The following is a 71442-nucleotide window of genomic DNA, read 5'->3' as shown; positions in this document are numbered from 1 at the left end:
CATGAATATAATGGCTGATGACCTGCAAATAGGAATACCAGAAAAATGAGTCCTGCTTGAGAGATCCTATTCCTTAAAGGAAAAGTCGTATGTTTTGGCTGTCTCACCAGAGGACGAAGAAGAGAAGAGACTGTTTGAATAAAGGCACTAAATCTGATCATAGACACGTGTTTCTGGATCAAGGAAGCTCTGTGACCTTCTGCACTAAAGGCCTCAGACGGCAGTTACAAGTCCAAGGAAAGAGAAGGAGAATCCCGTCGCGCACTGAGTCAACACAACATAGCAGGAAACAGTTTACTGGACTTGAAGTGAGCAGTCTTGATGGAGAGGGATTTCTTTTTGACTCTCTAAAATACACCCAGGAAATTCCAGTCATGACTGAGCACAAGGTGGAGTGATCCAAAGATGGCACAAGTTGATCTTCTTTCTTTAGGCTGCTGTGGCATATCCTGTTTAGGTGCCCTATCACGCACACACACTGGACAACCGCTGCTTCTCATAGTATATAATGTCAAAAAGTAGGGATGCACGATCCACCTTGTTCAGTCCCAACAGTGAGACCCGGGCTTTATGTATCAGTGTTGAGTCACTGAGCTGTCACTCTTATGTATTAACATTGATTTCATAACATTGTAAAGCAAAATATAAGAAAAAGAATACATGGATATAAATGTAGTTATCTCCAAAGAAAATAATGGTTTATTTCAATTGCTTGCTAGCAGTCGCACCGCTTGGCCTCCACCATCTCCTGAGGGAAATATCCGACTCGGTAGCTGCTGAATGTTCACCATGGAGCTGCTGACTCCGTCTGTCTGTGCTGAGCAGGTGGTGTACAGTGAGTCTATTGAAACGAGTAAGACTGACCGCTGGCTGCTTTTTATTTGCGGAGAGGATCTGCAGTTACAAGCAGGACGCTCACATTGACGTGTTGCTTTCCGACAGCAGGATCACTATTAAGGGCATTACTTGTTGACGGGATGGATTCCCTATCTCAGGTGTCTACAAGTTGAATTTCATATTTCATACTGAAATCAATGGCTGCCTTGAATTTAGAAATAAATATAAGGATAAGTTTGTAAAAGTGGTAATAACAGAAGTATGAACCCAATTTGTAGTTGAGGGACTAAACCTGAAAAGGCTGCTGTTCAGGGTGCAGGCTCTTTGAACGTCTTATTCACACAAACGGGCAGAGGTGGAAAGACAACAACCAGACGGGCAAAGCAAAGCTTTTGGTATTAATGTGGTCAACCAGACACTTTTAATTTCAAATTAGTTTTTTAACAATGATCGTAGAACCTGATCGCTGTCAAATGATTGAAGTACACCAAAGAGGCCCGGAGCTCTGCAGAACCCAGACCTGCCCTCTTTCCAATCCTGCTGCTCGGAGACAAATAAGATCACAACTTAAAACACACACAGCGTCACTCTGGCCCTGTGAGTAAGTGCACGGTGGAGAGAGAGAAGAAAGGAACAGACAATAGTAATCTCAAGATTGCGTGTAAAATTACTTTTAAATGTAGATAATATTTGTATATAGGTCGATAATGTTTGGTTGATTTAAGGGGGATAGCAATAAGAACTTAAAGGCCAATACAATCAGAAGGTCTTAGCTCACTAGCTAGGTCAACAGAACCGGTACATGCACTAAAAAGAAAGTTAAAAATCAGAACGATCAAGTTGAGATTATATCCAAATATATCGGCCCAGATCGATTATTTTTAAAAAGACCAAAAACAAAAGGTGAATTTCATTTTTAAATATAAATGGCTAATTGACATTATTGCACATGAGCAAAAGACAGTAATACTATTCGAGCTCTGTTAAACGACCTGCCCCTCCACCACCACCTCGCCCTTCATGAAGCACTTGAGAACATTCAGAAACCTGGAGATGTTCCATCAACCGCTACCAGAGACAGACGAAAGAAATACGCAACCAAAGGATAAGAACCGTGATCTGAGAGGGCAGACAGGAGCCAGCAGAGATGAGGGGACAACACTTACATTGTGCTATAATGTACAGTAAATGGCTGCATAAGTGCTTTTTCTTAAGCTTGAAAAAAAATGTTTTCCAAAAAAACCCAAAGTATTTATTGTTGAGGCATCATTAAAAGTTAGCCTGTGCTATCCATTCAGGGGTGACGATGTAAGATCCCTAACAATGGGATTCCAACAGCTTCGGACAAGTGGGAGAGAAATCTTTCTGGACATAGAAAAATAATAATAATGATGTTACCCCTCGGATTCTGTCGTTTCAAAGATCGCTGCTACATTAAAACGGCACGTAATTATGTGCAACATCAAAAAAGGCGTTGAAGATGATTCCTCTACACTCTTCTGTCTGTTGGTTTTGTTTGTCACTCTCTTTACATGTCCCGCCGCCTCATTATTGGTGTTGATTGGCAGTGTCCAGGTCCAATAACGTGGCCGAGTGATTCAGTAAAAAAAACACCGTAGTTGCTGTGAGGTTATTTAGGGGAGGAGTCCCTCTGGAGGAGGCTGACAGTCCACGGCACCGTCACAGGTGGTTAGCAGTGTAGCTCAGACCGGCCCGTTGACCGACACTTCCTGGGGCAGTGGCGTCTCCTCTCTGTTAGGAGCAGAGGAACACGGTCACATAAACACAGCCTGAGAGGATGAGCAGCCGCTGGGGGGGTGGGTTTTAACTGGCCGGCATCCCTCCCTGATCACAGAAAGTTTGAATTAGATACTCAATGCTCTCTGTAGTAAACCACAGTTTCATTGGTGAAAATTATCTTGCTGAACAAAACATACAGGTCACACCAATTTGTGGTAAACAAAGTTTATTTTCTGCAATAATCCAGAAGCCAATGGAAAAATCCTATTTGAATTTTTGTCGAAAGAGAATGCGACGCTAACTTCTGGGTTTCTCTACAGAAACACGTCATCCCTGCAGCACCTATCAAACTGTCAATTACCATTTTGTGCAGCGACACAGCTGGTAACACTTCCTGTGCGGTGCTTTGACTAAAATAGTTCTTAAGGCCCAAAGTGATGTCATCAAATGGCTTTAGTCTGACCAATGTTCTAAAACTTAAAAATATTCATTCCATTATCAAAGAAAAGTAGCATCCATTACATTTCTCCAGAGTGAGTAATCAAAGCGTGAACTCCTTATTTCAGCTCGCCCTGTCCTCTTCGTCAATAACTCGACTAATCGGTAGTTTAGGTTCTTCAGTCGATTAGTTGTTTTTATGATTTTACTTATTTCAAGAAACTCACGAGCACATCTCTGGTAAACGAGATTTAAAGCGGTGTTTGTGTGTGTGAAACTCGAAGGTTAACGAAATCAATTGATTAGTAGACAAACACTGAAGAGCTTCTTTGGTTGAGGACAGCCCTAACTCGTACACAGTGTCAGCAGAAGGGCACGTACTTCCTGTCGGTCTGTGTGGTGGCGGGCGAATCCTCAGCGGGCTGCTGCTCCGACAGAGAGAGCTTCTCCAGAGACACCGGACTCTCCTCACTGCAGGACACACACCAACGGCACCCATTAGTCCACTGGAGTACACTTCCGGGTCAAGTCAGTGTCTTTGAACTTTTGCTTCATTTTTGTTGACTTCGTTCTGTGGTTGACCTTTGACTGCAAAATGTCAGCCACAGCAAAGACAACATTTTCTATTTTGGGCTCAAGAACCAAAGCATCCTGGGATTCACGTCCACTCTGCCATCAGAAAGTCTTCCACTCTCCTAGATAACCGTAGCTGTGTTAACCCCCTTGATCTGCAGGATTATATGCAGTTGTTGGACTCGTACCAGGATCCCTCTCAATCCTCACTTACGACCCACTGGAGGCGTGTGGTTGGGTATCTGCCTGGCGTTTCAGGACTTTTCTGGGCATCAGCCTCTAGACACGGTGTGTCGCACGCATCCAAGACCAAGCTACGTAAATGATGCGGACACAGTGCCGGAAAAACAGGGGGATGTTAATTATTAACCATAACTGATGCTAACAGTTAGAAGAATCTAAAAATTCCACCTTAAAAGGTCAGCCCACCTTAATTGGGCTGCGCTAGAGTTGTCTCCAACTTCAGGCCTAACCCGAGTTAGCCTGTTTTGGGCATTCACTACAGCTGGTGTTGAATGATTGAACCGGTTTGTCGTTGCCGCTGGGAGGCTTGTGAGGCTCTTCAACCACAGCAGCACTGCATGCAAGGCACTGATCTTAACGGTTAACGAGTGTCTGCTATTGGTCAGAAGAATAGTTCTGAATTAGCATAATTCACTCATTGCTATAACTAAAACAGGATTTTTTTTCCCCGACTGCAAAAAGTAATAACATTGCGTTTGCTACCTAGCTGTCAAGCTACAAACTTCTTTTAGTTTCTGTAGAGAACCAGAGAAGCTCTCGGGATGTACTTTACTTCAGATCCCAGTCCAGTCTATCATTACCTCAATGTGGTAATTATGTTTCAAATATAGCTGTTTCTACACACAGGCCAGCTGTTGTGTGTGGCTGCAGTGGACTGGTCACCAGAGGAGGATTTCACCGCTCAGCATCTGACAGCAGAGCTTCCAGCTAAAACGTTACAAACCTTTTGAGGTCAGCTGTCTTGTTGCCAGGGGTGCCGGCTGTTTCCGAGGCGACGGCAGCGGCGGGAGGGGCAGAGGCGGGAGGGGCAGCGGCGGGAGGGGCAGCGGCGGGAGGGGCAGCGGCAGCGGCGGGAGGAGCAGCGGCAGCGGCGGGAGGGGCAGCGGCGTTTTTGTCGTCGTCCTCGCTGTCGGATCCCCCGGAGGAGCTACTGTCTGAGGCCACGAGAGGAGCCTTCCTCCCTTCTCCCACCGGCCAGGCTCCAGAGGAGGCACTCGCATCTGCTGACGCAGAAACAAAGACAGAACACACGAGTTTGTGTTTGTCAATCATGTGTGTATGAGCCGTTCAGGGGCTTAAGAGTGCACCTCGAACAGACACGGGCTGCTGTCAGCTGAGCTCTGAGGATGCAGGGAAACACTCACCACTCGTCTCTGGCTTTTGTTTGGCTTGTGTTTTTGTATCACTGCTGCTCGAGTCCACAGGAGAGCTGCACCTGGGATCACTCTCTGTACTGTAGACAATCCAGAGGAAAGCAGAGTTAACAAGTGGCGAAGAATGACACCATCTGTGATCAATGACTCAAACCGTAAAATAATATAATACAACTGTTCAATGGCACACCTCAGTCTACAGACGAACAACCTCCCACTGTGTGAAAAGACACGAGCTATTCAATAGATCATGATCACTAACCGTGTCGTGTGGATCATGATAGTCTTTACGTTTTGGAGCTTTTGTTTCCTCCCAGTATTGAAGCTGAAGTACTTCAGCCGTAACACATTTGTGTCCACACTGCTCCGTTTACGTTTTGCCACGTTTACACTGAGCGGCCTTTGAGCACCCTAAACGGAGGAGTTTGAAAACACCCCCGAGATTGGAGGTGTATGGACGGTCGGAAACTGATGTTTAGGAAAAATGACATTTTCATACTCTTATTTGTCCCTCCTCTCTTGCCGTAGTTAGTGCCTCGTTGTTTTTAGATTCTAATGAGAAGACACGCTGCACTAACATTTTACTTCCTCCGTTTGGTAGCCTTGAGAGACCTTAGTCTAAGTATCTTTATGAAGCATGAAAAGATATACGTAGATGTATTCTATTCGCTCTTTTAGTATAGCATTTGTGTTGTATTAAATGCTAACCGCGGTTAGCATTTCTCCATTGGCGGTAATGTTAAAATTAGCTTAGGAGCAAGCGAGTCGGACATGTTACATGATGGCTGAGCGAGAGACGTGTGTTGACCACATTTATGGACCATAATCTATAAAACGTTTGTAAGTGTTGATTTGAAAGTAAATTGGATGTGACAGAGAGAGAAAGACCTGCAGCGCTGTAACTAAGTCTGAAAAGTCATATTGTTTTAAAACTCAACCAATCTACTTCCTGTTTACACCGTCACGTGCTGCCCGTCTTCGAAGGTTGCCGAATGATGCTGAAACGGCCGTGTGGACGGAGATCGTTTCTATTTGACAAAGGTTCGGATTTCTCTAAATGTTGACTTTTTGTTATGCAATTCTAAAGCTTTCGGAGGAAGGAAGTTGTCCCTCTGCACACTTCAGACAGAGATTGTCCCGTACACTCTCCGTACTTCAAAACTAAAATGACTGGAGAAACTGTCTGAACTAGGAACTACAAGTCCTTCATGCGTTTCCTGTTTGTGTTTGAAGAACCACACAGATTAGACAAACTATACCGCTGGATTAAAAAACCAACAGCTGTTGTCCTTCGTGTTTACTGCCGAGTCACTGTGATGTTTGAGCTGGATGGAATGAAAAGGAAAAGAAGAGTGAGTGTTTAACTTGAGCTGCAGGGTTTGTGTTGAAACATTGCCTCTGTTGTTTCTAAACAGCTAGAGAGCAGACACGTTTTTCCACCTGGAACAGTCAGGAAATACATTCTCCATCACGGTTTTTCTTGAAGACCGACCTAGCAGACCAGCTAATGTGGGTCAACATGTTGGCTTCTCACCCGGAGAAAGGCTGGAACTCAGTGAAGTTGGCCCAGCCACTTCCCTGCGTCTCTGCTCCACTCCTGGATGAGCTGTACCACCCTGCTGGGGTTTGGGATGCTGCGGTCCCTCCAGAGTCCCTGAAATGTGCTGTCCAGCCTGGACCTGGAGACAAGACCAAAGAATAAAAATGCTCTTTCAAACTAAGACATGCTGTTCTCAAAGTTCCTCGGTTTACATGAGATTTGGCTGTGTTCTGTGGGTAGCCGCTGTCCTCGGACCGACCTGTTTGTGATGCGTTCTGTGGGTAGCCGCTGTCCTCGGACCGACCTGTTTGTGATGCGTTCTGTGGGTAGCCGCTGTCCTCGGACCGACCTGTTTCTGATGCGTTCTGCTCACAGTCCTCGTCCTCATCAGATTCAGATCCGTGGTCCCGCTCCCTGCCTCCGTTCTCCATGCTGCTCCTGGAGCCTTCCTCTGAGGTTTGGGAGACCCCAAACCTGGTGGAGAGTGACGATGGATAGGAGTTGAGAGACGAAAGGGTTAACAGATAGAAGACGGAAATGCATGGTGTTCTAAAAACTGCTTTGACGGGATGAAAACTAGAAAACAACCAGGTTTACCTTGTTCTGGATTTAGCTTGTGTTGCATAGTTCATCTCCTTCTCCTCCCAAATGTCCTCTTCTTCTTCAGCATCATCAAACTGGCGTATCCTCTCTTTACAGCAGGCTTCAAAAGCAGCCGCATTGGCCTGCACACAAACACACATTTGAATGAAGTCAGTCTGTTGTCTCTCTGCGACCACGCTTAGACAGATTACCAATATGCAGCTAGTTCTGTAGCAGTAACTGCTATATAAATATCACTGACAGTGAGAGCAGATTTAGTTTGATAGTTCATTCTCTAATTAAGACCCAAACAACAGCAAAACACTTACACTATTATCATCAGCATCTAGATTGAAGTTTATTTCGGCAATCCTGTCAAATGTGGCGCTGAGGAAAGAAGATAATATTAAAATATCAGCCAACATGCTGTAGGTTAGGAGGACTGCAGTGGAATAACACCTACACAGAAGTATGAAAGTAATACAAGCATGGCATCAAATAGTTGACCTGAGAATGAGTAAGAGGTGTCTGAGCTCTGGTGTGGAGGTATTCTGTTCAGGTTGGGATGCAGAGTGACGCGATGCCCTTCAAGGGACAGTTCACCCTGAGACCTTTCCTCTTACCTGTAGTTCTACTGATCAATCTAGATCGTTTTGGTGTGAGTTGCCACGTGTTAGATAAGTCGTAGAGCTGTACGTCTTCTCTCCAATACGATGGAACTATAGGACACTGCTTCCAAAAAAATACATTGGAAAGACTCAACAGCCTCTTTCCATAAATCATGACCTCATTACTCAACATAATCCACAGACCTTGTGAGCAGATTCATGTAGGAACTATTTTCTTTCCTCCTAACTACACCAACCAACCGTATCACCACGCAGAAGGAAGCGTACATCTACCGATGGACGAGAGGCTCATGACAGAGCGAGATGGAGACATTGATGTCATCTTTCCCAGCTCAGCTGTGGTGCTAGGTGAGCTAGCAGTATCGGTTAGCTCCAAACTACATACACGAGCCATCTCACACCAAAACAATCAGGATTGCTAAACATCACTGCAACTAAGAGGACCAAAGTGTATTTTTGATTTTGGGGTGAGCTTTAAGAAGGCCAACGAGCCATGTGAGACTTCTACTACTTACTTGATATTCTCATCGTGCTCGCTGAACTCCTCGTCATTGAAGCCAAACTGATCCACAAAGTTGGCCGTCATCTGTTGGATCTGATAGTCAGAGAAGGCCTGGGAAGGTCAAAGGGTAACTTCTTAAGGTGACATTGTGATGTGTATTTTTTTCATTTGAAAAGTAACAGTGGTGTGTCACTTTGTCTCCACGGTGGCGTCAACCCTACCTGCTGCAGAGACAGGTCGTTGGGGAAGGGACTCTCCATGTCGTCGTCTTCACTGGACGAGTGCATGTTGTGGGTGCTGACCTGCAGGACAAGGTTTGGTAAACTTTATACGGGACACATTCGCACGTCATGCTGCCCTTTTAATAACAAATGCTTTAAAAACATAGCGAAGAGAAAACAAATGCTAGTATGTGTGCCTTGTCTTCAAGTTACACCAAGAGCATCACCCGACTGGGTCTCACTGGGCCTCACCCCACAGTCCACTGGGCCTCACCCCACAGTCCACTGGGCCTCACCCCACTGGGCCTCACCCTACAGTCCACTGGGCCTCACCCTACAGTCCACTGGGCCTCACCCTACAGTCCACTGGGCCTCACCCTACAGTCCACTGGGCCTCACACTACAGTCCACTGGGCCTCACCCTACAGTCCACTGGGCAGTCCACTGGGCCTCACACTACAGTCCACTGGGCCTCACCCTACAGTCCACTGGTCCTCACACTACAGTCCACTGGGCCTCAAACTACAGTCCACTCGGCAGTCCACTGGGCAGTCCACTGGGCCTCACACTACAGTCCACTGGGCAGTCCACTGGGCAGTCCACTGGGCCTCATCCCACAGTCCACTGGGCCTCATCCCACAGTCCACTGGGCCTCACACTACAGTCCACTGGGCCTCACCCTACAGTCCACTGGGCCTCACCCTACAGTCCACTGGGCCTCACCCTACAGTCCACTGGGCAGTCCACTGGGCCTCACACTACAGTCCACTGGGCATCACCCTACAGTCCACTGGGCCTCACCCCACAGTCCACTGGGCCTCACCCCACAGTCCACTGGGCCTCACACTACAGTCCACTGGTCCTCACACTACAGTCCACTGGGCAGTCCACTGGGCAGTCCACTGGGCCTCACACTACAGTCCACTGGGCAGTCCAGTGGGCAGTCCACTGGGCCTCATCCCACAGTCCACTGGGCCTCATCCCACAGTCCACTGGGCAGTCCACTGGGCCTCACACTACAGTCCACTGAGCAGTCCACTGGGCAGTCCACTGGGCCTCACACTACAGTCCACTGGGCAGTCCACTGGGCCTCACCCTACAGTCCACTGGGCCTCACACTACAGTCCACTGGGCAGTCCACTGGGCCTCACACTACAGTCCACTGGGCCTCATCCCACAGTCCACTGGGCAGTCCACTGGGCCTCGCCCCACAGTCCACTGGGCCTCACCCCACAGTCCACTGGGCCTCACACTACAGTCCACTGGGCCTCATCCCACAGTCCACTGGGCCTCACACTACAGTCCACTGGGCAGTCCACTGGGCCTCACACTACAGTCCACTGGGCAGTCCACTAGGCCTCACCCCACAGTCCACTGGGCCTCACACTACAGTCCACTGGGCCTCATCCCACAGTCCACTGGGCCTCGCCCTACAGTCCACTGGGCCTCACACCACAGTCCACTGGGCCTCGTCCCACAGTCCACTGGGCCTCATCCCACTGGGCCTCACCCCACAGTCCACTGGGCCTCACCCCACAGTCCACTGGGCAGTCCACTGGGCCTCACCCTACAGTCCACTGGGCCTCACCCCACAGTCCACTGGGCAGTCCACTGGGCCTCACCCTACAGTCCACTGGGCCTCACCCCACAGTCCACTGGGCCTCACCCCACAGTCCACTGGGCCTCACCCCACAGTCCACTGGGCAGTCCACTGGGCCTCATCCCACAGTCCACTGGGCAGTCCACTGGGCCTCACCCCACAGTCCACTGGGCCTCACCCTACACATAGGGTTGGGTATCGTTTGGGTTTTTTCCGATACCAGTGCTTTTAAAACGATACCGGTGCCTGAACCGATACTTTTTTCTTCAAATTGAACAATATATTAACTATTTAAAATATACTATAAATATAAATAAATACAAAACACTTTGCTTCAAACTACAGCTTCAAACTTTTTAACTTCAAACTATGAACAATATATTTATTTATTTTTCAGGGACAATGCACACTAATCAACAGTTACACTGTAAGTGAGCCAGAGTTAGCCAGAGAGGCTCATTTCCATCTGCTGTCCCCATTAAATGTTAACAGTTTACAGTATACTTAAATAAATATAAATAAATACAAAACACACACTGTACACACACTACAGCTTCAAACTTCAGCAATTATTTTGCAGCAATATGAGCATATTTTCCTTCTCTGGCAAAATACGACACGTCTCATGACTTATTTTATTTTACCAGTTGGTGGCGGTAATGCGCCAATTCGTCGTTTGCCAACCGCCAGTACACCTCAAAGAAGAAGAAGCTTTCACGTGCCTGTTGTGCTTATGAGCGGCAGCGCTAAGTATCCCGTTGTAATAATACTATGAGTGAGGAGCGGAGGACCGAGGCTATCGTTAGCTGCTGCCAGGACGGAGTCATCAGAGTAGTGTAAAAAAAGTATTTCAATCGGCTCAGGCACCGAAAGGAAGCACCGAAATCTGCGTTGCGTTTCGGTCCGGGAGATACCGGACGTATAGGAACCGGTACCATACTGGCACCGCTTTTCGGTACCCAACCCTAACTACATAGGCTTCATCTTAAGATGCATCCTAGAGGTCTTTTTGAATTCCATTCAGCAAATACACTTTCTTGCAATGCAAATGCACTGCAGTTATAAACATGCCTAGTTCCGTTTCCTCCTGTGAAGACATATCATTGTCTGTGAGCTCACTTTAAATCTTCAAAGTGAACGTTGTTCATCAATTAAAACAACACCTCTGACTTTTGTTGCTTGTATTCTTAGATTTATTAAATGACGTTTGAAAAGAAGCTGTAACATCTGCTCTGACGCTGTGCTGGGCTGCTCGGTCCTGTCATGATTAACTGGCTGCTCTGAACTCAGCGGACCAAAACTGGGAGAGAAGAGGAAACAAGAGGACGTTAAAAGAAAGCTTTGTATGCAGAAGGACCCAAGTGCTGCTGAGTGACGTCTCACCAGCTCGACCGTGTTCCTCCTGTTAGTCTCTCTCAGCGTCTCGTCCACGAAGCTCTCCCAGCGACCTCTGCAGTCTTCTGGCAGCTCTGCGAACACGGGGATATTCATTTTCACTAACTTTTCAGTTAACTCCACTCCTGTTAACTAATGTTCAGCATCAGGCCAGCAGCAGCATCTGCTCACCTTTGATGAGGTCAGTGATCTGGGCCTGTACTGGTCCTTTCTCCAGGTTCTGGACCACCATGTTGGCAATTCTGGTCAGGTGACCCATGTTGCCTCTCCTGGTGCCGCCCTCACCCCTGAGATTCACAAACACGATTCAATTCACTGCAACACCACGCACAACGCCACGACTATTCTGTAATCCACTGATGCTGCAGCAAACTGCCGCGGTGTTGAGGTTCAGATCAGAAACAGATTCATCACACTCATCAACTAGCATTAGCGCCTCACGGGTGTAGCCTCCACCAACTGTCAAGTTACAGTTTACATCCATGTTTGTCCCAAATGTAATCCTATGTGTGTGAAATTGTCAATTATCATATGAATTCTCGAGTTATGGCCAAAAAATGTTGAGGTCACGGTGACCTTTGACCACCAACATCTCATGGCTCATCGTTGAGTCCAGGTCGTCAAACGTCATTTTGAAAAACGTTCATTGAGGTTTTTGTTATTCGGGGGTGTAATTTATATTCTGTTTTTAAACAAATGGGTATGTGAGCACACTGCTTTGGATGTAAAGAGATCCTCACTGTATCTTATCGTTCTCCTCCCAGGCGTCAAGGATCCTCTGTACCAGTTGACACTTCTGGAAGAGCTGAGGTTCAACAGAAACACAGAATGAAGGCAAGTGTGGGAATAATTAAGAAAGAGAATGTTTTGGGTTGATGGCAAAGTCGGGAGGTCAAGCTGCTGAAGCCACCTACATGTGCTACGAGGGCGTTGTGGATGGAGGCGTGTGGGTCACTGGTCCTGCCCGTCTCCATTGCCTCCTCCTGCGCCTCAGGGCTGGATGCTGCAGGCTGCCCGTCGTGGTTCTGGAGGGCTGGGCTGGGCCGCTCCTCTGAGGAAGGATGGCTCAGGATTGCCGCCACACAAAGCTCCACTTGGAAGTGCAAAAAGTTATTCCAGGAGTATTTGAAGAACAGATCCTATTCAGAGAGAGCGAGATGGAGAGCAACGTCGGTGACATGTTGTGAAAGCCTGTGAGAGACAGAACTGTTAGCGGCCCTGAATTGACTGGGCACCTCCCGTACAGATGTTAATGTGTACTAATGTCAGTTTTTAACACCACATGGCTCTGTGCCCTTCTAACGTGCTTATTTAAAAAGTGGTGGTAATATCCGGACCAGAGATGACTTCATGCTGGTTAACAGAGGGTTTGAATCCCCCATCTGCTGCAATACAAATAAAGCCCCACCCACTGCCCTTTGGTCAGGTGGTGTGATTAGGTAATCAGTGCTCCCCCGCCTCACGACTAACCTTGTGCAAATCTGACGCAACTTTTCCAGATATGATACAAAAAAAAAAATGTAGGAGGGCTCAGACAAAGAAGAGCTACAGAGTTTCAATATGCAGAGTCCAGCCAGGCTTTAGCCTACCAGTAGTAGGTCCATGGTGGCAAGATTGCAGAGCTCCAGGCAGATACTGGGGGCACTGGTCTGCAGCAGGGCAGCCACCAGCCGGGCCACGTGAAGGCGGGCGTTCCCCAGTGGCTGCTCGAGAAGGCCAACGGTCGTCAATATTGCACTTTTCTGCAGAGGAAATGTGAAAAGCAAAATGTTGTTTTTGATGCACAAGAACCCAGAGTGGCAATGCTATAACTGTACCAAATCAATCAAATACTAATAACAGTGTTTAGAATGTATTTTGCTTCATGACTCGTCACTGCGCTGTGGCTTTACCTTGGGGGGGTCCAGAAGAAGCTGCTGGAAGTCCTTTAAATGGGGCTCAATGGCATTTAAAATACTGCTGCTGACAGTGTAAGACCTTTCATAACCCTGAGAATATAGATCCATCAGCCCTTCCAACCTGGGACACGCAAGGAGACAAACACATTAGACATGAAAGCTCCCAAAGCTGACAGTGAAAAACCAGACAGGACTTTGACTCACCCAGACCTCCTGGTCTCCAGTAAGGTAAGTAGCACTTGAGTTCCGTTAACAATGGAGGCCTCACTCCTCTCCCCCTCAAACATGTTCTTGAGGAGCCCCGCTACGCTCTCCTGCCTGAAAGACAAAGGGTTTATCTCAGTAGCAAGAAGACCCAAACTAGACCACGTTGACACACTGAGGTGTTCTCCTCTTAGACCGGAAATGATATAGCATTCCTTTGCTGTTGTTGATACTAATGTGTGGAAACTCATGGGTGACGTGTTGTACACAGAGGACGCATTACGAAGAACACAAACTTTCTCAAAACTCTAAACTGTTGTCAAACAGGCTGTGCCAGCAAAGCCTTGTACACAGAGCGATCATTTAAAGAACGCTGCGCTGCACATTGGGAGTCAAGGACGACATCGGAGTGTTTCCGTATGTTTACAATCCTGGCTTGTGTCGACATGTAAGAGCTCACTCCTTTCCACATCGACCATCAAACTTAGTCAAAGACAAAAAACACATGAGAAGGACCTGCCAATTATGTGACACCATTAACCAACAGCAGATGGGAAGCAGAGGGTTTGACTAGCTTCGTCATCAAAGCCGATCCGGTGCCATGTTGTTCTTCAGTTTCTAGTGTACTGCAGCCAGATAAATGCCAAGTGTTTCAATACACTCACTCTAAGCCACTGGACACTTTTCCTCCTCGAACCAAAAGGCATCGTCAACTTACGACTCTAGGACAGCCAATAGTGGGTCTGCCTCCATATTCTCCTGCATCTGATTGGCCTGGTCTCGACTAAGGCGGATGATGTCACAAAGCGTTTGGGATGCATTTGATTGTCTCTGAAACGTAAATCAATGAATTAGAAAATCCTCATTAATTCCTTTAAATAATGTTAATGCATGTGTACAGAGTTATAGCGTTTCAATCTGAGAAAGAGAGCATCACGACAACATGGTGACAGGACACTCACCTCCTCATCTTTGCCAGTATGGATGAGCTCTGTGAGTCTTTGTACCAACTTCTCCTCGTTCAGCCACTTGGGGGGAAAAACAAACGGTGTTAGATACATTAAAATGTGCTCAATACGAAACTCAGTGCATATCTATTGCCTCTCAACATGGTGACAGACTCACATGCACTAAAATGCACATGCGGCCGTCCCGGCTATGTAAACAGGGCACAGAGAAGCTCTGATTACAACACACACACACACACACACACACACACACACACACAGGAGAGAGCGAGACTACACATTACTCCACTATATCTTTTATAGACAACAGTTGTTTGCTGCTGTATTGATGCTCTGACATATAGTATGGAGAACCTCTAAAGGCTGCTGTTTACTTATGGGAAGTACAGTAGCGCTTACATGGAGGACGTCCTGCCTTAAGGGGGCGGGCTCCACACAACTGATGAGGCGAAGCAGCAGGTCCATCATGGCAGAGGCGTCAATATGTTTCAGCACCAGACCAATGAAGCCTTCCTTTTTCTTTAGAAAGGTGATCACCTGGAAAACAAAACAACGCTCAATACTTTTGGTTCCACGTAGAAGCACCAAGCTGGGTGAATCTGAACGTCTTTCCCAAAACACCACACTTCTGTTTCCTCCTGTACGTCAGTGTTTTACTATCCAGTACAATGGATTATTAACAGAGCTTTTGATTGCTTGATTACAAATTAAGACACCGTTGCTCAAGCCATGACCATTTCCAACATACCTGTTCGGTTTTCCTGGCAATGAGATTGCCGATGGTTTTGCTGAAGAAGCTGGCCAGTAGCGGGTTGAGGGGCGGGTCCTGCTCCAGGAAGTGATAGAGCACCTCAAGGAGAGACTCGTCCGCGCCCAGCTTATCGTTGATGATGGACACATCTGATGTCAGGAGCTCACAAGCCACGTTGGGAAACCTTACAAAAAAATGGAATACAGAATGACAATGAGGAGAAGTCGTCAGTGCAATTATTCATTTTAAAGTGGAATTTCAAAAGAATTGATTACATTAAACCTAATCTTAATGGTTCCCGTGGAGCAGTTCACTGACTGGAGCAGTGAACTTTGTAACAAAGTAAAATGAATCAAATCCGAGTAGAAAGGGGTACTGAACACATCAAGTAGCTACAACTCAAAAACTAATTTTATTTTTAAGTCTTCAACAGGGGGTCCGCGGAGGTACTGCAGGGGGTCCGCAAGAAGAAAAAAATTCTCTAAACATGAATGTGTCCATTATTTTAATAGTTCAGTATTGTATGAAAGATAACAGGTATCTTTATGCATGGCAGTGGTACTAATAGGCCATCACTCATTTTCCATTTCCACATTTAAAATGAAAACATAAATTTGAATAGCTTGTATGCATGATTATCATGCAATTGACTAGGGGTGTAACAATACGCGTATTTGTATTGAACCGTTCGGCACGAGGCTCACGGTTCGTACGCATGACGAACCGAACAATACGCTTGAATAAAAAAAAAAAACATTTTAATTAAAATTTATTTTTTTAAACCTTTATTTAACCAGGTAGTCCCATTGAGATTAAAAATCTCTTTTGCAAGGGAGACCTGGCCAAGACAGGCAGCAACACAAGAAACACATAGGTAGACAGAAAAACACAGAACAAGACAAGTTAAAAGAAATTAAAAGTTATAATCCTAGTATAATATAATGATCGTAATAGTATAATAATACTAGTGCATTTGTAAAATGCAGAAGCTTAAATTGTGGGAAATATTATGTTTTCGGCGGAGCCACTGTTCTCAAACTGGCAACCCACATGACGTAACGGACAGCGTGCTCTCTGACACGCCCACCACCAAAGAACAACTTTGAACGTCGAGGGTTACACAAAGCTACCTGACTGTAACGCACATCACCTGACCACTGAATGGGAGATGAAGAGCCACGTTCACTCAGGTATAGTTCCATCATTGTTCAAAGTCAAAGAATAACTTTATGATGTTAGTTGCAATGAATAAATATATTTTAAAATCAAGTACATTTCTCTGGCATTTATAGTTTTCTACTGTACCAAAACGTGGCTCCACTGTATCGTACCGAACCCAACCGTGAATTTTGTGAACCGTTACACCCCTACAATTGACAGACAATGTTGATATTGACATTGGTATCAGCTGACAAGGTGTGTTTATAAATGGCAGTGGCACGGCCTCCCTACTCACTGTACCTTGCACATGTTCAAAATGAAAACATGAATATATGAACCTGTGTATTATTTGAATAGCTTAGTATTGAATGCACAATAAAGAGGTATGTTTATCCATGGCACTCGGCCCATTTAATATAAAACACAATATTATACAATATATATAGTCAGGGGTCCCTGCTCCATCTCTCTATCAGTTTGGGGGTCCTTGGCCTGAAAAACCTTGAAGACCCCTGGTCTAATGAAACTGCTGGACTAACAGAACGCTGAAAAGAGATGAACCATTGTGTCAAGATGTCAGAGGCTTTTATAGTTTTCTATTCATTTGATTAAATCTAGTGTATTCTTTGCATGATAACTCTTTCAAGTTATCTGATAAAAATAAAAACTTAAATTCCGCCTTGTAATTATAATAGTTTATAATGATGGCACTGACTATAACCACACGCTGTCTTCTTCACCATTCACATGGTTATCCTGGAACCCCTCACTAGTCCCCAGCGTCATCTTTTGTGGCCCTGAGGACTCACTTGAAACGGCTCCGCTCCTCCAGGTCGGCGGGCGGCTCGGTGGTGATGAGGCTGACCAGCTCCTGCATGCAGTGGTCCTGGGAGAGGAAGAGGAGCAGCCGGCGGTTTTGGGCCTTGCACTCCTGCAGGACGTCGTCCTCCTCCATCAGCTCTCTCAGCGTCACATCCTCCCTGTCCAGCAGCTGGTCGATGTGGGAGGTGGTGTGCAGGTCAAACTTCCAAAACATGGTGGCCGCTGGGATGGGGGACACAGCCCTGAGGGAATGTAAAGGCAAAAAAACAACAGAGGTGTGGAGGGTGGGGGAAACCAGAGGGCCCAGCAGTAGCCAGAACAACAAAAGAAAGGGGTAGGAAAGGGAAGGAAGCAGGGGAGAGAGATGGATGTAAACAAAGATGTACGGTAAAGGATTAAACCAATAACAGCTGGAACAACAAGACAGCACTATCACTTGCTCCAAGTCCTTCTATATCAGACTGTGTTTGCATTCATTAAATACTATGCTGTGATGTAATGCGGAGGCGACATCTTCAGTCACTAATCTAGCTGTGCTCTGTAGAACTTAACGTAAAGCAGGAATTGAATACATCTATTGGCAACTCATGTAGCCAGTTCACCCAAAATACTATGTTGTTTACAATAAGGACAACAGTTGCATTATTGTGGTCACGGTAAATGTAGTCATAGACTGTGCACTTACAAAAATGCCACATAGTAAAATGCTCACACGTACCAGTGGATGAAATGTGGATATCTTTAATCAGACCTCCCCCACAGGCAGGCAGGCATTTGTGTTTGTGCAGACGACAGAGAGTGTGGCGAGGCCTGGCATTTATCAGCATGGGTCTCCTCTTAAAACGCAGGCCTCTTCAGGAGATGAGACGCTGAGACGCTCACCATAACCTGCACCACACCAAACATTATCACATCAACTGACTTTAGAAGAAATTACACTGTCTTAACAATACCATTCAGACATCGTTTTAGATCTGCATAAGTGCTGTATGTGAGCGTAAACATGAGGAAGAGTTTGTTCCATTAAACAAAGTCACATTAAAAAGATATACAAATTAACGTATTTATATATGTTTTCTTATTTAGGCCTACTCTTTGCAACAATATCTGTTCAGAAAAATGTACAAAACAAATATTTGAAATGTTATCTGCATGGGTCAGGGGCTAAATTTATTTTGCACACATCCCCAATATTAACCTGTACAACAACTTCACATATGTTTTAGTGGGTCTATCTCATTATACTATTATGTTGTGAATTTGCAAAAAAGTTTTGTTCAAACACGCAATTAGTTTTTCCTCAACATGTAGTCAAAACAGACAGCAGATAGAGCACAGAACAATATGCACACACATCTAGAATTCTTCATTGTATTATGAGTAATGGTGAAATATACAAATGCATGGATTTATACATTTCCTTCATTTCGATCAGTTTCAATAAAAGGAAGATTAAAAAAAAGTATTAAACTTTAAAATAATTTAACATGACATTTGGGAACATCAAAGTTCTACAAACTGTAGTCTAGCAAAGCATAACATTAAAGACCCATGCATTTTCAAATGAGGTGTCTTTTAGTTTCCAATAACCACCCAAATAGCTCAAAGCTTCACATGGAATTATGCCTGAATCAATTAAGTATTAACTCAACACGACGGGAATATTCACTAGCAAGTAAGAAGGCTGGAATAGTGACGCTTCCCTACAAGACAAAAGGAAAGGCTCCACGCTGCTTATTTTGTGAACTTCTTCTATTATAGGAAAATGAATTAAGCTACAGCCTATAGGCCCGTATCACGTATCACTGCCAGGAGCACACAGATGTTATCATAAAGTTGAATTACATATTGGGCTATGTTACATTCATGTTAACTAAAGATGATGGCCAGTTACCATTTTGTTGTTTAGAACTACACTAGTATACAACACACAGCTGTTGTGTGTATGCTCATCCTTCTGTACTCAGACAACTGCTCAACAAGATTTGGTCAACATCTACTACCCATCCCATCAGCAGAGGCTTTTAGATGCCGACTATCAGATGAAGGTAAATGGAGAATGCATCTTAAATGATGGAGAATAGCTAGTTGATGCTTTTGTGACAACGCAAGCATGTTTAGTTTGTTTTTCCTTGTGTGGTTACCGTGGCAGTTAATCTAGACAACCCAACACACCAGCAGCGAAAAACTAAAACGTACATCTGCTGGCTTCGTCGAAGTGAACGTGTCTCTCAGAGCAACATGCTATCAACTGATGATCATGGAAGTAAAACTGAAGGGGGAAATCGAAGCACTTCCTCCTTTGTTGTTTCCCTTTTTTTTCTTGAGGAGGACCCTTTCATGCACATGCAGCAGCGTCCATCTGGCATACATTTACAGAGTACACAAGTGCAATAATAACCCGCCGAACGCTCCCTGTGGACACTGAGCAGGAAAGCAAATGCTTGACTTTACATCCAAAATAGAACCCTTCAGAGGCAACCTCAACAAAAACAGTCTACTGGCACAGTTAGACGTTGAAAAGAGGAACAATGGCACACACTGAGGGCATACATGTGGATGTCGTGAGCCAACAATACTCTGTAATTAGGCAAGTTAAAAAGCAGTGAAATCTAACAAAAAGAAATTCCCCCTACACTTTTACATGAACTCTCCTTTACTTGCAGATGTAAATTTAAAAGATGCAACTGGTGGCAACTCAATGTCTATCATGTTGTACTAGATACTTATTGACACACACTACCAAACGATCAAACAATCTGCAATAGTGCACTTTTGAGGATAGTTTGACCCTGTTGCTGCTTACTTGCACTGAAGTTGTCAAATGATGTGGACAGACCTGTATCTCATCCCAACATGCTGAGGGTTCTTGATGAGTATAAAAAGCCAGTGACTTTACTTGTAGTTTTAATACAGCTTCACAAATGTAAAGAGGTCCTCCAGTCACGTTATTGATTAAGCCATTGCTTTGATAACGTGAGATGGGCACTTGACTCTATTTTCTAACACGTGATAGCATATGATAAATGATGTATCTGCATCACTCTTTTATAATATGTTGGTAGGTAAGGAAGGGGGTCCCCCTTTTATTAAGAGTCAAACAATGAGAGAGACACTGGTGTGCTGTTAACGCTTCACGGAGCTACTGTAGTTTTGGCATGAAGTGCACATCAACTGACTCGCGGTAGGAGCTCCGATTTCTGTTTACTTCAACTCCAGTAGAGACATCACCACCAAATAATACAAGACTCAAAAAAACAAACACAAGGTAGATTTACTTTACGGTTAATTACAGACGTCACCGCTGTCGTTTAACCTATTTAGCACTGGTCCCTTTCTTCTTTATCCACCCGTAAGTAACTTACACATGAACCTAGAAACCAGCAGATCGTCGCTGCTGGCCTCAGCTAACTCCCAATGGCTGCACTGAAGAACAACTTCAACAACTTCTAGCTCGGTAGTTACCAAACAGCAACGACATTTAAAGATCGGCAGTATTATAAAGAGCATATCCATGAGAAGAGTAGTTTATGTCGATGTCGCTCAGCTACAACTGTTACACATTACTTGTCGACTATGTTACGTTAACTAGCGTTAAGTAATCGGACAGCGAAACCGATTCATACGGCGACGTTAGCCGATTAGCCAACATTAGTTTCTAAAACCACGCTTACTCTCAACTGGCGAGCTTAAGTCATAACGTTAAGCAAGCAACCAATTTAGCTAATTTTACGTTAGTTCCTCCTTCCCCATGATTAGCACGTAAGCTAATGTTAATGAGCTAACTAGTTACCGTGTAACGTTACTGAGCTGAGTTAGCCAACTTAAATAGCGCTTCAACTTAGGCTCAACTTTGTCGATGCAGTAGCAGAGTTCACGTTAGCTCGTTGCTCAAACTCATGCCGATCTGTCCAAAACTTACCTTTGATTTAATTGCTATTCCTTCCGTTTGAATGAGATTGTTACTGGAGTTGTTCGTCCAGCAGCCAGCTTCTAAGTCACTAGCTATCCAGCTAACTATGAGCTAGCTGTGTTAGCTTATTAGCCTGTGAATAGTGATTTGTTTTGAAGAAGGGGTCAGTCTGCGACAGGCTACTGTTAGCTAGCTCAACTTAGCTAACGTTAGTCTAATGTGGCTTTGAAGTCTATCAAATAAACAGTTCCCAAACATTAATGGCTACTTGACGTTAATAAAAATAGCAGTTATTTCAGATAGTGTATGATCCGTACTCACGCACAAAGTAATTCAAACGCGGGGCTAAGTTTAGCATGCAAAGCAGGAAAAACTCAGTCATATTTTTCGAATCAAAATGGCGACATGGTTACGAGAACGCGCAGTAGAGCTCCACGGTGCACGAGCATTGACTTTAGACACTGAACACAGCAAAGCATGTTGGAGTACTGAGGATGCGACAGTGTTGTTTTACATGTCAGATTCAGCTAAAACAGTGTTTCCTTAGGGACCTATCTATGTGCCATACCAAGACTAAGTGACCTCACATGTTATGGTATTCTTACTATATAATGTTATATCGTTTTAACACAATTCTAAGATGTGTTATGTAGGTTCCAATGTACAGAAATTTGGGTCACAATTATTGCACAGTGGGTTGCATTGTATCATAGCCAATACATTTACGTGTTTGTTTTATGTAAATGTATGAAGTTTAAGTTCCACTCTAGCTTTTTTCTTTGTTGAGTGCCATTAAGTTAGATATAATAAATGTAGTGCTCACTATGAGGAGGTACTTTGACAAGAGTGTGTTGTTGCTTAGTCTGACCTCTAAACTAAGAGTATTAAGATATACTTTATATATTACACATTGTGGACTACATTTGGGAGAGTAAGATAATCAGGGCAGGCAGATTTGCAAAGTAAAATATATACTTTTTAAGTTAGGTGAAGTGGATTGAAAGGCAAGGTGTTTGGCAGCAGTCACCAATCATGTCGTCACTGATTAAATAAATACATATTTCTTTAATCTATCAATTATAAATAATGACACATTTCTACATGTTATTAGTATGGGATCTGTAATTATTAGTATAAGTAACTGAATACCCAATTGTAAAATTCAACCCCAATGATTACATTTAAATAACACTAAATGAATAGCATTGAAATATTTTACCTTGAAAACCCATCTGAATATATGATGTCCTCCTCGAAATTGCCAGCTGAAAATTTCCAAGTAGTGCCATTTAAAAAAAAAAAACAGAAACAAGTTCAGGTGCTTTTCCAGTCACAAGGTCTGATCAATTCCATCTAGGCTTGATTGTTTATCCAGTAGCCTGGATTTTATAGTTTAACATTTTAATATTAGTTTTTTATGTCTGTATGACATTATGAGGGTCACCAATACAATTAGATATTTTTTGAGCAACCTGCATATTTGAATTTGTGTACTCTAAACAAATAATACTTGATATGAACTTTTTGAAAATGCATAACTTGAAATTACCTTTTGGAAATTTGAAAGAGGGAAATTCAAACCACCTAAACTCAGATACATGGTTTCCAAAATGAATAGAGATTCAATTTCACAATTAAGTGTTCAGTTCCAAATGTGATTTAAATCCATATTGCCTTGCTTTGCTTCCATATGACATGAAAGCGAGAACTCCTCTCGTTTATAAGATTGTTTGAAATGTTAAATCTACGTGATAGAGCCTTGTTCTTTAAAAAACATTCATCCCCAGCAGAATGTATTTATAACTGATTAAGCCTTAATATTATATCAGCAATGAATGACAAACAATATCCTTGAGTTTGTTGTTTCAGAGGTTCCCTCCTACTCCTGATAGGAAATGTTTACTTTCTATTGCGTTTTCTCTTTAATGATATTGTCTTCATCTCTCACCTTCTTCACCTCCCTTCTTATTTTCCTTCTCTGCTCTCCCTTCACCTCAACAATTTTCCTCGCCTTCTCCATCCCACAATGCATTGTGTTCACTCGTTCGATCATGGACCAAAGCGGTAAGCCAAATACCGAGTAGGACGGACATTAGCAAACTTCTTTAATGTGATATACTTTTACTTCGCAGTTATATTTGTTGTTGTATCATCTTTTCAAATAACGACACATCATCCTCTCCCTACACTGTTATGCTACGACGTAACATGTTGTTCCAGAGTAGCGTTAAAGCTAGCGTGGTTCAGGCTAACGTTAGCTAGAAACTAGCTAGCGATGGAGTAACGCTAGAACACTTGTGCTCACAATAAGTTAACGTTAAGTTATAAATGAACCTGTAAGGTCGCATGCACTTTTCACAACACGTTTAGACAGTTACTACCGTATAATAAATGGCAAACGTTTCATTTCCACATGTTAGTAGGCGTAACTGCTAGCTTCGATTGACTTGCTCAACGTTAGCATAATGCTAATTGATCTAACGTTAGCTAAGAGCTGACACAACTAATTGCATGTCTTAAGAACGTTTGCTGACATTACTAAAGTACTTAGCATTCACCGGTGAAAGTACTTCGCGTTAATGCTACGCAAAGTTACTAGACATCAGATGTTACTAACTTTGAGTGTGTCATTCTTGCTATATCCAAATCACGGTGATGATTCTTCTCCAGCAAATTAAGGACTTGTCATTTTGTAAATTAAGTTTGAGCCTTGCAAGGTGCCTCTGTCACACGCCTGGTCTCGGTGCTTGTTGTACATCCTAACTTGGACCATCATTTCCTGAAAGCCAATTCTAAAAAATCGCCTATCAGTCGGATTTCCCGTTTTTCACTGGTCATTTTAATTATGTAATATCATTAATAAAAATCATATCAAACGGGTGCACCTCTGACTAATTGTTGTGATTTCCTTTGTGTAACGGAATTGTACCCCAAACCGGACAGTTTTTAGCTAATGTTTCAATACAATTCACTTACAATGTTGATAAAAATGATCGTGTAATGTTTTCAGTTGATTTAATGGTGTTAAACTGAAGTTAAACTTCGTACCTTTCAAACGAATATTGTTGTAATTATTACAGTTAGCTTTGCCTTTACCAGAGTCGTTAAAACGATGCTAACACGGGTGAATTAGCCGTGCACCGCTCTTGGCCTAATCCGTACAAACACGTTGTAAACACTGGCTGCTGCTGGTTTTTCGGGGATATTCGCTTGTTCCAGGGTCGCAAAAATGACCATCAATGCTGTCAACACATCCGGGACCGTAGTTCTGTCCTTCACAATAAGATATCACGCTTCAGCAACTCCAAATGATGCAATAAAAGCTTTTTCCGTTCGAGCTGTTTAAGCGTCGCCCGAGCGTTCTTTCTGCTTTCTCTCATCAAAGTCACTTTCCTATAGTATTTAGACATATAAACGTCCATATATATTCATGAAATTTGACACATAGATTATTTGATATGTATGAATTAATATTATTAACGTTTGGTTGGCGATCGCCGAAGAAAATGACAGCGTAATGACCGGAAAGGGCGTCACGACGGAATCGTTCGAGACAGGCCAAGAGCAGCTAGCGCCGACCGAGGCAGGCCATCGTTACGTTACATGTTGTATAGTTTTGTAATAATTACACGACAAGACTCTAAAGCAGTGTTTTGTGTACTACCCTTTTCCCCAGCAGACAATGATCTTCAAGGAAGTGATGGATCTGGGAGTTTGGGTGGCCCAGATGTCCGCAGACGAATCCCCATCAAACTCTTATCCAAGCAGCCCCTAAGGAGCAAACCTCCGCCCCGCACCCAGAGACCCAGCAGCCGGCCAGCTAAAAGTGAGGGTGGAGAAAACGGTAGGCACATTCTGCAGTAGCTAAGGGTGCTTTCACACCTAAACCATTTGGTTCGGTTTAAACAAACCCAGGCCTGTTGTCCCCGTAAGTACGATTCATTTGGGCTGATATGAAAGCTGTCAATCGATCCCTGGTGCGAACCAAACAATTTAACCGAGACAGCCTGAAATGTTGGGTCTCAGGACGCTTCCAAGCGGTCTCCGGTGCGTTTTGTTTGTGGTGTGAAAGCAAACTGACCAACCACAGGATTTTATGATAGCAGACATGTGATTTTAGCATGATTTCAAAAGTTAAATTACTAATAAATACATCTACTGATTGTGAAGTCTGTTCAGTGTGGATGCAGTCATTTGGTAACTATGCTATACACGTGAGGGTGGCTTTTTTCCCTGATTAATGAATCAAAAGCTGGTAAAAATCTTTGCTACAATCAAACTCTGTACTTTGTCAGTCACCAGAGTTGGATTTGCCCGCGTTGGTCCTGATGATGCAGGATGACAATCGCTAAAACTGTCCAATCAACAAGTTACCTTTCAGTCTGTAGAACTTCATGCTTACTCCTCGTACTCGTTGGTAAAATGTCAGTGTGAACTAGGGCTGGGCGGTATACCGGTTTTAATTTCCCGTATGATATGAATTTTAGCCGAATTTGTCATATACTGTCATACAGCCGAAACAACTTCTGTTGCTCTTCAACAGGCAGCAAAATATATTGTTCGCCGCTGAGAGCGCTACGGTCAGAGCTAGTTGTCTTAAGTGTATTGAGAGGGAAAGTCATGGTCATAACTTTATAACAACAGTTAATAACTCACAACTAATGCTCTTTAACAGGGAAAAACACCACGACACAACAGTTTGTGACACATAAACCATTTGTAACACGAATAATTGTACATTTATAAAATTTCACCGCCGAACTGCATGCTGGGTAAAGCTCGCTAACAACAGTCTGCTAACTGCTGGGAGAGGCTCTGTCGCTCCAGTGACGTGACATTAAAGTACAGAAAAGAGCGACGCAGGATGAACAAAGACTGAACAACAAAAGGTGTTTTGGTCAGACACACATACAACGCTGATTACCGCAATATATGTGGTATTTGTTATAAATGTACATTGGTACATAGAGGGTGATAAGAAGCTGTACATGGAGGGGCTTAGGACCCAGGGGAATGTAGGTGAAGGAAACAGGAAGTGACGGAACGCTGTTCGCTGGCCGGTTGGCCGGCCGGTTCTTTTTGGCGTTAATTAGTTAATTCTTTAACGTGAAAAGAAAATACCGTGATATACTGTGAAACCGCCAGCGTCTTACAAAATACCGTGATATGCATTTTTGGTCATACCGCCCAGCCCGAGTGTGAACATGAACTGCACCAGAACTAAAATGCATTAACGTATCACTTGTTCCCCCCCTAAGTCTGGATCAAATGAACCCAGCTACAGGTGTGAAAGCACCCTAATGCCGTGTTCACACCAAACGCGGCGCGAATTCAACGCGCCGCAAATTCACGTCCAACACGACGCCGGTCTCCATTTTGCCGTGTTCGCACGAATCGCGCCGGAGAGGGGGCGGGGCTTATCAGCTTGAAAGCTGTTCAACTGTCCGCCATTAACCATGGAAAAAATAACCTATATTTCTGCTTAGTACGTGTTGTGGAAGTCACAGATATCCCGGGAAACTAAACGCCGTCATGTCTGGTTCATAATATTGTTCAGAGGAGCTCCGTGGATTTTATCGAGCTGTATTCACTGTGTCTAGCAAGCCACAGGTTGCTGTTTACTACAGCTGTATGAACACAAAATAAGCTGATTTGGCTGTGATTTAACGGCAATAAACTGACAAAAAGGGACTCAGAAATAACTACGTAATGATGCCGATTTGTAGGCTACTTGTCTTCTCAATGGAGCTCTGATGGATCGGTGCTAGGCTATGCTAACATTGTAGCAGCTCCACCAACACTCAGACTAACGTCATCTAGACGTAAATACGGCAGCGTCGATTCATTGTTTGTACCGTATGGTTTACACACACACATAGTTTGGTCCGGTCTCTGTTGATATGAGGTATCGTAGAGCTCTGGGTGAACACAGACGGCTACAGGATTCATTTCCTGATTCAACAACGGCAGGAAGTCAGTGATGACAGGGGGAGCAACTCAACGCTGATAGGCTATCGCGCCACAGCGTCACGTGAATATTTTGCAGGAGTTGAAAAATTTCAACTCACGCGTTTGCTGTAAATTCGCGTCCGCCGCGCCAGTCTCATCGCGTCTGTGCATAGACTTTTTATGTAATCTACTCGCGCCACAAATTCGCACCGCGTTTGGTGTGAACGCAGCATGAGATAGTGTTGTTGATGTCTTTCAGTCAGTGATGGTTGTTCTGCCATATGTCAGTTCAGTTTGTTATTGTCCCACTGGGTGAACATCTGGCTTGCAGTGGAGCACAAACGAACAATGACAGTACTCGCACAAACAACAAAGGTGTCATCATGATGTGTAAGACTGTGGGTCAGTCGTTCTTTGACCATAATGTTGGCGGTTTGATCCGCGGTTACTCATATGTATATGACCATTCTCATAAAAGTGTTAGCAGTTAATGTAATGTACGTTTTAGATGTCCTTGTTTTACTTGGATTTTCTTAACTGGCGGTCTCAGGACTCGGTTTGGCATAGCGTGTCATTTCTAAAAGAAAATATAAAGTGGGGTTTCAGTAATAATTGATATTTTGTTGCGTCAATGCTCATTTACACGTGAAAATGACAAAATCACATTAATTTGCATTCGCAAATATGGGACGGATAATACAAAAGAATCATGATTACATTTTGAGAACGATATAAAAAACACGTAAACCAAAAGTAAAAATCTTTGGGGGGAAAATAATAAATAATTACATTTAATAAGATTGACAGAGACAAACTAAAACGGAGACAAACTAAAATAAAGGAGACAAATTCAATCAGATTCTAGGAATAGGTGCGTATCACAGTTCTTCCTTATCTATCTAACTCTTTCCTGTTTTCCTGTCCACTACTCTTCTTTCACTCACATGTTCATTAGAATAATAAAACAGTGCAAGTAGAAGCTAGTTCTTATTATTGTAAGTCTTATTATACTATGTGGCGACATCGTGCAGGTTACCTTTACACCACCAGAGGGTGCCAGCGTATCACCCATAGTGACCAGAATTGACTATTGACTGCAGCCCAAATAATCTACAGAAGATCTTGCACACTATAATAGTCTCCTCAATCATTGTATCAAATGCAGTTTTCCATTGTGACGGACTTCGCCACCTTTTATGTGAACTTCCAGTCAATGTTGATGTAAATGCTGTATTGACCAAGTAAAGCTGAGTTCTCCTGCTCACTGAGCCGTGCCAGCAGTGCCTACATGTCAGTATAGCGCGCTCTGAGGAATTGATTGCGTCAATCTACTACGTTTACCATTAACACTGATTAAACATCCACATAATATGTGAGGGATTTTCTCTTTCAGGGTAAATATCTCCAATTAAGGCTGCCTTGTTTTCCAATAACACTTTAAAGTGTATCCTGTCAAAACCTCAAACAGTTTGAAGTGTGATCTCCGAGAAAGAAATACATTTTAGTTGTTTATATTCTAGAGCAGCGGTTCCCAAACTTTTTAGGCCGCGCACCCCCTTCTACATCCCGACCGGGTTCGCGCCCCCCCCCCCCCGCCCCCCCCCTTAATAAAAAAAAAAAAAAAAAAAAGAAGCAACAGAGCCTTTTAAGCCTTCATAGCCGCATAAGAATCGGACCAATGAGAGAACAGTTTGCTCGCGCGTGGCATTTGTTTACAAGATTTAGTCCGCTGTTAAATGTTGCAGTGTGAACACAAACCGAACAAAGGAGCAACTGCAACAAAGCAAACGAACTGAAGGTGTGAAAACGCCCTGAAACACTGCAACAAAGTTTCAATAACTTTCAGTGACACAAGGCGTCACTTTTAAAGAGCAATACGGATGCGAGCACACACGCACAGGCTCAGAGGCAGATTATCACATTTAATTTACAATTAATGAGCGACTAATGTAGCCAGGATGTCTTCGGACAAAGCATCGATGCGGCGCGACACAGTGTTGTTGGACACCGGGATCATGTCCAACTTTTTTGCTTCTTTCTCCCCAATCATACATTCCACCATCTCTCTGGCAGCTGGCAAGCTCACGTCTTCGGCGATTGTGTGCGGTAGCTCCTTTCTCGCTATTCTGTAACCAGATATGAAGCCCGTAGTGCGTAATTTATAGACCAACACATGAATGAGACTCCAGTTGTTTTTGGCTGTTTTGTAACTCCTCCAATTTCGATATAAACAATGTAAGGGGCTTTTGACTTGCACTGGCATGCTTGGTGTTCAGGTGGCGACGTAAATAAGAGCTTCAGACTGTTAGCCAGAACCTCACTGCACACCACGCACTGTGGCTTTGGGGAATCTGCGTTGCCAATCCAAGTGAAGCCCAGACACAGATACTTTTCATCATATTTCCTCTTTTTTCCCAGTCTCCTCCGTCTCATCTTCCTCTGACTCTGGCTCGATTTTCTTCTCCCGGTCTCTCCCCAACGCACCTCTCCGTTCCCCTCGCCTCCGATTCCTCTCTCTCTCTCTGTCCCTCTCCTCTTTTACGACTGATAGCTTCAGATGTCCCACCTGACAGTTTTTAAATTAAAATTACATTTTTTTTTAAATATTTAATATTATTACACCATCAGACCGCCATTACACTTTTCCTCTCGCGCACCCCCTAGAGGCAGCTCGCGCACCCCCAGGGGTGCGCGCACCCCACTTTGGGAATCCCTGTTCTAGAGAGTACAGCCTCATCAGGGTCCTTGGTCACTGCTTTGGAGACAACTGAATTAGACTTTCTGCATTGCATCATTAATATTTGTCTCTTGTGTGTTACAGATAACTTTGGCTTTAAGCAGGAGGAGAGGTTTGATTGTGGAGCTAAATCTGGTGATGTGTTCGCAACTCAGAGGAGATTCCCCCAGGCACTGTTTTGGGACTATAAGGTACAGCACCTGTGGGGAGTAAAACGACGCAAAAGCGTCTGCAGCGGTTAGACGGATATGAATGACGAACGTCACTAATGTCTTTCATGACGTACATGACGTCTCCCCTCCAGACCATCAGAAGCGTTTTCCTGATGTCTGGTTTAAACAATTCTCTTCCTAGTGTTCCTGGTGTTCTCAGATTCAGTCTCAAAGTTTGAGTAAACAAAAGAAAGTAGACAAATCCTCAGTGGTCCTAATTGTATCCAAGTAACTCTAAATTATTGTGTGTAAATGATGGTTACCTGTGTTTCTCTCCCTCTTTTTCAACAGTTAAATTTGATTGGAGAAAGGGATCAAGTACCAATTCACTTCTGTGATAAATGTGGGCTTCCTATCCACCTATATGGACGAATGGTACGTATTATTGCTGAACTGACCTTTCTCTGCAGGCAGACACAAATGTTCATGTGTAACTCTTGTTCTCTGACTCCTCAGATCCCCTGCAAACATGTGTTCTGTTATGACTGTGCTTTGCTTCATGAGAAGAAAGGAGATAAGATGTGCCCTGGGTGAGATTTCTGGAGATATTTTAACATTTCAGTGGATATGGCAACTCCTTCCAGTTTTGACATCATTGATTATTAATGCAGGATTTTGAGTGGTGAACCGCTGGTGGTGTAACTGTAGTTGATCTGTGATCATACGGTTCAGCACACATGTTAATTACACACGCAGATTAAAGACCGTTTAACCATCGTAGTGTGAAATACGGTTTTACTGACACGCTGATAGCTAACATATGGCGGTTCTATTGAGTTACATTATGATGCATTCATGCTCTATTCAGTAAAAATGAGTGTTGGGAGAAGGTTAATGATAACGTCATCATGATGTGTTCGATATGAATCATATAAAATGTCGTATGTGGTGAGAAACTTAACAAGTCCAGTTGTTTGGAGATGTTTTCACAGCAATATGAAATAGATATAAGAGATGGGTTTATGATCTGTTTAACTTCTGAACACTAGCTCTAAGCACCTTATGAATGAGTAAAGCAATAACATATAGAATTTGTGATGGTCTTGTATAGCAGCTTAAAGTTGTGTTTGCTCTGTTCAGCCTCACAATGTTCAGCTGCACAGACCCGGTGCAGCGCATCGAGCAGAGCCTGCGTGGTTCCCTCTACATGTGCAGCGTCGTACCTGGATGCAAGCGCACCTACCTGTCTCAGCGCGACCTGCAGGCCCACGTCAACCACCGCCACGTCAGGGCGGCCAAGTCGTCCGCCGGCCGACAGGAGCCCGTACACCTGCCCCCCCAATCCGAGGTCTCCGACCGTTTCCGCGTGCATCCGCCTCACCTGCCCAAGAACCACGTTCACCTGCCCAACCCGCTCCAGCACAGCAGTCACGACCCCTACAGTCAGCCGCCCCAACCCACAGCCCACGAAGCCCCGCCCCCGACCGCTCTCGGCCCCGAGACATTCCGCATCTCCACGGTGACGACCCGCAAGCACAGCAATCTCATCACAGTGCCCATCCAAGATGACTCTTCCTCTAGGGAGCCCCTCTCTGGTGGGCCGGGCCCCGCTCAGCCACCACACCACCACCCGGGAGACTATCCTGGTCAGCCCCCTGTAGTGTCCCACTCTCACCACATGATGGCCCCACCGCAGCAACACTTCGGCCCCCCACCTCCCCCGCCTCCTCCCATCAGCCACCCCATGCAGCACCCTCCCCAGGCCTCCGGTACGCCACACATGGTGTACAACCAGGCCCCTCCTCCCCCCATGACCACAGCTCCTCCACCAATCACTCCGCCGCCAGGGCACATCATGGTCCCGATGCCCCCCTATATGAACCACCCGCCCCCAGGACCGCCACCACAACACAGTGGCCCCCCAGTCAACGCCCCCCCACCTCATCACTACAACCCCAACTCCATGCAACAGTTCCCCGAAGACCAGGGAACCCTCAGTCCCCCTTTCAGCCAGCCAGGAGGGCTCAGTCCCGGGATGTGGCCCGCTCCGAGAGGGCCCCCACCACCACGAATGCAGGGTCCTCCCCAGGGCCAGATGCCTGGACCTCACCACCCAGATCAGGGCCGCTACCGGCCTTATTATCAGTAAACTGCCAACTGAATGAACAGGCAACAGCCTGTTCATTCAGTTCCATGCCACGTGTCTGAATAATGTGATAGTAGACCTCAGGGTTTTAGGACTTTCATTTTGATAAGACATCCCCCCCAAATGTGTATGTGCTGCACATTTTAGTTAAGTGTACTGAACCTCCCGCTGAACAATTGAATTGGAATAGACTTTGAGAGGAGCAGCAATGTCCTTTTTTTCTTTTTTTATAGCTTATGGTAAATATTTCTGTATATATGTCAGCTGAATTCACACATATGTACTGTACATTCAAAGACGCCAACTATGTCTCAATAAATTTTTAACGGCAGATGTGCATCTCATCTCTGTTTGATATGACTGAAGGGTCACCAGCTGGTTTGTTGAGAACAATAATTAGCATTTAACATTCAAAGCTTTCTAAGAGGACATTTGGTTAAAACCGGTTTTATGAGGGAAGACCCTTTGAAAATAACAATAAATGTGTTACTTTATAAGACATTCCATAAGAAATGTCTGGTTCTTACAAAGTTTACGTCCCCAGGTTGAAGTTGTAATTCTTGTCGTGTGTTTTTTGTCAGCTTGCTTTTCAATCAAAGTCAAATGAACACAACATGGTTGGCTGTAAAACGCCCTGTTTGAACTCTGTCCGGTGCCGTAGAGACGACAGGGCTGCTGCTGTGCATCGGGGATCAGCTGATCCATTGTCTGCTGTTTGTCTTCAGGTCCTTTTTATTGCCAACCAACTGTTTAGAAAAAGGTTTCAAACCTAGTTCTGTGTCTCAATATCTGAAGTGCAGTGACGCCTTTGTTTATCTCAGCCTATAAATTTAGCTTCATATCTTTATGAATACTTTTAATTGTCTTTGATAAACCTTCGGATAGTCCCAGTGGTGTGAACGCTGCTACACATTAGTGGAGTATTTGACACAATGAACACATTTTTAACCTCATGCTTCTATAAAAAGTATATTTATGTTATGCATTTATTTTTGGTAACTGTAAAAGGACAGTACAGTAGCAACAAGTAGCAGACTGGATCACCTATAAAAACATCACTTTAACCTGAAGAGCTTTTCAAAATAAAACTCACTCACTGTATGGACAAAATAGTTGTTTTATTAATTGTCTTGTGGTAGCATGACGAGAACAGCATTTCTCTTAAAGGAATGCTCCTGGAGGCGCTTGCTCTCCTAGAGTTTGCTCTCTGTTGACTGCAACAAAACAGAACGTGTGAGAGGTGTTAGTTTTCAGTTATGACAGTCGTTGCATGCATAAAAAGAAAATATAAGTTTCTTTATGAATTGTATTTCACTTAATTTCTTTGATTTGTTTTTTAGTTTGGCTCTTTAAATCTTCCGTACTCATCTCATTATATCAAGGGAATTCAACTTTTCATCATAGTGACCTTTATGACCTCTCCGAAGCCAACCGGAGTCTAAAGCTGACATCTTTAGCTCCATGACTGATCCTTTCTGTGCTGGGCTTCTGCATGCATATCTAGTTTTCTTAAGACGTGAGTATCTGTAGCGTCAATAGCTTCCCTTACCACCCAGCCTTGACTTCTGTCCTTGTGTTTGTGAAGCACATGCAGCATGGCGTCATGAAGGGTCGGGAAGAACATGGAGGTCAGAATCTCATCATCGAAGAACGTACAGCTGTGTAGTTTCTCCAGGATGCACGCTGTCAACACACGGGAAACGTTGCATTGGTTGTTGTTCACCTTGTGTGCATGTGCCGTCACTGGATCTGAGATGAGACTCACCATCACAAGAGACAATGTAAACATCCACATCAACATGGATGAACTCTTTGAATGCCTGTGGAGAATACAGAGAGTTGAGAAACTGCCGGTGTATAGAGTATAGAATTACCTAATTACCTAGTTCATTGAAAGAAAATGAATGGGCAACAAACTATTTTTATACTTGAATAATGGTTTAAAGGTATAATGTCTAAAAACAACTACACCTGTGTTATATATTCTGTTGAGTTGTGTCATAATCCCAAATGTTTCAATAAATCTTCAAACCAAGGAAATCTCTAATTTGAACCAAGCTAACGGTTTCATCTGGTCACCTGTCAATGAGGTCACATCTTCTTTGTGCACGCGTTGCCATTGTGGTTGTCTGCCAGAAGCTGTTGTTTTTAGTCCGTTTTAAGTCCCATTGTTACGATTTAGATCTTGGTCTTTTTTAAAATCTATATTCAAACCGGAAGACGTCTGTGAGTCATCGGACATCTGGATCTGAAGTTATCAGAGAAACAAGCTGAGCAAACGTCAGCGGCAGCTCCGCAGGCACGTCCTGCTTCTGACTTTTAAAAAGAAACTGCTTTGTTCAATTTTCCAGTTTTAGGTAAAAACTTTACTCGTCTTTGATTTTAAATAGAATTTTTGGGGTTTCAAATTTTGGCCAGGCAATTTGAAAACGGCACCTTGGGGTTTGGGAAAACATTTTATCGAGCAAATGTCTAATTGAGAATATAATCTGTAGACGAATTGATGATAATCAGTAGTTGCAGGCCTAGTCGTATTCGTAGAGACTGCCACCTTCTCGTCTACAGCAACAAGTTGACATTAACATTTCAGTTTTAAATAATGTAAGGGAGGAGAAGTGAAAAAGCATCCCAGCGGACAGGTTGGATGAAAAGGTGGAGGTGGATACTGTGACATCCTACACTTTCTCCGCCTCATGAGCATCTATTGAGCTCCATGTTGGAGCCGCTGAATGACTCTGTACCGCTTTGAGTCCCTTCAGAGCAGAGATGTCCAGGAAGGACACGGCAGAGAAGTCCAGGATCAGGCTGTGGAGGTCCACTCTGGGAACAGTGTTGTTACCGGGAAGCTCGGCTCTCCAGTCCATCTGGAGAGGAAGGTGATTGAGGTCAGAGGGCTGATCCAGCTCCTCCGCATCCATGCGAGACCCATCAGTCCTCTGGTGGAATACATCCCTCAAGCCTCTCTGATTGACAGATGTAAGAATGTAGGCTTCAAGCTTTTGGGGGAAGAACACTTTGAAGTAGTTTCTAGTATATTTGAGGTCTCACCTCTGTAACATCGTCCTCCTTTTTCAACAGTTTCTTCATTTTCTTGAGAGCCTTGTTCCTCTTTCTCAAAACCCTCAGCGGATTAAACCCAGCCTGGAACAACAACGTGTTGATTATGTTCATACAAATGTATTTTCTGGGATGCAGAGTGGATTTGTCGTACATACAGCGTCTACCAGCTTGTCCCTGAAGAACTCAATGTTGGCGAAGAAGATAGGCGAGGGTATCCTGAAGATTTTCACTCCCTTCGGTTCCAAGGTCTGAGAAGGGAAGCGTCACGATAAAACGAAAGTTACGAATGTAACTACGGTTCTATGAATCCTGGATGACCGCCAGAGGCAGTGCTTAACACTGGATATCTTCCGTCTCGCGCATGCGCAGGTCGAATATTTATATCAACAAAGTCACTCGTGACCTCAGATGACTCCCGTCGTCTATAAGTTCCGGTGTCATCCTGAGTTCAGTCCTATGGAATCTTCTCGCGAGTTCACGGGATTCCGAGTGACCAAGAACTCTGGCGGTCATCCAGGATTCATAGAACCGTAGTTACATTCGTAACTTTCGTTCTATTTCATCCTTACTGACCGCCAGAGGCAGTGCTTAACACTGGATGACTTATACCAAAAGAGTCACGAGGAATCACAAGTACCCACCTTGTATAGTTCAGGCAGAGGAAGCTGGCCAAAGAACCCTCCCCAGTGGGTGAGGGGTGGCAACGTTCACTCTGTAGTGTCTGGTGAATGTGCTCGGTGAGGCCCATGAGGCCGCAGCACATATATCCTCCACTGGCACACCTCTCAGGGCTGCCCATGACGTGGAGACACTCCTGGTAGAGTGGCCCCTCACTCCGGATGGTAGCGGACGGTCACTCGCCTTGTATGCCTGGGCAATGGCTTCCACTATCCAGTGGGACAGGCGCTGTTTCGAAAGAGCACAGCCCTTCTTAGGCCCACCATAACTGATAAAGAGCTGCTCCGACCGCCGTATGCAAGCGGTGGCCTCCACATAAGCTCTGAGGGCCCGCACTGGGCACAGCAGCCTTGACCTCTCCTCTCCCGATGGGGGGTCAAACTCCGCAAGCTGGATAGGCTGGTTGATATGAGAGCGTGTCAGCACCTTTGGGAGAAACGCTGCATTAGGCCACAAAGTAACCCCCGATCCATCTGAGTTCCACCTCAGACACGATTCACTCACCGACAGGGCATGCAGCTCGCCTACACGTTTAGCCGAAGTGATGGCGAGGAGAAACACCGTTTTGGTTGCCAGCCATCTTGGCTCTGCCCGTGCCAGGGGTTCAAAAGGAGGCAAGCACAGGGTGTCCAATACCAAATGTAGGTCCCATGCCGGGGCCTTCGGGGCGTTTGGGGGACGCAACCGCTGAGCTCCCTTTAGGAAGAGGGACACCAGTCTGTGGCTCCCTACTGTGCCATTGTCGACCCTAGCATGGTGCCATGAAAGAGCGGCCACGTACACCCTCAGGGTAGCGGGAGACCGGCCCTTATCTAACAGGGACTGCAGAAACTCAAGTACAACAGGTACAGGGCACTGCACCGGGTCCTTGTTCCGAACCACACACCAGTCAGAAAACAGCCCCCACCTGTTTTCGTACTGCAGCCGGGTAGATGGTGCCCTGGCATTCAGGATAGTTCTTCTGACTGGCTCTATGCAGCCAGTCAGCAGCTGGTCGGGCCCTCCAGCGGCCAGACCCATAGTTGGAGGCGGCTGGGATTGGGATGCCAAATCTGACCCCCTAGTTGCGACAGGAGATCCCTCCTGTCGGGGAGGTGCCAGGGTGTCCTGCAGCAGAGTCTGTGCAGTAGGGAGAACCAGATCCTGGCTGGCCATAAGGGGGCCACTAACACGAGTCTGTGGCCCTGTTGAAGGACTCTGAGAAGTGTTGGAAAGATCAGAGGGACTGGTGGAAAGGCATAAAGAAGCCCCTGTGGCCACGTGTGAGCCAGGGCATCCTGACCCAGAGGACTGGTCCTCTCCGTCAGGGAGAACCAATGGGGACAGTGGGTCGACCTCTCCGAGGCAAAGAGATCCACCTCTGCTCTGCCGAAGAGACCCCAAATGCTCTGCACCACATCTGGATGGAGCCGCCACTCCCCCGGTGGAGGCTTGTGACGGGACAGAAAATCTGCGACCTGGTTCTGTTCCCCTGGTAGGTACATTGCCCGAAGGCTGGTAAGACGAGGGGCAGCCCAGGTGAGAAGGGCACGGGCTACCCGTAGCAATTCTGCAGATCTGGTGCCCCCTTGATGGTTTATGTGAAACACCGCCGAGGTGTTGTCCGACCGGACAAGCACATGCTTTCCCCTCAAGTATGGCAGAAAATGCTTGAGCGCTAGGTGCACAGCCCGTAGCTCTAGAACATTGACATGCTCTATGTGGTCTTGAGCAGACCACTGCCCCTGAGCAGTCCTGTTCTGCCACACTGCACCCCATCCTGAGAGGCAGGGATCTGTTGTGACCACCTCTCGGCGGAATGGGACCGAACCCATGGGGACACCCTTCGCCAGGTATGCTCTCTCCCTCCATGGGGATAGAGCGAGTAGGCACTGCTCCGATACTACTATTGCCCTGTGTCTGTGCCACTTGGCATCCAAGTGAAAGCTGTTCAGCCATCTCTGCAGGGGACGCAGTGACAGTAACCCTAATGGAACGACCGCCGAGGCAGCTGTCAGTTTGCCCAATAGGCGGAGAAAAAGAATGTAGGGCACCTGCCTGCCCCCTTGGAAGGGAGAGAGGCTGTGGAGGATGTCGTCCACCCGTCGGGGTGACGGACAGGCACTCATAGTGACTGTATCCAGAGCCACACCAATGAAGGTTATGCTCTGAGAAGGGCTCAGGGAGCTCTTCTCCATGTTTACCCTGAGGCCCGACCGGGCCGCGTGAGAGAGAAGGCGAGCAGTGTCCTGCGCCGCCTGAAGCTGGGATGGCGCACAGATCAGCCAATCGTCCAAGTACGGCAGTATTCTCATGCCCTGTGATTGCAGGGGGGAAAGGGCAGCAGCGACACACCTTGTGAACACCCGTGGGGAGAGGGAGAGCCCGAATGGGAGCACCCTGAACTGGAAGTGACCGCCTTGAAAGGCGAAGCGAAGAAACCGCCTGTGGTGAGGTACAATGGGAACATGGAAATAGGCATCCTCCAGGTCGACAGACGTGAACCAGTCTCCCCTGGAAACCGCCCGAAGGACGTCTGCTGTGGTCAGCATGTGAAATGGCAAGACCGGCCTCCCAGCGGTACGCTGAGGCCTGTGGCGACTACTGGGGTGAGCTGGGGGCTGAAAATGGCCCCGGGTGGATAGAGTAGGACCCCTACGTCTGCGGGGTGCGGGCATGTCCCTGCGAAGACCAGAAAACTGCTGCCTGGTCTGGCTAGCCTCAACAGTCCGCTGAAGCGCCTGTATAGCAGCTGACCCAAACAGCTCACCCGGTTCCACTGGGATAGTACGGAGGGTCCTCCTACATGCCTCAGACAGGGGTGACTGCGCCAGCCAAACCTGGCGGCGAGTCTGGACCAGGGTGGACATCAGCCGTCCAAGTTACCTCGACATGAGCGCAAACGCCTGCAGTGAGGCATCACTGAGGCTGGTTGCGGAGGCGTCGGAAGTAGCCTGCTGCAGAGAAGCTGAGAGGGCAAGCATGAGGTGGGAGAGGGAGTTGCCAATACGACCCATGCGTGCTGCTGTGTCATAAGCCCTGGATAACATGTCATCCGTGACCCGACATTGGGGTCGAGGGCACCTGGCATCGGGCCTCAGGGTCTCCTCAGGGGAAACTATGAGGGACGCAATAGTCGGCTCAACAGCTGACATACGGGTGAGGCCAAACTTTGACGCGTCCTGCATGGCCGCCAGGGTTCGGCCCTCTGATGTAAGATGGGACAGAGCCCCGGTGTCCCTCCAGCATGCATGTAGCTCCCTCAGATATTCCTCGGAGGGAGGAACAGCAAAGGTGGTAGGGGCGAGAACACGCCTGAAGAAGGCACTCGCAGGCTGGGGTTCCGGCTGCTGCGTATCTAAATGCAGGCGTGCCAGTGCCATGCGAATGACAGACCCCATGGAGCTATCGACTGCACCTTCCGAAGAGCCCTGAGCTGAGGAACGGGAGGCAGGTCCAGAAGCATGGGAGGGCTGCTGTTCAATGTACTCAGTAAAGAGCGTGGCTGACGCCGCCAGTGACATCACGTCCTCCTCTGAGCAAAGCTCAGCCGCGGGTGGATCTGGTGCTTCAGCCCCCCCTACACTGGGTTGGAGGGCCAGTAGAAGCGACTTCATCTGAGCTAGCTCGGAGGTCAGCAGATCCACTCTAGAAGACAGCCCGCTGGGTTTAGCCCTCTTGGAGGGAGCCCCTGCAGTTTCTGTGGCCCTGCGCTTGGAACGGGTAGGTAGGGCTGGATTCAACTGACCCGACAGGGGGAGGTCGACCATACCAGTCAGGTGTTCCGCCTCGGCGAGCCTAGCAGTCCTTACTGCTCGAGGCATGATGCCACAGTTCATGCATGGGTTCTCAGAGAGGCCCTCCCTCAGATGCTCGAGGCCAAGGCAAGCGGGGCAGAGGTCATGGCAATCATCAGGCTGCAGAGGAGCCATACAGGTCCTACAGCCGGGAAAGTCAAACATGGCCGACTCTCTAGGCCAGTCTGAGCGGATGCTCTGCTGAATGTTTGAGAACGGCCGGGGACAGTCAGTGAGAGGGGAGCGAGGACACTCTCTTAACTCAGATAGTTGCTGCCGATATTGGTGTCCCACCAGTTAGCCTGAGCGAGAGCACTCTGCCACTGTGAAAACAGGTCAGGAGAACAGTCCTTCTAGCGAGAGGGGAGCGAGGACACTCTTCACTTGGATAACTGCTGTAGATATTGGTGTCCCACCAGTTAGCTTGAGCGAGAGCACTCTGCCACTGTGGAAATAGGTAAAGAACACAGTCCCTCTAGTGAGAGGGGAGCGAGGACACTCTCGTCACTAGGATAGTTGCTGCAGATATTGGTGTCCCACCCGTTAGCTTGAGCGAGAGCACTCTGCCACTGTGGAAATAGGTAAAGAACACAGTCCCTCTAGTGAGAGGGGAGCGAGGACACTCTCTTCACTAGGATAGTTGCTTCAGATAATAGTAGATACGATAGATAGTTGCTGTAACTCCTGGTGTGCTACCAGTTAGCCTGAGCGAGGGCACTCCGCTAACTGTGATATCCGCTAACTGATATGGCCGTAATGTTCTCACAACAATCAATGGACACAATCAGAGTATTTAGCTTAGACACCCCCGAGTATCAGCTCAGTCTAATAAGCCGGCGAACGCTCCTGATCCGGCCGCTTATGTTTACTGTGAAGGGCGGCCCGACAGCGTACTCAACGCTCACGTTAGCCCGCCACTCGATTAGCTAGAGCGGAACGCTCTGCAAACCGAGGAACAACAACGAACAATGGTTTCAACAATGTCAGTCGATCTCACCGATTGCTGCCCATTTGGGTCCGCCAGACCCAGACTGGGGCTCGATGGTCCGCACGGCGCCGACGCCGTTCCCTCCCAAGAGGGACCGCTTGTCGCAGCCTTTGGAGGGCGAAGATCCGCAACCCCGACCGGTGGTCACAAGGCTACCGCGACAAACTCTAACATATCTTGCTCGTAGACAAAATATATATTTTTTCGACTACCATGGTAGTCAACCTGCGTAGCGAGAAGAAAAAAAGGACTGAACTCAGGATGACACCGGAACTTATAGACGACGGGAGTCATCTGAGGTCACGAGTGACTTTGTTGATATAAATATTCGACCTGCGCATGCGCGAGACGGAAGATATCCAGTGTTAAGCACTGCCTCTGGCGGTCAGTAAGGATGAAATAGAACACATGTGATTCAGAGAGATGTCGCAACAGGAACTGAAACTACTCAACAGTGTTTAACTTTTCTGATTTCATTTCATTTCATTTGATGCTTACATGTATGTAGTCTTTGCGATCTTTGTAGAGGTCGGTCCCTGGGATGTTAGCTAGGACGGAACAGCGGGGGCTACAAAGACATGAAGAGGTTTAAAATTGTTTTACAAAATACTAGAATTAAATATCTGTCAAATATTAGGCAGTAAAGGACACCCCAGTGAGCATTTTTTGGTTTAAAAGACGTTTAAAAGACGTCTATGCCTGACGTTGAATAAACGTTCAAAAGTGAAAGTTTTTTCGCCGACTATTTGTAGACCTTGAACAGACGTTCACGCTTAGACCAGATTTAAACGTGATTTGCAATACTATAATTTTTCGTCCTCTACATTGTGCTAATACTAATATATTATGATTTAGAGCAGCGGCTCCCAAACTTTTTAGGCCGCGCACCCCCTTCTACATCCCGACTGGGTTCGCGCACCCCCCCCCCCCCCCTTAATAAAAAAAAAAAAAAGAAGCAACAGAGCCTTTTAAGCCTTCATAGCCGCATAAGAATCGGACCAATGAGAGAACAGTTTGCTCGCGCGTGGCATTTGTTTACAAGATTTAGTCCGCTGTTAAATGTTGCAGTGTGAACACAAACCGAACAAAGGAGCAACTGCAACAAGCAAACGAACTGAAGGTGTGAAAACGCCCTGAAACACTGCAACAAAGTTTCAATAACTTTCAGTGACACAAGGCGTCACTTTAAAAGAGCAATACGGATGCGAGCACACACGCACAGGCTCAGAGGCAGATTATCACATTTCATTTACAATTAATGAGCGACTAATGTAGCCAGGATGTCTTCGGACAAAGCATCGATGCGGCGCGACACAGTGTTGTTGGACACCGGGATCATGTCCAACTTTTTTGCTTCTTTCTCCCCAATCATATATTCCACCATCTCTCTGGCAGCTGGCAAGCTCACGTCTTCGGCAATTGTGTGCGGTAGCCCCTTTCTCGCTATTCTGTAACCAGATATGAAGCCCGTAGTGCGTCATTTATAGACCCAACACATGAATGAGACTCCAGTTGTTTTTGGCTGTTTTTTAACTCCTCCAATTTCGATATAAACAATGTAAGGGGCTTTTGACTTGCACTGGCATGCTTGGTGTTCAGGTGGTGACGTAAATAAGAGCTTCAGACTGTTAGCCAGAACCTCGCTGCACACCACGCACTGTGGCTTTGGGCAATCTGCGTTGCCAATCCAAGTGAAACCCAGACACAGATACTTTTCATCATATTTCCTCTTTTTTTCCCAGTCTGATGCTCACCCTTGTTTCCTCTTTTTCACCTTGACTCCGCGATGGGCCGATGTGCTCCCGATTTGTCTGTGCTGCACCTCTCCGTTCCCCTCGCCTCCGATTCCTCTCTCTCTCTCTGTCCCTCTCCTCTTTTACGACTGATAGCTTCAGATGTCCCACCTGACAGTTTTTAAATTAAAATTACATTTTTTTTTAATATTTAATATTATTACACCATCAGACCGCCATTACACTTTTCCTCTCGCGCACCCCCTAGAGGCAGCTCGCGCACCCCCAGGGGTGCGCGCACCCCACTTTGGGAATCCCTGATTTAGAGGGCCGTTCCTGACGATCTGCTGCACGATCTCTCTGCTGTTCTTCTTCTGCGGTTCAGTCGAAGCTCCGGACTGTGCCGTATAAGGATTTGCGCATGCGCGTTACAGCTGTAAGCAAACTGTCTTATTTAAAAGTAATGTAAAACACGGACCGAATTACGATGTCCTGGAAGCTTATTGTGGCAGCAAACAGTCAATATAGTTCCATATTTACGACGTTTTATATGAGACATTGAATGCGTTGAAATAACGTCTCCGTGTAGACCACATATGAACGGACAGCGGAATATGATTTTGGAGAAATACGTTACATTTAAAGTAACCAAAATCGCGTCTCTTTCAACCTACAACTGATCAAACCATCAATGTTTTAAAAGAAATTGGTGTTTTGTGACAGGTTGATATTGTAACCGTAATTTAGACGGTTTAAAACACGTTGAAAAAAGGTCTTAGACGTTCAGGCTCCATTTCAACGCTTTTTCAACCAGATATCAACGTTGAAATCCGGGTTAGTGCTCACTGGGACTGTTCTTTGTACTTAAATACCAGGTATCTAGGAAAAACACGTGGGGCTTAATTCATGTTTTTTGAGCTGCTGCTTGGAGTCCTTTTTCTTTTTTTTCATCACTTTCTTGTTCAACTTGAGTCCCCCCCTTTATGGAAGTCAAACAGTAAATTGATGGATGCCCCTTTAAAGGGATGCACAACTGTTGATAAGACTTTTCATCCACTGCTTTATATCCATTTTTTTCTCGTCATTATCTCCACCAGATTATGTATTCAGTTGTGGATGTGCATCTCTGTGTCTGTCTGTCCACGGCTAATCCTGCATACTACTGGAGCCATCAGCCGGATATTAGTTGTGGTCATTTATGACTGTATGCTCAAGTACCTCCCTTTATTGTAGTGATTCACACTTTCTGAAAATGTATTGACAACAGATTTTATTGGCTGTTGTAAAACGTTGCTGCCTGCTGACTCTGTGCTACTTTTCTGCTGAGTGAAGCCAATGCAGACGTGTCTTACAACTTGCATTCTTGCTACTGGCCAGCAGGGGGCGACTCCTCTGGTTGTATAGAAGTCTATGAGAAAATGACTCTACTTCTCTCTTGATTTATTACCTCAGTAAACATTGTAAACATGAGTTTATGTCTCAATCTCTAGTTTCAAGTCTTCTTCAATACAGCATGATGTTCATTTGGTACATTATGGTCCATTTAGAGTCACACAGACCATAAAGCAGGGGATGCTTTAGGGCAGACGTATCGTGATTGACAGGTCGCTGCCGCTACCAGAGCCATACACGGCGTCTCTACATCACTCCTCCACATTCCAAATACAGTAACTTCTGTTCATTGGTTGCAAAAAAAACAAGATGGCGGCGGAAAATATTTTGTAAAAGCACCAACAGTCAACCCTATCGATATCGAGGTCAATATATTTTTGTCAAGAATGTGGTGATTTTCTCCATCCCTCAGCCCTATAACAAGCATAGCAACACTATTGAAAACATTGTTCTCTCATCATCAGGACATTGTGATTATACATGAGAGCACCACACAAGAGGGCTGCCATCCATATGAAAACATCCACATCTGAATTGAACTTACTAACCCTACCAGCCTTTCACATGTCTTTGTCATCAGCAATGAATTCAACAAATGCTGCGAAGGCAAAGAAATACTAGCCAACACTTACTGCTAGTACCCCAAAGGTGGCACGTGTGCCTCGGGTATCCTAGCTAAACACACAGCAGGACTGACAGCCAACATGGAGCGTTACGCAGTGTAGTTACGCAGTGTAGTTACGCAGAGAGCTGCAGAGGTGGAAATGTATCTGTTGCATGAGACGTTCCGGTGAAAAACGTGTCTGATAAGTTTGCCGTCTGGCCTTTAATTCGGTCGTTGAAATTAATATCAGCCTTAACTTGTGTCCTTACAATTGAGTCCTGAAGACCACGGTGAGCAGTTCCACCCCCAGGCCCACTGCCAGACCAAGATCCAGTCCCAGCAGGGTGGCACCCAGACATGTTCCCATCCACACCACCTTCAGACAAACAGCTGAGGTCAAACATTGAGAGAGAAGAGACTGGGCCAAGTAAATAACCACCAAATACGGTACAGCTTGGCTTTGGCAGTGAACTACGAGACAACACCTACACAGTCTGGTTTGTCCCTCCTCCACAAGTACGGGATTTCTCTGAATTGCATCAACATGCCCTTCAGGTTGACGATGACCAACGCACCCAGGACAGACTGGAGTGGGGGCAAATATTAAGGGTATATGTAAGGGGAAAAAAACTGACTTTTGACATAAAAATGTATGGTAAACAAAACAATTAAAATGCTATACATATTGACATAAGCCTTTACATTACAGAGATCAGTCTCACCGTGGGAAGTGGTTCCAGCAGGAAGCCAAGTGCCACGGTTACAATCATCGCCATCATGGCTGAGATCAGCCCTGCAATCTGCATTTGTAAAAAGTTAAATGTTTCAGCATGCCAATGGAAGAAAAGAATGTCATATAAACCAGATCGTAACATTGCAGTCAACCTTTTTGGAGACAAAAATAGCTGCGTGTTGTGAGCTCGTAAACGTTTGTGACCCAGGAAACAGTGAGGTTTGTTTTCTGACCTGTGTTTTGCCTCCCGAGCTCTCCTGCAAGGCCGTCCTGGAGAGCGCCGTGCTGGCTGCAAATGACCTGAAGCTTGCGCCAAATATGTTGCTAACCCCAAATGCAATGAGCTCCTGGGATGGAAAGATTTTACCTTTTAATTTGACTTTAATAATTCAGTTTGACCTACTTTTATTCATGCAGCACAGGAAAGCTCACGTCCAACCATGAGATAAATGCAATATTCAACGTGATTTTATATCTTAATGACCAGAATTACGAGGAGTCTTATTCCCGTATACTCGCACGGTAGCTCACCTGATTCCCGTCAATGGTGTAATCATGTTTGATAGAGTAGACTTTGGCCACAGAGAAGGCAACAGCAAACCCCACTATGGCTACAGGAAAGGCCTCCACAGCACTCTCCTGGAGGATGTCCATGTTGGGCGCAATGGGAGACTCATACCTGCAAGATAAATTGTGCATTCGGATCTGAACAGTGGTGGACTGTAGCTTAGGACATGTTAAGTTAAAAAATAGTGGGACATTTTGTCTGCTACAATTATAAGTAAAGGAAAGTACTTCCAAAGTAAAGGAGTTATAAATGACCTGAGAAAACAGCAGCATGCCTGATTTTGACCTATAATCTACTGAAGACGTGTAGAATTGAAACTTACCCACTGATCATTTTGCCAACAACGTCAACATCATATCTCGTCTCGAAGTTGAACCCATAGGACACGCCACAAGCTATGACGGTCTGTGTTCGGCAGCAAAGACACCAGAGAGACAAACATTTCAAATCCCAGGTATTCCTTGAATGCTGCATTACCACACACTGATGGTTTTAACTAACACATAAACTGTTATGCTTGGGAAAATTGTTTGTAAAATATATATGATTTCCAGTTGATAAATTGAACTGTGCAGGAGGCGTGTCTTCCTTTAAAGGGGACATATCATGCTCATGGTCCTACTAGACCATGTTTACATGCTTTAATGTTCAAAAAACACATTCTTTTTCTCATACTGTCCGTCTGAATGTATATCCCCTCTTCCTGAAACGCCTGTCTCTTTAAGCCCCCCTCCCGAAGCCCAGCCTGCTCTGATTGGCTTGCCAGAAAAATATGGTTCTCCTTTGCAATAGTATTTCTCAAGCCTTGGGTGGTTTATTCTAATGAGCCTGCATGTATTGTATGAAGGGGAGCAAAATCTGAATGTCTTATAGAATCACATGTCTTCTGATATGGGAAGCCCACAAAAAGCATGGTAGTGTTATTCCACAGTTTGTGGGTTGGCAGGTACTCCTGACACCCAAATATAAGTGCACAAGCACTGAAAAAGTGAGCTTTTCATGATATGTCCCCCTTTGAAGTTTCCCTCACCATGACAACTTCAATGGGGATGGGAACAGGCAGCTTGGCTTTGTATTTGTCATTGAGCTCCTTCACGATGAACACCACCACCATGATCAGTATGGACATCACCAGGTCACAGATGTTGGTGGAGGTGATCTGGACAAAGATCTTCTCCAGGGTCTGTGCAAAAGAAGCAAACACTGTTTACTCAGCAGCAATGATCACTTTATCAAACTACCTTGGTGTTGAGATATCTGCCAATCTTTGCCAACATCATAAAACAACGGAGCTGACTGGAATTTACCCGCCAGTTTAAGCTAGCTGTCTAGTTTTGCTTGTGCTCAGAACAACTGTTGGCTGTTCTACAAATTAGTTTCCAGAAGATGTAACAAATGCCACGGAAGTTAGCAAATAAAAACATGAGCTTCATTCCTTGCTCAGGAATAATTTGATATTTTGGGAAATACTAATAATATTTTTTATGACACAAAATGGGACGACAATCAGATTTTCGTTTTGCAGCCCTGTTGTACAATGACAGTAAAATAACCTTGAAACCTTCTTCAAAGTTGAAACCTCAATTTTCTTGCTATGAGTAAGACAATTGGCACCATTCTTATGTCCGTGTGGTAAATATGAAGCAACGGCTGCAGCAGGTTAGCTTCATTTAACCGAAAGACTACGGATGAAACAAACAAGATACAAAATGAGAATTGGTGGCTGTTAGAGGTGCTGGTGGTCCTGGACAGAGTCAGGCTAGCTGTTTCCCCATTTCTAATTCTTGTGCTAAGCTACACTAACTGGCTGCTCTTCATACAGCACAAACTCTTGACATACGCGTATTTCCAAAAATATCAAACAATGACGAAAACATTTGGAGTTGCCAATCTCCGCTAGTTCCAAATTTAAAATTGCATAGACAATATTACCATCACTGTCAGACACATCCTGGACTTACATATATGACAGAGAGTGGACCGCTGATGCCTGGGACGGTCAGCCCTAACACAAACTTGAGCTGGGACACCAGGATGTGGACGGCAGCTGCTGTGGTGAAGCCGGACACCAGAGTGTCGGACAGGTACACAACAATAAAGCCCACCTGCAGAATGCCCATTGCCAGCTGCATAGGACAGGAACACAATGAGAAGAAGAAGCATGAAAATTCTTCCTAGAACACGCAGTATGCTATGCTATGCTATGCTATGCTATGGAGTCAGATCTACCTGGAATATCCCCATAAGAAAGGTCACAGAGGAGGCCACCAGGACTCTCTGCTGGTCCTTGGTCAGGTCGTCAAAGCCAGTGATGTTGGCTGGTGGTCCGACATCTGGGACCAGGCGAGTCACCACAGCTCCCACCATCAGGCTCAGGACTGGGAAAGAGCCTGTGGGTGTGGAAGGGTGGGGAGACACTGTCAAGCCATTTTACACTAAATCGTATCTCCTCTTGTCAAGATGATAAGATCCATAACTTTTCTCAACAGGCCTTTTAAAGTGAGATGTTTATGCTTGATAACAGAAAACCTGTTTTAAACCTGGGACAGTTGAGGACAGCTTGTGAAGAAACAAATTGTGGTAAAGAAAGAGCTTTGTTCCAAAGAGCTACACATTTAGGAAAATAAGCAGTTTTTTACTTGTTATAGAGAACAAAAATATTCTATAGTGACTCAGCATTGCATGACATACCTACAGATATATGTCTTGAAGTACCGAGGAAGAAGTATGTCAGCATGGGGAAGAAAGCTGTGTAGAGGCCGTAGCTCGCAGGCAGCGAGGCCATCAGAGAGAAGGCCAGTCCTGAGTGAGACCACAGCAAAACAACACACAAGGAAGGTTTTAACAATGGGTATTTTGCATGTCAAATAAAGAAAAGACAGGTAACTAAAAGAAGCGAAATCAGTGACCAATACTTGTTTTTGAATGTCAGTATCTAAATTAGATTGAAACGTCTGGTAAATAAGATTTGGTGTACAGCAGGGGTCTTCAACGTTTTTCAGGCCAAGGACCCCCAAACTGATAGAGAGATGGAGCAGGGACCCTCGACTATATATACTGTATAAAATTGTGTTCTATATTGAATGGGCCTAGTACCATGTATACCTCTTTATTGTGCATTCAATACTAAGCTCTTCAAATAATACACAGGTTCATATATTCATGTTTTTATTTTGAACATGTGCAAGGTACAGTGAGTAGGGAGGCCGTGCCACTGACATTTATAAACAGCTGAACCCAATGCCAACATTGTCTGTCAATTGCATGATAATCATCATACAAGCTATTCAAACTGATGTTTTTATTTTAAACATAAATGTGGAAATGAAAAATGAGTGATAGCCTATTAGTGCCACTGCCATGCATAAACATACATGTTATCTTTCATACAATACTGAACTATTACAATAATGGACACATTCATGTTTAGAGAAAAAACTAATTCCATTTTATTTTATTTTTTTAATTGTCTAATCAACCAAAACATTTCGCGGACCCCCTGCAGTACCTCCGTGGACCCCCTGTGGAAGACCTCTGGTGGAGACCATATAGATAACAAGTGGATTTAGTCACAGTGACTTCACCCGTTGGTTTGTAGGCTGCTGTTTTAATGCCTCAAGTTTTGTCCATCTTGTTTTTTTGCAACCAGAAGAGACACAAGAGGGTGGAGAATGCGACCGAACGCTGAATAAGACATTTATGGGTGAACAAAATGTTACAATTAACTTTCATGAAGTGAAAACATACTGTGAAGACGAAAACATGGCCAATCCTCAGACCAGACAACACTGTGGTAGCAACCTGTCAATCAGAAGGTAGCCCCGCCCTAAAGCATCCCCTGCTTTATGGTCTGTGTGACTCTAAATGGACCATAATGTACTAAATGAACATCATGCTGTATTGAAGAAGACTTGAAACTAGAGATTGAGACATAAACTCATGTTTACAATGTTTACTGAGGGAATAAATCAGGAGAGAAGTAGAGTCATTATCTCATAGACTTCTATACAACCAGAGGAAGCGCTTACTACTTACAGAGGAAACTTACTTATCTATTCTATACAGCTGTTCTTGCACTTCCTTATGCTTCTACGACTTGTTCATTTCCCTGTGTGGGATCCATAAAGTTTGATCTTATCTTAAGCTTCATCTCTTCGATGCAGCAATGATTTTAAATGCTGTTGCAAGCAGCCATATGAGAAGTCCTCTTACATACAACACTGTCTGAAATGAGCAAAATGTTAATTTAAAAAAGGAAATATCTTGATTACTTCAACGGGTAAAATAATCTGAACACAAAATTCAGATTTTGTGTTGATATGCAGTGTTTCTAAGTCAGCAATCTATATTCTTAGGCAATATTCCGTGAAAATGTTGATACGGTACAGCAAAAGTAAGGGTGCAGGTCTAGATAAGAGATGCATGTATAAGTCAGCAGTATCTTTCTTAAGGAAGCATTGCCACAATTTTTTCCCTGAAGTTGGCCAAATGGATTTAGTTCTTCGGAATGCATGCTACAGACTGAAGCTCTCACCTTGCATAATGGCTACCAGGCCAGTGCTGATCCCAGACACCACATCGCCCAGCAGCCACTCTCTGACTCTGTAGATCCTCATCCAGCCGATGATGGGCAGAAGAGAGAGCGCCGCATTCTTAGCACGTTTCGAATCACAGCTGGATTGAACAGATATAAAAAAAGCTTGTGCACTTTGTTTCCTAAAGTTAGCAAAGAATTTCCCTCACAATTTTTACTAAACCCTAAGTCATAGACACTTGTTAGATTAAGTCAGATCAAAGACGAGGATCTGAATCTCTAAAGAAGCAGGGTTCTCTTACGTCAGATACTCTCTCGCATGGTCCAGGATGGTTTTGTGTAGCCTGTAGACTTTCTCATGATCTTCAGCCAAGCTGTCCTCTGAGTACACGGGTCTGGCCACCGCATATTGTCTCCTCAACGTCACCATCCTCACACCTCAGGTGCCAGAGGAATGCCGGTCTAATGTCAAAGGTTCTGGAGGAAAGATCCCGAAGAGAACCTTGGCCCGTATCGGTCCTGTGGCCGTGCGCCCTGTGAGCTTTATCTGAGTGTATCTAATCTGAGATCAATCTCATCCCTGGTGACTTGGTTCCTTTCAATCATTAGCACAGATTTTATGATTCATTGTGTTGATATGTCATCATCTCATATTCTTTCTGTTCTTCAGTGAAGACACCTTCAAGAGATCATGGATGAGAGGTATCCCAACATGTTGAGATTGTTGTTGTTTACTTAGTTTCAGTGAGCAATTTCAGTTTGAAATGTTCATTTTCTTTTAGAAATTTTCCTTTTACATAATCTAAGACTGAAAATTCAGTTTAGGAAAACTCGCTCCATAGTCAGTGTGAGTTTAAAGGGAAAGGGACACGGCAGGTTGGTTTCCTGAAGTTCGTCGAAAAACTGAAGCAATGAGATTAAGAAACGCGGAGATACTTGGGTGAATTTGCAACAGTTGCAACAGTATTGGTCTTAATGGTGCAGCAGGCAATTTAAGAATATCTATTGAACATCGCCATTTCTTTCGGCATGGCAACATTTGTCAAACACGTGGAGTCCACCGGTGGTGACGTCACAGCAGTGTCAAATCAAGGTTGACTTTATCACACCAAGTTTTATCATAAGGTGTCGGGCCAAAGAGGATATTAGTGGGTGCCATATCATTTCTATTTTATAACTTTCAGATTTTGAAATGTCTGTGATCAATCCACAATCAAAACCTTCTTCATCAAGGGGTACAGCAACCTTTACCTTAGCTCAAGCAGGACACAGACAGGAGATATTACGATATTATTATCGGCTCAAGTTTCCTCTGTGGTACTCTGATTAAACAGCAGAACAAAAGGATAACTGAAAAACAAGTTTAAAAAAGAACAGATTTTTGATAGAGATCGTTGTTATGACGTAGCTTCAACATCACGTAGTAAAGCAGGAATCCCATTGAAGCTCCAGGAAACTTGGTTTGTCAGTATTTCTCTATAACATTGATATTAGATACTAAGTTACTGCCTTTTATGTAAACACTACGTACATTTCCCCAAATTTTAATCTGACTTGCTATTTAGTTATCAACATATGATATCATAGAGAAATACGTCAAACTAAGCTTTCAGGGGCTTTAAGGCCCTTATCATGTCCGCTGATATTGAGGCTTTAGTGGTGCATGTTCCCAGATTCTCAAACGAGGTTAGACGTTAATCAAGAAACCAGTGCAACACAGTAAACTTATAAATACAAATACACAGAAACATTGAAGGCCATCATTTAGGTGATGAAATATTTATGTCTCTCAGACACGCACATTCATCTTTTTCACATTACTTTAGAGAACAGTGTGCCGGTATTTATTCTCAATATCATAAAATATAACTATACAACATGTCAAATATATTGCATCTACATTTCCTACAAATCCACTGTATACAGTATAATTATACATACAGTATAAAAACATCAATACCATGGAATTTCTTTTTACATTACAGTAGATACTGTATATGTAAACTTAGATCAGCAAATGTATAAAAACAGCATCGCATTATTCGCTACATCAGTGTATTGCAGCCAACAGCATAATCTGTAAAACAACTCTTTTTGTCTGTGGGTTTTTTTGGTCTTTGGTTTTGGTGTTTTCTTTTCAGAAATCCTCGTCATCTCATTCAGAAGTTAGAACCTGGTTTCTGGATCTGCAGCCTGTGGGTGAAGAAGGCACTCAGAGTTATTGAACATGTGTTCCATCACAGCTTAAAGTGGCACATTTAGGTCCTGTCCGGTCCAGATATTGTTTTTAACTGAGTTTTTTCCTCTATGTTTTAAAATAAAATTCTGTTCACACAACTTTGGTTTTACAAAAGATCTCCGTCCACACAAGAACACAAAAACGACTCTCCGGGCCTGTAGGTGGCGATAAAGGCTACGTCAACGATACGTCCTATACCCTATAAGAAGTAAAGCAACAGCTAATTGTTTCTTTTTTTTGTACAAACTTGATATTTGGCGCCATGGCGAAAACTAAAATTGACTCGTGTGTGGATGGACGACCAGGTGGAGTTGCTCCTTAGAGTCACTTTGCAATTGTTATGACCCCTCCTTTCCACCATTTAGTTTGGTTCCCTACCAGCCATCGCACAACAACAAGGAGGAAGCGCTTTGGTTTTTCCAGTCAGGTACAGGTAGCGCAAATGGCACTGGAACAACTGGAGTAAATTGTAATACTACGTCCATGATAAAATTTGGGGAAGAAGGGGGACGGGTGTAGTTGAAAACTTGTCTATTGCCACTTTAAAAAGAGAATAAGTCTGGATATAAAGATGTCCAAGTCTGGTGCATTTTGTAGTTTTTGCCTGTTGATCAAATAGGCTTGTCCCACAAAAATAAACCAAATTAGATTAAACAAAGTAAATATAATCGAAATACATTTTAAAATTGCAAATTGCACGCAGTATAGCATATCATACGTACATTTCTGTCTCTGCTCCTCAAGCTGCCTCCAGGGTGATGAACTGTGACCGTTGTTATAATCTGCAGAGCATCATAAAGCGTTTATTATTCTGTGCATATCCACAGCCCTAAAGGCTCCTCCGTGCATTCATATTATTGTATAATGCTTTCTTTCTCGAAGTGAATACCCTGTCAAAGTCCGATTTCTTCTCTGTGGACCCTGGATGTTTCTCCAGGATGTGCAGCATGGCGTCGTGCAGAGTCAGGTAGAACATTGACGACTGAACTTCATCGTCAAAGAAGCAACAGTCATGCAGTTTCTCCAGGATGTAAGCTACAGCAGGAGGTTCGTCAAATGCACTTGGAGTTACGCATGCTTTTCTTTACATAATTTACACGTTTCAATTTAAATTTATATTTGTTTGTGTATGTTGGAAGTGACAAAAGCAGTTTTTAACTTTAAATACTGTAGTTTTATACTCACGATCACAAGCCACAATGTAAACCTCAACTTCAACCCGGATCAGCTCTTTCAGCATCTGTTGAACAATAAACCAAATTAGAATAAATGAAAATAATTATAGTAGAGTAAATAATATAATAGATTAAATGAAAATAAACATAATCAAAAAAGATAGAAAATAATAGAAAACTAAATAAATCATGGTTTAAGAAAAGAACAGCCAAATGTGCAAAGTAACTGCTTCTGTTGCTGCCGTGATCGAATGTCTCACCGTTTTCAGTCCCTTCAGAGCGGAGATGTCCAGAAAGGAGACGGCGGCAAAGTCCAGGACCAGGCTGTGGACGTCCACTCTGGGAACAACGATGTTGGAGGGAAGCTCGGCGCTCCAGTCGATCCGGGCCGGAAGGTCCTTGAAGTCAGTGGGCAGGTCCAACTCCTCCAGGTCGCACTTATCCTCTGACTCCTTGATGGGTTGACTTGAGGTGTTCAGGAAGCCTTTCTGTAATGGAATGAAATGCTGTTCGAACACTTTCTCTCTTGTCTTTGGTTCACACATCTCATTACACGATGGGTGAAAGACAAAGGAATGATGGGGGGGGGATTGTACTTATTGGGGTATATAACTGTACTTTGAAATATTCTATCGACTCAGCTTTTATACTCCCACAGATGCAATCATAACCTGCATGTTGTAAACGCTGTCACTAGTCGTAAACCGCCTGCACATCGTATCACGTTCACACATTTACTTGTGTCTGAGATAAGTGGAGGTGAACTTTGCCCCATCTGCTGAGCAAATGCTATCGCTCTCCAAATCTTTTGAACCAAAGAGTTTCGGCATCAATATGTCAATGCACATATATATATCTTTTGTTTTTCTACACTGCTGATTTGAATCAATGTCAAACCAGAACAGGAAGGGACAACAACAACAGCATGGAAAAGAGTGAAAGTGTTTAGCTGCTGTCACTGAACAAGGTCAAAGTCATTACTCACCGATGTCCACTGAAGGTCTCCCTTCTTCAGAAGTCTCCGGATCATCCTCACTGCTTTGTTCCTCTTTCTCAACACTCTGAGCGGGTTGAATCCAACCTGGGAACACATTGGTGTGAATGAGATGGTGTGTTGCAAACTGAATTGGCTAAGTTCAGCATTTTGGACATGAGTTGTTATTTGTGACAGCGATACCAACCCAGGCTTTAAGACGGTTGATTAGAATGGCTCCTGTGTCAAAGGCTGCACTTGGGTCTAAACAAATTAAAATCGAGCTCTCCACCTGTCGGCTTCTAAAAGGAGATCATTGGATTGAAGCTCTAAAACCGTTTGCTGAAATGAAGTTTGAGAAGAAGCAAGTTTTTCCTTCTTTAACTGCTTTTGCTAAATCTCTATGAAATCTTTCCACATCTCATAAAATGTTTTTTTCCATTTTCGTTCCTTCCCCTACAGTCTCTCTTTAATTCTTGGGCGGATTTCTTTCGCAGGGCTGGGTGTTCTATTAAAAAGGTGTGATTAAAAAAGGGAGACCAGCTCCTCTCAGTTAAAGTGAAGATTAAAGGCCCTTTAAAAAGTAGTGAGAAAAAGCTTAGAAAACTTGCTTGCAGACATAGAGATAAAACCACATTAAAAAAAGTTCAGTTGTCGCTTTTGTACTCACAGCTTCCACCACCTTGCTCCTGAAGAACTCAATGTTGGCAAAGAAGATTGGTGATGGTATCCTGAAGATCTTCACTCCCTCAGGCTCATATATCTGGAGAGAGTAATGACCTTTATACCCAAATTATGAGCCAAACCTAAAGTCTCTTGACTTTAAAATGCACAGGGATGATTCTTATCGACTCTCTGGTTCCCAGAAAAACGACAAGACATTTGTATGACCTCCTCTTGCTCATTCCAAATTAATGAAAAAAATGAATGAAATAAAAATGTATAAACCCTCTAAATCCGACACTCTATTTGTCCAATAAATATGTAGCTAGAACCAGTAGCTGGCTAGCTTAGCATTGCACAAAGACTGGATACAATATTAAGAAAAAGTTCATCAGACTGTAAAACAAACAGAAAAACCGAATGAACACATAATACATCTTGTATTTTAGCTTCGCTAACTAACAGCCTTATATGTTGCCGGTATGGAAATGGTATCATTGTTCTCATCTAACTCGCTCCCAGAAAGCGAATACTAAAATATTAAACTATTCCTTAAACATTACTTACAGAAGACACCTGATATGACAGAACACACACACACACACACACACACACACACACACACACACACACACACACACACACACACACACACACACACACACACACACACACACACACACACACACACACACACACACACACACACACACACTTACATCAACATAATCTTTTCTGTCTTTGTAGATATCAGTTCCTTTGATGTTGGCCAGCACACTGCAGCGAGGGCTGGGAAAAAAAGAAGAAAAGATATCAACTGCTGAGGAAACAGTTCACACATTCCATTTATCATACTTACAACTGAGCCCTCAGGACCACACTGATCAGCTCCACACCGAGGCCTGCAGCCAATCCCAGGTCCAGCCCCAGCAAAATGGCTGCAATACAGGTAGCTAACCACACCACCTGGATGTAGATGATGGTAACAAATGGCAATATAGCATATTTTTGTTTTTATTCACAGTAGCACAAAAAGACTATAATGAACATTCAAATGCAAAGATGTTTGGCTTTTAAAACTGTCTTTGTGAGTCAGTGTGTGAGAACGTACACAGTCTGGTTTGTCCCTCCTCCACAGGTACGGGATGTCTCTGACCTGCATCAACATGCCCTTCAGGTTGACGATGACCACAGCACCCAGCACAGACTGGTGCAACAAGGGGTCAAAGATCAGATTTCAGCCAGTCCAGACTCCAAAGACTCCACTTGGATGTTGGTAGAATATCTGAGGTTTACCTTTGGGAGCGGCTCCAGTAGGAATCCAATGGCCAGTGTGACGATCATCACTATGAGAGCTGACAGTAAACCAGCCACCTGAAAAAGGACAGAGCAGGTCTGTGAAACTACAGATGCTTGGTTCCCTGTGCTGCAACATGTTGGTCCCAGTTTGATTGGTCCGGTTAAGTAAAATTTATTTTAGCAAAATAAAGTTGTCATAGAGTTTAAGGGATGACGTGTTTTTGTAGGCCAACCCATAAATTAGCATCGCGCTGGTTCCTGTTTCCAGTCTTTGTGCTAAGCTAAGCTAATCAGCTGCTAGGTCTAGCTAACGTGACATATCTAACATGGGAGTGGTATCAATTGTCTCACTGCCTGTCTATTCTACTATGTACTGCACGTGAGTAAATGTACTATAGATACTTTCTACGCTGGTAATGCAATAAAACTTCAACTTGGCTCAAACTCACTGGATTTTCTCTCAGATCTAAATAAAACTTGTCTGGGGGAAGATGTTTTTGGTTTATGTTCGGGGTTGATAGGGTTAACATCGTTTGTGCACAGGCCTACGGTTATCGCCAGGCAAAGGGTAAAAGTTGCGATTAGGGTCAAGGGTCAACAGTGAGGTTGGGGTCAGGATAAATGACAGTTTAGATTAAGGTAAATAAGCATTTGAAGGTACCTGAGTCTTACCACCTGTGCTCTCCTGCACTGCGCTCCTGGAGAGGGCTGTACTCGCAGCAAAAGACTTGAAGGAAGCGCCAAAGATGTTGCTGACTCCAAAAGCTATCAGCTCCTACAGAAAATCTGACTTTTCATTTGAATCCTGATTTAACATTTTTACTTTACGCTCTTACTTTTGCGTGGCAGATTTTAGCGTTATCGCATACCTGGTTTCCGTCTATGGTGTAATCGTGTTTCACAGAATAGACTTTTGCCACAGAGAAGGCAACAGCGAAACCCACTATGGCCATGGGAAACGCCTCCACCGCTGTCTCCTGGAAGATGTGCAGGTTTGGTGCCATTGGAGGCTCGTACCTGCGAACAGATGTAAGTCTGTTGTGCTAAAATGTTTCTCTCGTAGTCAACGAAAAAACTTCAATTTCAATTCCACCTCAGATAACAAAGTTCACACACGTGTCACACAAATACTGATACATGTCTATTGCTGTTTTTTTACGCCCTCATTATCTTCGCACTGTCATAGTCCATGAATAAGTCGGGTCTGACAGATAGTGAGAGACCCAGAAACAAATGTGTTTCTAAATGTTTTCCTGAAGCAGTTGAGCCCCAACGGCTGTTTGAGAGAGAATTTTTCATGTATCGCTCAAGTAAAATGAATAGGGAACTGAGACGCTTAAAACACAGTAACTAACTTCTAGTAGTTTGTTTTCTTATTATTTGTCTAGATTTTGAAATTGCAGTACAAAAGTCTGAAATGTATCCCTGCACCTCAAAAGAATTGGAGGTGAATGGAGCATCAGTTAAAAAAATTACGTTTTAAAACCTGAAATGTAATTTTTCTATGTGTGTCATTGACATGGCTGCAGCTGCGGCACCAAAAATATAAAAAGTGAAAAAAGTTCGATATCATTTGGCATGATGGATAACAGCAGGAGCACCGATGGCAAGTCCAACATTTCGGTCTGGGTGTAGTCCTATTGGCTAGAGCAGCGGTTCCCAAACTTTTTAGGCCACGCACCCCCTTCTACATCCCGACCGGCTTCACGCACCCCCAACCCCGCAACAGAGCCGCATAAAAATCGGACGAACAGTTTGCTCGCGCGTGGCGTTTGTTTTCGTGCCTTCGAAAAGGTAACGGACGTAACGTTACGAAGGTAACGGACGATTGGCCAGATTGGCCACATCTGTAGGCTCGTCTACTTGCAGAGAGTAAAACTCACTCTTCTTCACGCGACCGACCAATGTAGCCAGGATGTCTTCGGACAAAGCATCGATGCGCGCGACAGTGTTGTTGGACACCGGGATCACGTCCAACTTTTTCGCTTCTCTCTCTCCAATCATACATTCCACCATCTCTTTCACATTTTTGCCCCTCTCCACCACCGCCTCTCCTTCTCCCTATTACGTGGTCAGAATACTACCACAACACGCCGCCTGTCTCCGGCAGAAATGCGCTCATCCACGCACGGGAACAACACCGAGTTGTAATATAAACCTCCATAACACCCCGCCACTCTCGGCTCATACCTCCCCAGCAACGAGGCACATCACCCGGTCACAATACCTCCAGAATGTCCCCCGGGTGAAATCCGGGACTTGGTTTCATGGTTCCGAGTGGCGGGCGCTCACTCGTTGGCGCCGGGACGCGAGGTCTCCAGCCGCCCCCGCCGTGAGGCACCCGATCGTCAGGTCTGTCAGCCCTCGGAACAGGCCGCGGGTCAATAACTCGTGGGTGGCGGGGTAGAGGCGAGGCAGATCATAGAAAAATAATAAAGACTAGAGTACAGCAAAGATATGTTGATGAGAAGCGTATTTGTACGTCAAACACAAACGTAATCAGGGAGAAAATACGTTCGTGGTAAAACGTAATTGAGAATGCATTTTAGTTTTGGGGGAACGTAATTTTTAGGAGACAGGACTGCACCGCCATTACATTTTTCCTCTCGCGCACCCCCTAGAGGCAGCTCCACTTTGGGAATCCCTGGGCTAGAGCAGGGCTCTCAAACTCAAGGCCCGCGGGCCGAATCCGGCCAGCCACGCCATTTTATGTGGCCCGCGAATCCGCCAGCAAAAAATAAAAAAATTAAAATTAAAATTAGACTTGATAACAAAAATATCCCGAAGTCGAAATTATGAGATAGCAAGTCGAAGTTATGAGACAGAAAGTCAAAATGATGAGATACTTAAACAGTCATAGAAGCAGCTCTTTGGCTGCTGTACATTTGACATGGAAATGTATTGTGAGTACATTGAAGACTTTAAACGTGGCTTTAAAACACATGAAATACTTCATGTGATTGTGCAAACGCACCCTTGAAAGGATTTTAAGCTTTGAACAAAGTTATTGTTATAACTTGTGTTTGATATTTGTCTTTGATATTTTCTTTCATAGTTTTATCTTTGATAGAGTAATGTGGGTTTCTGAACCCTAAATTAAAAGGATTTAAGTTATAATAATAGAAATGTGCTTAAATATATTTTTTCATTTATATAACTGCATGTACAATATTTTTACACTTGAATAAACAATAATCAAATGCAGAGAGTTATTTAACAATATGTTACGAGTCGTTACATTTACACAGTCTTACAGTTACAACCGGCCCTTTGAGGCGACCGTGATGCTGATGTGGCCCGGAGTGGAGATGAGTTTTAGACCCCTGGTCTAGAGGGTGCTCGGCCTTCAAGCTTAATTATCCCTGATGGCATTGCTGTGCACATAACATACAAAATCCCTCGCTTTTAGCTGAAATGTCTCACCCTTTTGGAATATGGCCGACAACATCGATGCAGTATCTTGTCTTGAAGTCAAATGCGTATGAAACTCCACATGCAATGACAGTCTAGAGGAGAGAAGACACGAGTCGTCAGGGCCCGACCCATTGGATTCATGGCAAAATGAGAGACCTCCATTAACTCCCGCTGATCTGAACTGTTTCCTTGAACTGACATGAACGCTTTCTCTTTTAAGTGTCATAAATTATCTCATCCGATTAATGAGTGTTACAGACGGCACTCTTCAGGCTATTGAGACATATATATAAAAGGATCATGTTGCCCAGTGTAGCTCAGTGTAGCTCACCATGATAACCTCTATGGGGATGGGCACCGGCAGCTTGGATTTGAATCGGTCGTTCAGCTCCTTCACAACGAACACCACCACCATGATCACCAGGGAGATCACCACGTCACACACGTTGGTGGAGGTGATCGTATTGAAGATGATCTCCAGGGTCTGAAAGACACCCAAAAAAACTAAAAGTCTAACAGATGAATGCAGACAGTGATGAACAGCGAGGAGGCTGCTCCATACTCACATATACAAGCGAGAGTGGACCACTGATGCCTGGGACGGTCAGCCCTAAAACAAACTTTAGCTGGGACACCAGGATGTGGACCGCAGCTGCCGTGGTGAAGCCGGACACCAGAGTGTCGGACAGGTACATGACAACGAAGCCCACCTGCAGAACGCCCATCCCCAGCTGGAGGAGACAGAGAGGTGGGGGTGATGATGTGGTGGTATGTGAAAAAAACATTGTGACTTCAGAGGTCAGAGGGTTCGCAACCGATCTGGGAGGAGACTCAGACCCAGATAAAGTGTGTTTCACCTGCATGATACCGGCGAGGAAGCTCACAGAAGAAGCCACCAAGACTCTCTGTTCATCTCTGGTGAGGCCTTCAAAGCCTGTGATGTTGAGGGGCGGACCCTCGTCCGGGACCATCCTGGTGACCACTGAGCCAATCATCAGACACAAGACTGGGAACGGACCTGGAGAGAGAGAGAGAGAGAGAGAGAGAGAGAGAGAGAGAGAGAGAGAGAGAGAGAGAGAGAGAGAGAGAGAGACAGAGACAGAGAGAGAGAGAGAGAGAGAGAGCGAGAGAGAGAGAGAGACAGAATAGCAGATTAGCAGAGCTGTAGCCTTTAGAGAGCAGCTATGGCCGGGAATACACACACACACACACACACACACACACACACACACATAGTGGCCTTACCCACTGAGATGTGTCGGGAGGTGCCCAGGAAAAAGTAAACGATGACAGGGAAGAAGGCGGAGAAGAGTCCGTACCAGGGAGGCAGAGAGGCCAGCAGACAGTAGGCCAGACCTGGAACACAAAGACATGCACATAGAACACACATTCACTTGACGTCGCTGACTGTTAGCTACGGTTTCCATAGACTTATAGTTTCAGTACCTACAAAACTGAGGTGAAAATTAAAACGAAAAAAGGTTGATCTCTTTCAAATATATCGCCCCTGTAAAAATAGAACGTTTCAGACTTTTGCTTTTGGTTATGTGTGCAGTGAAGAAGATATCATTAAAAGAAAAAAAATCACAGTACATTTATAGAAGAAGTTTATTCGTGTTATCACATTTTATGAATATGCATAAAGCACCTATTGTAAAATGAATTACTATTAAAATGACCATTGCCTAGATAAATGATAAATAACCTTAACCTGAACTAAAGGTAATTGGCTACAAGCTATATATACTGACTTACTATATTTATATATAGAGATATATATATATAAAAACAAATAAAAGCTTTGTTTGTTTAATAAGCTAACCAGAGAGATGGTTATCATATATTATAAGATTAGACACAAGAGTAAATGATAAGGAGGGAAATCAGAATAATGTAGGCTGAAGCCAAACAATTTCAAAGATTTTTTAAACATACATACAATATAAAAATGTTACCATATATTCTTTTAATTACCTCTCATTTCATAAGGTGACATTTACAGCTGCTGATTCTGGGCAGAAGTAAAAAGAAAAAAAGAATTGTCCTCTTCTATTAAAACAAGTTGTCCCCCATGAATGATGTGGGAAGCCTCACCAGGCAAATCAGTAACGAGATTCTACAGATCTCCCCTCCCTTGGAATGTTCACACACAGAGTTTTGTTTTTTTTCTTCTGCCGATACCAACGCTCTGCGATTGAAGATGCATTTGTCTCCTCCCTTTGGTTAGGTCATGCAGTGAGAATGAGGCCCTGTGATAAAAAAAACCTTTCATCTTCATTTCTCTATCAGGCCGGTCGGCGTGTGTTTCCAGCATAACGTGCATCATTTCTCTGCTCTCCTTCCAGTGTCGAAGGACTGCTGACATCACAGTCCTTGTCACTGTTAACTACTGGTCTGTGGACAGCTGCAGAGATATGACGTGCTAATAATTTAGGACTTTTAGACACTGTGCTGAGATGCATCACCCATCCAAGTTGTGTCAAAATGTGATTACTGGTATCAGATTTATATATATTAGATATAGACTCAGGTATTGTCCAGTGTGACTTTCTACCTGTTGTTTTCCATATATGCCAGTGATGTGAGAATAGAGAATTGTATTTGAGCTGTTAAGATATGTTTGAAGGACGGAAATCTCCACTTTGCACTCAGACGCTTTGAAGTGAAACACTTTGCAGGCAGCGAACGCTCACCTTGCAGGACAGCCACCAGTCCGGTGCTGACGCCGGACACGATGTCACTGAGCAGCCACTCTTTGATCCGGTAGATCTTTATCCAGCCAATGACCGGCAGGAGAGACAGAGCCGCGTTCTTGGCTCGTTTGGCGTCACATCTGTGCAACGGCACAATAGCAGAAAGAAATAGAAAATCCATGTTAAATAGATAGTGGGTTGAACCCTCACCGCCTCTACAGCTCCAGGTTTGTCCGCCTGCTGAAATCTTTGACAAAAACAGACTGAAGATCTTCAATAAAGAGAACGGGGTCAGACTATGCGACTATGACAAACTAAAGAAATACATTGTTAGCATACTTACCTTGCTGGACAACTTCTCTCAAGAATCTCACAAGTCATTTGAAATTTTCCCAAACAATTTCTAGCAAGGTTTCACGCTCCTCGTCCTCGTCTCTAGGAGTTTGACCAGAATGAGTACAGGTGATCAACAATGTGCAGGATCCTTTGGTTCTTCACTTTACAAAAATAAATAACATCTCTTACGTGTTATATACTTGTGCATTGTGCTGTGCTCGTCATTTTTCTATTAAAGTAAGTGGAGCAAAAGTTTGATTTCACTTTTCAAAATCAACCATCAACCATCGTAATTTGACCTTAATTCAAACAGTTGAAATTGAGCCAAAAGTTAAAGTAAACGTAGGTTTTAATACTGTGGGAAAAGTAGAAGAAGAAGTACCACTCAAGAACCAAGAACAGACTGATTAAACCCTTTAACGTCTCCCACTTATGCTGTTAAGTTCATCATCTTAAACTCCATAAAGGCAAGACTTCAAGTGTTAAATTATGCAGCGATGACAAATCAAAAAGCATCGCCCTTACGTGAAGTACTGCTTAAAGTGGTCCATCATGGTCTTGCGGTGCCTGTAGACCATCTCGTGGTGCTCTGCGAAGGACTCCTCCGAGTACAGCGGCCTGGCCACCACGTACTGCTGAGCTCCCCGTCGCATCTTCTCGCCTCTGCTGCCCTCTGAGCACCGCTGCTTCCCTCTATGTGGCTCTGAGATCCAATAATCACATTAGGGTTAGGAAGACCGTCCTGTGTTGCCTTTGAACATCACTTACTTAACTAACAATGTTAACAGAAAACAACAAAGGTCCAGGCTCCTCAAATGGAGGCAGGGCACATGAGCCAGGTCGGGACCTGCACCGTCCTGTGGGAAGGGTGGATGGGTGGTGGGGGGTGGGTGTCAGGCTCTGTTTGAGCTCTAGAAACAAGAGCACCGGATCCGCCGAGATCAACCGGAGCCCGGAGTACACCAGCACCTCTGGAATTCTGGTTCCTTTTAAAGATCCTCTGATTTCAAGGATTTTGTAGCATTTTTCTTTCTACAAGTACAGCAGTATGTCCCACATACCTGACGGTGTCCTAAACTGTCTCCAATGCAGACTCTCCACTCCTCTATTCTTCCTCCTGCAGCTCCTGGAGATCAACTGGGACCTCTGACTGCTTAGCCATCAATAAATGCCACCTCTGCCGCTTATCACAACTGTAATTATTAACAGCAATTATGATGAAGTCCCCGTTTTGTGCAGTGATTGGATGCCTGGCTTATCCTTGACCATTGTCCTTACTGATATCTGTAACCTGCCACGTTCAGTGGAGACTTTCCACCCCCGAAGAGCATTAGGAAGATATTGTACCGATGGGCAGGACAGGGAGGATGTGGACGGGGACAGGATCAGGACAGGAGAGGGCAGGTCATTGTTATGAAGTGGAAATCAAGTAGCTGTTCAGGATGGAAACACTGCTAAAGGTCGGCTGAGGCGCTCTTGCACCTCAAGGGTAAAAATTGTCCGCAGCACCCGAGGTTGTTTGAGGAAAAAACAAAATCCAAGAGTTGTATTCCAAGATTCATATATCCAGGGTGTGATAAGACACACTGACACCCTGATGATCAGATTCTCCCCATGAACGTTCAATGCATCACAGGTCAATCCGTGAGTCCTCTTAAAACCAGACCGACCTTTTAGGTTTCTGCTTTTTGAATGGAAAAAAGGGAAAGTCTTCCTTCAAGTTCAAGGCAAAACTGACCCAACTAATTAACTAGAGAGCAGAAACTGAGTGTGTGTGTGTGTGTGTGTGTGTGTGGGGGGGGGGGGGTTCAGTGCAGTCTTATTGAAGTGTCTACCCAGAATGAAGTGGAAGTAATGCCTGCACATATTGTTTGCCAGGTCCATGCACAGTTCAGGCCGGGTGCATGGGAGATGTGCGAACACATGTGTATATTTGTGCCCATGTGTGTATTTTCGACTGTGGATGGGTGCTTTGTTTTCTTACTCATTGAAACAGTAACCCCTGGGTAAAACCCCCGGCACATACAAATGACTATAATAAACCGGTGTGATCTGATTGCAGGCTTTGATCGGGTCAGTGATGGATGACAGCGCAGCGATTGATATCTGATGGAATGCTGCTCAATGATCTGCTGTAGATTACACCAAGGTCAGCCACTTTCCACTTGGCATGAATTTATTATTTCCATTGATTAAATAAGAGACTGAAGGAAAAAATGTGTGAGTGGTGGACCGTGTGGGCGTGTGCGTTCACTGTGTGCCAAATTAGTAAACTTAAAATGTTAACACATATAAATATCTTTCAAATTCAGACTTGAGCTTTGTTTGACCCAGCGGCAGCAGTGAAAGCGATGCGCCCCAAAGAGAGGTTAGGCCCTGTTCTCAGAACTGTCAGCACACTGGAGTTTGCAGGCCTGATGTAACAACTCAATTTGTGCATTTGTGGATCATCAAATAGTATTTACCCTGTGCATGTGAGCCATATTCCTTTCTTATCAGACAGGACAGAATGTACTCTCACTACAAACAACTGCCAAAAAGAAAATTTCAGAGGACAAGAACAACTTGCAACTTCAGCACACAGAGTGTCCTGGACTGTCCTGCTGGCGTGAGCAGGATGTTGCAGACTGAGAAAAACATACACTATCTAATTGTCTACTGCCACTATTTGAGAGTGAAAGCGAGGCATTTGGGACTTGTTGTCCAACAGGGAAAGACAGAGAAAACGGAAGAGACAGAAACATTTGACAAGCCCAAAGCTTAAAGTGGCACTAGTTTTTAGACGTAGAGTTCAGTTTGTCATGGAGAGTACTACACAATCTGTGAAAACAGTTGCATAGTATCGTCTGTAGCTCTGGAGGAGTTTTCTTAAGTCCGAGAAAATAACCCTGATGATGTCATCAGAGTGTTCTCTGCTTGGGCTACATAACTTTTATTATTAACTATTAACTATTCTGACAACCAAAGTGCACATTTCATATACCACCAATGGTGTTAGGGGGGTCTGGGGCCCACAGGGAGCAGGACTCAAAAGCAGACTCAAGGCGAGGTAGATAGGTTCCACGTACAAGTTCTTTACTTCGATTAGGTTCGGTACACAGGAGAGGCACACAGGGAAATATCGCGGATACAATCCTCAAACATCTCCGAGACAAACTGGCACAGGACAAGGAGGAAACACAGACTAAATACACAGGGGAACGAGGCCCAGGTGGAAGCAATGAGGGCGGGCTTGTAATCACCCAGGAGGACGGCACACGAGAGAGGGGGGGTGTCTGAAACGAGAGACAAGGTGAGTGACAAACACAACAGGAACAGACTGTGGCAACAAACACTACCCCGAAGGTCTAGGCGTAACAAATGGAAGTGAAATGAAAGCTGTACAGCATAAAAGCTCTTCATTAAGGAAGTTTTTTATCTTATGAAGCAGTAAAGGGAGTGCTCCTTTTACCTCGTCATCCCTGATTTAAATGGAATACCACTTGCCGTGAACAAGCATCGTCATTTGATCATGATCGTGATCATGATCATGGTTTTATCATTAGCTAGTAATAAATATGTACGAGTGTAATATTATATTGTATTCTAACCCCTTAACAAAGTAGTAGAAATACAGCTTAGTTTTACGATAGTGTTAGTTTGGTACATAAAAATAGAGAGGAATAAAACGGAAATTCATGTTCAAATCCATGTAAGAGGGTGGTCAGAGCGGCGGCCATTTTTATGTGCATCATTGCTATTGCGACCGTTGTAGCGGGCTAACTTATACTTAACTGTATAAACTAAACCATCTTACGGCAAGTCACAAACACACTGAGATGAGGTTTTGCAGTAACGACTACAACGAGCGGTTGAGTAGTAACGTTACGAAGCGCAGAGAGCCTGAGTAAATTAATAACATGTAACAAATAAATGCTTCATCAAAACAGTCTTGTCACAGCAATGGAAAGCACATTGCTATTGCCAGAAGACTTTGTTAGGCTCATTCTCCTGTAACCAGTGTAGCATTAAAGCATGGTGGAATTAGCAAGCTAGCTAATTAGCTGGCTGGTAGCCGGTGGCAGAGCTGGGTCCAACGCTCCCTCTGCCTCACACCCCGCCACTCCGTGTATCCTAGTCCGGAGTTGCGTCCGCTCTCTTCCTGAGACCACACTTTGCAAAGTGATCTCACAGAAATACGTGAAATGACCTTGACTTCTTAACAGTGTATTATATGTGTCTGCTTTCACAACTTGAAACAGCAAACGCTGTGAATTGAATTAAGAACTTTTTATTACATGCTAGTGATGCATAATGTGTTAAAGAGTGTTAAGGAAAAGATCACATGTAAATACAGGATGCTGTAAAACATCAGCTATCTGAGTATTAACCACACCTATCGCTCCATTGTACAAAGTTTTCCAACACGCAGTACGCATTTTTCCAACAGCTGACCAAGTTCTTGGCCGTAAATAACTGCTTTGATGTTTTCCAGTCAGGCTTTCGACAGCACCACAGCACTGAAACTGCTCTTGTTAAGGTTTTCAACGACATCCACTTAAACATAGACAATGCCAGAAGTTCAGTCTTAGTATTACTGGATCTCAGTGCTGCATTCGACACGGTCGACCATGCCATATTCCTAGAAAGACTAAAAATCTGGGTGGGACTCTCTGGCACAGCACTTAACTGGTTTGAATCCTACTTGAAGGACCGAGAATACTTTGTGTCTGTAGCTGATTACACATCAGAGCTGACTAAAATGACATGTGGTGTTCCCCAAGGTTCAATACTGGGGCCTCTTCTGTTCAACATCTACATGCTTCCACTAGCTCAGATTATGGAAAACAACAAAGTGTGTTATCATAATTATGCAGACGACACACAAATCTACATAACTATGTCACCAGGGGACTATAATCCCATACAAGGGCTGGGTAACTGCATTGAACAAATCAACAACTGGATGTGCCAGAATTTTCTTCAATTAAACAAAGATAAAACAGAAGTAATTGTTTTTGGTACCAAGGACGAACAATTGAAAATCACCGCTCAGCTTCAATCACTGATATTAAAACCCACAAGCCAAGCCAGAAATCTAGGTGTAGTTATGGATTCAGATCTCAACCTGAACAGCCATATCAAGACAATTACAAAATCAGCCTACTATCACCTGAAGAATATATCAAGGATTAGAGGATTTATGTCTCAACAGGATTTGGAAAAACTTGTCCACGCATTTATCTTCAGCAGACTGGACTACTGTAACGGTGTGTTTACAGGTCTCTGTAAAAAGTCCGTCAGAAAGCTGCAGCTGATTCAGAACGCTGCAGCTCGAGTCCTCACTAAGACCAGGAGGGTGGATCACATCACTCCAGTTCTGAGGTCTTTGCACTGGCTTCCTGTCCAACAAAGAATTGACTTTAAAATCCTGCTGTTGGTTTACAAAGCACTGAATGGTTTAGGGCCAAAATACATCTCTGATCTGCTGCTACCTTATGAACCATCCCGACCCCTCAGGTCGTCTGGGACCGGTCTACTATCTGTTCCCAGAGTCAGAACTAAACATGGAGAAGCAGCGTTCAGTTTTTCTGCTCCACATATCTGGAACAAAGTCCCAGAAAGCTGCAGGTCTGCTGAGACCCTCAGCTCATTTAAATCAAGATTGAAGACTTTTCTGTTTGCTGCTGCTTTTAATTGAACCACGTTCAATTAATATATGAATCAATTTCCTGCATTTCTGCATTTTACTACTGTATTTTATTTCTTACACTGTTTTTTAAAAATGTTTTAATGCAATGAATATTCTTAATTGTTTTTAAATCTTCTTTTCTTTTGCCTTATGTTTTGATGCTTTTAATGGTTTTATGTGAAGCACTTTGAATTACCTTGTTGTTGAAATGTGCTATACAAATAAACTTGCCTTGCCTTACACTGCTTTCTACTGACAGGAGGGTAGGACGTTCACTCACACATACAGTTTTGATTAGACAGATATAAAAGTTGAGAGAAATATACAGTTAAGATTCCCAACAGAGAAGTTTAGGGGAACCCCAAATAATGACCCACGATACATATTTGACTAAAGAAAATACAGTCAGGAAATTCATCAATGATAATTGTTCCCCGAAGTAATTGTCCAATACAATGTTTGTCTACACTAAACACTTTATTGCACAGACTTTAAACCCATCACAGGCAATAAATAACGACAACCGATGTTGCAAAGATTACAGATGCAATCAAAGATGAATAACAATTTACCGATAACGAAGATCAACAGCAGATTTTGGCTCCAAACCTCTAGTTCTGGAGTAAATAATTATTAAGTTAAGAATTATTAATGCCCCGATTCTATTTATTTGAGTGTTACATGAAGATGCAAAGAAAATGTAAGTATTGAGCAGTTAAAATGTCACTTACTGATGCAGACAGGTCATCTCATTATCAGGCCTCCAAGTGTCTTTAAAGTATAAAGTCTTTATATCTTTGCCGACACACTAGAAGCAAAAGTGTTCACACCAAAATGAGCATTCACCAAGGCACAACATACTGCTGAGGTGTACATTTAGTTTGTTTTCTTGGGGTTGGTGTGTGTGTGTGTGTGTGTGTGTGCGTGTGTGTGTGTGTGTGTGTGTGGGAGAGAAAGTGTATGTGAGCATGTTTGCTTCTGTGACTAATGTTACTAACCATGCAGTGTCCTCGCACAGTGGCTTTAGCAATCATGTTTGAGGACAGAGTAAACATTGTTCAACCATTAGTGGAACAATGTTGATGCCTGGATCTACAAAGCTTTCCACCCAGGAATGAATGCCAACAAAGTGTACAGGTTCACGTGGGCTGAGAAAGAAATCGCTAATAACAGTAAAGAACAAACATAACAGTAAGAATAATTTAAAAGAGTCGCAAAGTAAAGTTGTCATCCTACAATGTGACCTCAAACCCACTGAATTTAAATTTATTTTCCAGTAAACTTATTAAAAATGAGGGAGCCATAAAATACATTGTCATCTTGGAAACTGTACAATAAATTGTGAAATGTAGTGTTATTGTTGCACAAGTTGAAAAAGGGTCACACAGTCAGCTAACTAACTCTTTAATGTTAAATAGATTACATCAAAGTTTGCTAACATTAGCAAACTTTACTAGCTGTAATAATACACGACCACAAACGGCTATAGCAGCAAAACCCCTGTGATTTATGAGTGTATTTATTTGGGTAAGAGCAAACCCTTTTGTTGCTTATGAATTCAACTTTTCATTTGTAAAAGGAATGGTGTGTTATTTTTTCATACAAAAAGTAACGCGGTACAAAAGTAGCCATTTTCTCCAAGCCAAAACCGGTCTGATATGCTACGTCAGCACTTACCAGAATTCCCATGGCTACATCATACTGTCAAAGTGCTTTACACAGAAAGCTGTTTTGGATCACGGTAAGCAAATTCACACAAGAATGTTTTGTTTATTTTAGTGTTAGAGTAAACACACAGATAGCTAACGTAAACTAAAGGCCGACGCCACAGGTGAACTATAAAATAGTAGGGTTATTTTGACAGGCTCTCCGAGTTTCAGCAGTTTGGTTGACATATTTTCGCCCTGCTGTTAGTTAGTATTAGCCTTTTCTTCTTTTTAAATAACTGAGGACTGTAAATTTAAATTGTATGTACCAAGTAGTAGAGGTGAAATGCTGTCCACTATTTGTTTGAAACATGTGGCCAGGAATTACACTTTAATTCACCGGACCCAAGACCGGCATGGGACATTAAAGCGATGCAGCTGTAATCTTCTAATATTCCAGCGTGGAAATGTCCTTCCTGAAAGCTTCAAGGTTGATTGGCTTTCTGTTTTCAAGACAAGGAAACGAAGGCTCTCAACAACTTTGTTTTGCAATGAGTTTTGAAACGTGATTCATTTTATAGACTCAGGGCTATTATAGTCAAGGGTGCCAAACCATAAAATCATATCATGAAACAGATATTGCCTACATTGGGACGGTATTAAATCAGTATGTCTAAGCCAATATCAGGAGGTACATGTCTGCAATTAGAAACTCACTCTGACTGTGGGATTGTTGGAATTTATTATATTGGAGACATGGCTTTGTACTCATTCTGTATGCAGATTTGAGGCTTTTACTTGATCTTTATTTTTGTTCTTTAACTTTTCCCCCCATAATAAACATTACTCCAGTTTACAATATTGTTTATAAAGCAAGTCTAATATCTTAACATATAGGGTAAATAAAACCTTTAGCTGCTACAGAGCGGTTGCAAACACAGTTGGTCACAGTTCCACATTACCAATGACTTTCAATAAATCACATTAGAAGCATAAAGGCGCCTACAGTAGTTTTGTAAATGTTGTCGACATAATTGTGGCTGTGTTACCTGTAGATTTTTACTGACACACAAGCACCAGCTGCAGGATTCAGCGTTGCAGTGGTTGGACGA

The 71442-nt window shown here is 44.2% G+C and overlaps 4 protein-coding genes across 12 annotated transcripts; 1 reads left to right on the top strand and 3 right to left on the bottom strand.

Moving 5' to 3' along the window:
• Nucleotides 1-1226: 1226 nt before the first annotated feature.
• Nucleotides 1227-23137, bottom strand: ppp6r2a (protein phosphatase 6, regulatory subunit 2a). 9 transcript variants are annotated; one of them, XM_079294715.1, is made up of 24 exons: nt 21181-21553; nt 17977-18146; nt 17246-17500; nt 15273-15459; nt 14924-15061; nt 14519-14584; nt 14275-14387; nt 13557-13670; nt 13347-13473; nt 13044-13196; nt 12369-12593; nt 12195-12259; nt 11626-11741; nt 11443-11555; nt 8460-8540; nt 8252-8349; nt 7437-7494; nt 7123-7250; nt 6785-6999; nt 6520-6664; nt 4977-5065; nt 4556-4835; nt 3397-3486; nt 1227-2589 (listed from the first exon to the last, which is right to left on the bottom strand). In XM_079294715.1, the coding sequence occupies exons 3-24, from the start codon at nt 17470-17472 to the stop codon at nt 2541-2543; spliced, it is 2877 nt and encodes a 958-aa protein (XP_079150841.1). In that variant the 5' UTR covers nt 17473-17500; nt 17977-18146; nt 21181-21553; the 3' UTR covers nt 1227-2540. The 9 variants fall into 9 exon arrangements, with proteins under 9 accessions (XP_079150841.1, XP_079150843.1, XP_079150838.1 ...); XM_079294717.1 differs by having other exon boundaries at nt 11443-11528; XM_079294712.1 differs by lacking the exon at nt 21181-21553 and adding an exon at nt 23120-23137 and having other exon boundaries at nt 2558-2682.
• Nucleotides 23138-29998: 6861 nt separating this feature from the next.
• cbll1 (Cbl proto-oncogene-like 1, E3 ubiquitin protein ligase) lies at nt 29999-32486 on the top strand. Its single transcript, XM_079294708.1, has 4 exons — nt 29999-30048; nt 30361-30444; nt 30526-30599; nt 31150-32486. Exons 2-4 carry the CDS (start codon nt 30442-30444, stop codon nt 32156-32158), a joined length of 1086 nt encoding a protein of 361 aa, XP_079150834.1. The 5' UTR covers nt 29999-30048; nt 30361-30441; the 3' UTR covers nt 32159-32486.
• An 862-nt stretch (nt 32487-33348) lies between these two features.
• LOC306796141 (chloride anion exchanger-like) lies at nt 33349-50651 on the bottom strand (the record flags this gene model as incomplete). Its single annotated transcript, XM_079294917.1, has 19 exons — nt 33349-33369; nt 33705-33838; nt 33921-33975; nt 34897-35118; nt 35204-35296; nt 35371-35463; nt 41156-41225; nt 44656-44762; nt 44876-44971; nt 45109-45186; nt 45353-45466; nt 45651-45798; nt 46010-46092; nt 46718-46870; nt 47649-47813; nt 47917-48077; nt 48379-48489; nt 50222-50361; nt 50524-50651. 19 exons carry the CDS (start codon nt 50649-50651, stop codon nt 33349-33351), a joined length of 2172 nt encoding a protein of 723 aa, XP_079151043.1.
• A 1736-nt stretch (nt 50652-52387) lies between these two features.
• LOC306796140 (chloride anion exchanger-like) lies at nt 52388-63666 on the bottom strand (the record flags this gene model as incomplete). The annotated part of the gene is made up of 20 exons (XM_079294916.1): nt 52388-52414; nt 53183-53242; nt 53350-53495; nt 53646-53700; nt 53896-54123; nt 54621-54716; nt 55279-55371; nt 55991-56060; nt 56131-56237; nt 56383-56478; nt 56568-56645; nt 57232-57345; nt 57440-57587; nt 59994-60076; nt 60316-60468; nt 60551-60715; nt 60842-61002; nt 61230-61340; nt 62678-62817; nt 63539-63666. 20 exons carry the CDS (start codon nt 63664-63666, stop codon nt 52388-52390), a joined length of 2259 nt encoding a protein of 752 aa, XP_079151042.1.
• Between the last annotated feature and the right edge of the window lie 7776 nt (nt 63667-71442).

Source organism: Melanostigma gelatinosum (genome assembly GCF_949748355.1).
Source record: "Melanostigma gelatinosum genome assembly, chromosome: 22".
Taxonomy (NCBI): Eukaryota; Metazoa; Chordata; class Actinopteri; order Perciformes; family Zoarcidae; genus Melanostigma; species Melanostigma gelatinosum.
The sequence above is the reverse complement of the archived record's forward strand: the minus strand, read 5'-3'. Positions and strand labels throughout refer to the sequence as shown.

What these genes read in the sequence shown, in the direction of transcription:
- ppp6r2a (XM_079294712.1), bottom strand. Translation starts at nt 17,472, where the DNA reads ATGTTTTGGAAGTTTGACCTGCACACCACCTCCCACATCGACCAGCTG. An exon ending in GGAGGAACACGGTCGAGCTG is followed by an intron (nt 8,541 to 11,442) that starts GTGAGACGTCAC and finishes CTTGTCCTGCAG; the next exon opens with GTCAGCACCCACAACATGCA. An exon ending in GAGCACGATGAGAATATCAA is followed by an intron (nt 7,495 to 8,251) that starts GTAAGTAGTAGA and finishes TTCTTTCCTCAG; the next exon opens with CGCCACATTTGACAGGATTG.
- cbll1 (XM_079294708.1), top strand. An exon ending in GGAGATAAGATGTGCCCTGG is followed by an intron (nt 30,600 to 31,149) that starts GTGAGATTTCTG and finishes TGCTCTGTTCAG; the next exon opens with CCTCACAATGTTCAGCTGCA.